General features: G+C 34.9%; 1 protein-coding gene across 1 annotated transcript; it reads right to left on the minus strand.

Annotated features, from left to right (window-relative positions):
* Nucleotides 1-28226: 28226 nt before the first annotated feature.
* On the minus strand, nucleotides 28227-60462 carry LOC108666591 (GATA-binding factor 6-B). Its single transcript, XM_047883858.1, has 5 exons — nucleotides 59022-60462; nucleotides 36177-36355; nucleotides 35466-35562; nucleotides 34574-34735; nucleotides 28227-33193 (listed from the first exon to the last, which is right to left on the minus strand). Exons 1-5 carry the CDS (start codon nucleotides 59437-59439, stop codon nucleotides 32622-32624), a joined length of 1428 nt encoding a protein of 475 aa, XP_047739814.1. The 5' UTR covers nucleotides 59440-60462; the 3' UTR covers nucleotides 28227-32621.
* Between the last annotated feature and the right edge of the window lie 3053 nt (nucleotides 60463-63515).

Raw genomic sequence — 63515 nt, forward strand, 5'->3', positions numbered from 1 at the left:
TATCTCAAAGCTGTTAATCGTTGCCGGTAAACTCTCATTTTGCGTCATTTCCATTATTATATTATTATATACCAGTCATTTTATATAAAGGCTTATTTCAGCTGTCGATTGAGGGTTCAGTAGCGAATTGCATTAAAAAGTTTCTATCCTAGCCACCTAGAGTCGTCACATTCATATTAATTGAACGTTTCGAAAGAAATTATGTTATGTATTGAACGAAATTTTATGAACAAAATATTCCAGAGGGACTATTTATTTAGATAAAGGTCATTAATTACTATGATTTCTCTCCTCATATGAATGCCAATACTATAATATACAATTTGAGTAATTTTTCATGCATTTCATTGCTTCACAATGATGGATGTGAAGCGATGTTTCCATCTTGATGAGGTTCATATATTCGTTTGTTTAATAAATTCGATTCTTAGTGAGACGATTCTATAACAAATTAGAGAGAATGAGGGAAAATGAATTCAGGTGAGTTTGTTTTGATGAGGTTTATATATTCGTTTGTTTAATAAATTTGATTCTTAGTGCGACAGCAATGAGGGGAAATAAATTCAAGTGAGTTTGTTTAACTATCATGTTTGCCGCAACCCTTCGTCGTAGCATCGATAGCAAATAAAGTGTACAATTAATTGATCAAGAAAGATTTGTAGCCATCTGATAATATAAATTATATTGTATGTTTGGACTCAATCACTTACCTCACCAATATGGAGTATTTTCAATGTCATGAGCACACAAAATTCAATGTCAAATTCAGTGTCATGAGCACACAAATTATTTAGCAAACAGGATATAATATAATATAGGTACATGAGAAATGAGATAAATATACCATCTTAACAGAATAAAAAAGCTGACTGACTTACCGACCTCAATCATTGGACTGATTGATAGGGAATAAATTTTCATGACTAGGGGCAAATATCAGCACAAATTTCTCAGAACAGGATATAGGACAAAAACCAAATGGATGTTTGATGAGATTTAAACTCTCCTTAGTGAAAAGCACATTCCAGCAAAAATTTTACCCAACCCGGTATAAAATATAAATAGGTTTACTTATCAATAAGATGAAAAATTTGCTTATCAAGGGCACATGCCAGCTTACCTTTGGCAGCGGCAGCCATCACGGCCGGAGTTGAGGTCACCGCGAGCCACAGCAAACCCAGCCTTGTCATCACGACTGCCTGCATGCTGCTCTCTTACTGCTCCAGCTTTGTCTTGCTCTCTCTCTATTGCCAGCTTTTATTTATCGTGCTCGCTCTATGGCCAGCTTTTATTTCTCTTGTTCTCTCTATTGCCAGTTTTTCTTTTTCCTGCTCTTTCTCTATTGCCAGTTTTTTTCTCTTGCTCTCTCTATTGCCAGCTTCTATTTCTCTTGCTCTCTCTATTAACAGCTTTTATTTCTCTTGCTCGCTCTATGGCCAGCTTTTATTTCTCTTGCTCTCTCTATATCCAGCTTCTATTTCTCTTGTTCTCTCTATTGCCAGCTTTTCTTTTTCCTGCTCTTTCTCTATTGCCAGTTTTTTTTCTTGCTCTCTCTCTATTGCCAGCTTCTATTTCTCTTGCTCTCTCTATATCCAGTTTCTATTTCTCTTACTCTTTCTATGGCCTGTTTATCTTTTTCCTGCTCTCTCTATTGCCAGTTTTTTCTCTTTCCTGCTCACCCTATATTTTCTGCTCTCTCTACCTCCTGAGGCATACAGTGATAATCACACTTTTCAGTTAGCAGATGCACCGATGAATATCGAGCAAGCAGTTTTAATCTGAACAAGAGTTGCAACGCAGCACAGATAAACTGGGGTATATTTTTGAGCAGCGCGCTGTTTTGGGAGCGGCAAATTTTTGGTCAATTTGTAAGTGTTGAGTTGACATTGGGTCAAATTGCGAGAGTTGACATTGGGTCAAGTTGTGAGAGTTGACAGTGGGATAAGTTGTGAGCATTTCATTGAGATTAGGTCAAGTTTTGAGTGTTGAGTTGATATTGGGTCGATTTTTTTACAGTTAACTGGACATTTAACCCAGTTTTGAGTGTTTCAGAGTTTTTCTCCCTTATTTTATTTTGAAATGATGAATTATTGGCTCAACATTCTTTATATCGTGCATTATCATTTAATAAAACGAATCGGTATCCACGAAAAGAGTTGCTGTCCATGCATCGATGGGACGATTTTCGTCGTTGGGGTGTATCATGATAGGTAAAAAAATCTAAGAAACATCGTTGCGCAAAAGATTAAAAAAAATTATTTTCAACGTTATTTCTAAGAATTTTCAATTATAATTTCTAATAATTTTTCTGGTTTAATCCCTTGAAGCTCAAATTTGTATGATACTAGGCAAATTTATCTACCTCTATTCGCCAAATTATTCTTTCAGTTCTGATTCAAATTAGGAGGCGATTTCATTTCCATAGATCAAAGTTTATTCAAAATGTCCTGCAGATTTGAAGAACAATCAGTTAAAAAAATTTTTTCAGTGAACAACGTTTTTTTATCATAACCATGAAAATGTATGTTGAAAACCTCCATTAGAAGAAAACCTCGAAATCTAGAAGATTTCGAGAGAATAACTTTTTTAAAATTAACTGGTAAAGAATATGAAGAAAAGCACTATATGAGATATTAATTTTGCTTTATTATATTGAAGAATTTAACATTTAACTTAATTGAGGTGCGAATGTATTCTGTTTAAGAGTCACCACATGGATGCATAATAAAAAACAATATTTAAAAAAAATTAATTTGGAATCTCTCGAAACGACTCATTTGAAATGTTTAGTCTTCATTGCACTTTGAAATAATAAAGTTTGGTTGAGAGAAAGAATCAGTTTCGAATGTATAAAATTTATAGATTTTTATAGAAATTTGAAAGTTTACATTCTACTTTCTATCTTTATATTAAACTTGACGCATCTCTGCATCGTAATTTTCTTCTCTCATCGGTATAAATTTTTCATCTGTACACTACTTTGCGAGCGTTAAGTGTGCAATATATTAATCTTCTATATGCCACAATATCGTTGTAAAATTTTTAGACAATATCAAAGTCCATTCAGTGACTAAAAAAACATTAAATTTCATTTCTAGCCTTCAAAATTATGCAACAATCTGAGAGGAACTGGTGAGCTAAGACTTACTGTATAAAAAGCACCTAAAGTTTTTCAGCAAATTTCACGAGAAATTTGATGGGCTAACAATTCCAGGAATTTAACATTCCTCAGACGATTGGATCACATTTGTGAAATTAGATCAGAATAAAATAAGGTTATTTGATCAAACCTCATTTATGATCATTCTTCAATTGTTGTTCCATTTATTATATTGCTAGCTTAGATTTTGTTTTCCGTTATGGCAACGACCAGTAAGATCATTGTCTTTCAGATTGCCGAGTTCGCAACTTGTTACAAAACTCACGCTTTATTTTCCGGTTCTTACAAACATGAATATAGGCTACGAGTTACTAAATCGATGAAGAAGAAAATAAAGTGAAATCTAAATTGCTTAATATAATGTTCTCAGTTAAATTTTTTTAAAATAATGTCCTGAAGAAAAAGAATGTTTTCCTATCAAAGTTTTAACTTAATTTTATTTTTTCATATCAATTAAAGACCAATCGTTGCGTATAACTACTAGTCGAAATTTAACTCAGTTAAAATGATGAAAATCACTACGGAATAAAAGTTCCTTTTTACTTCGAAATATGCATCTCAAAGGATATTTTAATACTCAGCATAAATACTATTGATTGAAAACGATTTTAGAATTGTCCAATTGGTTGAATCAAAAAAATATGGATAGCCTGGCATATCGAGGGACTTTGAAAGCCTTCGCCTCTGTGAAACATAATGACTTCTATGAACCGATGATAGAATGAATACTTTCATATTTTCAGTGCCAAGCATTAGATTTGTTTGAATCGCTAAGTAAAAGAAAATGTAACTTTCAAATGCCGTAAAAAATATTATACTGATATTAGTTTTCACAGAGAATAAGAAATTTTGCTTGCTTATTAAATAGCAAATATTAGCACTATAACAAAATCTCCCAACACGGCGGTCTTGTGGTGCGCGTGGCAGAGCGAGCAGCTCGGAGCGCCTGCGACGTACGACTTCCCCCGACGGCGGTCAGCGCGCGACTGGAGGCTTGGGCTGGCGGCCTCTCATCTCGCTCTGCCACTGGATCCCTTCACTTACAGAATCTCAGGACTGAAGTCAAAGCTAAGTAATTCATTATTTTGATATTAGTGTATAAATTTAAAGAAATATAACTTAGTACTCACTGCAGTGAGTGACAGAGAGCGCATTGTCTCGTCGACGAAAACGTGAAGTCACGGACGGACAGACAGACAGACGGACAGTCAGACGGGCAGGCAGACGGACAGACGGACATGGCGAGCACAATAGTGAATTTTTTTCCATAAATGAGAAAATGCGCTAAAAACATGTGAAAATATGTGCAAAAATGTTCAAATTTAGTTGTGATATAGATTGCAAGAAATCCAAGTATCTTCGAAAAAATTTATAATTATACGTGAATTAAAAAAACATTCGCAACTTCTTGGCAATTTCATTTTGTGTTATTTTCCTCCAGTGAGAACTGACACATTCTCCTATACGATAAGATTTAAAATTATCTACTATAGTAATCTATAGCGCAGTAATTTTAGGTTTATCCTTTTTGATAATCCATAATTATCCTCATTCCAAATAATTATGTGTAAAAACTACCAATGTTGTGCTGAAAATGCATGAACAAGAAATTTTTTAATACACCACAGATTCTTAAATTGAATTATTGGAGACGGAACGTACTTCACGATCTGATGTATGATTAATGTTACTAATGAGAGTGCTTCGAAATTTATACAAGCACAAATACAGGGCTTCTTTTTTTGCTAGAACAAATCGCATAGCTAAACATTTGTCCGTAGTCCACTCGTTACATGGTAGCTTCTTTTTTTTTAAACAGTAAATAATTAAGATTTACTGACTGGGTAACTTCAGGGACCATACTTTCAAAATTCGCTAAGTGAACGTAAGTACTTACGTTCTATTTTCTTGACTATGATTGGTGGATTTTGATTGAAAGGCCGTCAATGATTGGCTGATGAACTTACGATCTCTTAACATTTTTTGAAAGTATGGGTCCTGGTAAACTTTGTGGTTGCTATAGCTTAGAAAAACTCGACGGTAATAACACCCAAAATTTGAATAGCATGAGGTTCACTTTTTCTTTAGTCGTCTTGACTGTTTTGAATATTACCAAGTTTTCTTATCGCGATGGTGCATATGTTTTTATAATTGAATTATCTTCATCTTTAATTAGTGAATGCTAACGGTTTCGTTCCTTGCGAAGCTCTATATAAGAGATGTTTATGATGATCAACTAATTTTTATTACTAAATTACTTGTAAAGTCCTCTCAATTCAAACGTTATATTTGACTGTTATTACGTTCTTTGTGATGGAATTAGCATTTTATTAAGAAATAACCCTCTTCGTTTATTCGAATTGAGTTTCGCGTCGAGAAGTCATGATTGGTTAATTGTGTTTAATGTGTGTTTGAATAGTATTGTTGTCTGAATGAATAATTTTAAACTACGATTAAAAAATTGCTATTAATAATCGAAATAATCTGATGTGAAAAACCCGTAATTAATCTGATGTGAATAACCCGTAATTAATCTGATGTGAATAACCGTAATTAATCTGATGTGAATAACCCGTAATTAATATGATGTGAATAACCGTAATTAATCTGATGTGAATAACCCGTAATTAATCTGATGTGAATAACCCGTAATTAATCTGATATGAATAACCCGTAATTAATCTGATGTGAATAACCCGTAATAGACACAACACTCACAGTAGACTGTCCCCGTCTACCAGACACAACACTCACAGTAGACTGTCCCGTCTACGCAGCGGGTAGCCAGGAGCGGTCGTACATCAGAGGCTCGCTCTAATATCCTGTAGCGCCGCTATCGTGCCGCGTACGGCACTCGTGTCTCCATCAAACACATTAAAGTCGTCGCCAAACTGCCGCGTTTTAATATGCAATATAATTGTTTAAAATTCCTTTACAATGCTCTGGTAGCCAAAATTTTTTCATATCTAGGTGGTATTTATCATCTCTGGGCGGTATTTATCATTTCTATATGGTATTTTTTATATTACTAGGCGGTATTTATCATCTCTAGGGGTACTTATCATCTTTAGGAGGTATTTTTCATTTCTAGGTGGTATTTATCGTCTTTAGGAGGTTTTTATCATCTCTAAGAGGTATTTCTTTTCTATAGGCGGTATTATTCATTTCATTTCAAGGACGTTTCGATGCTTGGTGGTATGTTCATACGAAAAAAATAATGATGTTCAGCTTATAATGATAACCGGATGAACCCAAAAAAATTTTGGTATTATAAGACCACGCTTTGCAAATCAAGAACAACTTTGAAAGATTCTGATTAATGTTGAAACAGGTAATAACCTTCCTAATACTGAATTTTCCAGGCCTACGATTTTTCAAAGTGAACTACTGATATGTCATAAAGCACTAAATATTTGACTTTTTTAACATGTCATTCAAAAAATTTAATGGTTGATGTTATTATTTGATTTATTATAAAATGCATAATACTACCCATAATTCTGATTGCACTGCAAGCCATTTGTAAAATTCGGATGAAAATCATGAGAAAAGGTTAAATCTTTTATAACGATATGTATATCAAAAATTTTCTTGAAGGTTTGAAAAATCAAAATGCATGACATTATCTGAAATAACCGTCGCAGTTAGAGACATTTGTAAAAAGAAATATTCACCAGTTCCAATCCTTCAAGTTGAATAAAAAATACAAAATCAAGTCGAAGGTATAAAGAGAATAAACATCAGTGGATTGCGTTCAAACATTTCACTAATATTATTTCGCCAAACAATCACAACGTTATTATCGTTATTGGTGACGATTGGCAGACTTTCTTCTCTGAAGCTTTCATATTTGATGTTCCTAATAACCATTATTGTCATTGGAAAGTTAATGAAAAAATCGACTTAAAAATAGAGATTCTAATATGTAGATGTAACATATTTATTATAGGTATAACTACCTATGTTTTTCATAAACTCATTCTTAACAGGAATTGGTAAATACATACGTGCCAGAGACGCCCGTCACGGTCGCCACAAGTTAAACCTCGCTGTATATCCTAAGATTCCAATATGTAAATGAATATATTCATGTTTAATATAACTCACGTTTTTCAACACGTCACTTCCCACAGGACTTGGTAAATATATACGTGCTAGAGACGCCCGTCACGGTCGCCACAAGTTAAGCCTCGCTGTATTTCACAATCAGGCGCACGGGCGGCAAGTTGCAGCGGAAGGGTCAACTTTCGTTGTACATGACGCGCATACATCGCGCGACGCACCGACAACAAGTTTTGAAGTCAAGAGTGACCGCGGGGTTAGATTTGACAGCCACCACTTCCCAAACTTTGCTGGAAATAAGAACGCAGATAAAAATGCGGATATTTTTTTAGTTCTCGGTCGTCATAAACAAATTTTAGTGGTTTGAATGCTGCATAACTTTGAAAAAGTGCGAGTCATGACAATAACAAAGAAGTAATGTTGGTTTTTTTAAATGTTAATTTCGTACATCAAACGATAAACTTTTCTGGCTGTCATTCGTGATTGATTATTTATTGCATGATTGATTAATTAATTGTTTATTGTAAGTATGATAGATTGTTCATTGTATTTGTACATCTAAATGGGAATTTTTTTATTGGGTATTTGTTCACTGAAATCACAATATATTATGCGATGTCATAAGCTCATCCTGCCAAAGAATTAAATGGAAACAATTCCACTTGAAAAGTCATCTCACGCTTTTTTAATTGTAGTAGTCTAGCTCGATTTCCTTAACAAATCTTTCCGCTTATGTTAGAAAATTCCCTTTATTATTACCTTGAGTATTGCCTTGTGTATTTTTAGCGCATTTTCTCATTTATGGAAAAATTGCACTATTGTGCTCGCCATGTACGTCCATCCGTCTGTCTGTCCGTCTGTCCGTCCGTCCATGACTTCATGTTTTCGTCGACGAGAAAATGCGCTCTCTGTCACTCACTGCAGTGAGTACTGAGTTATATTTTTTGCTCTACTTAATAACATAATTATAGTTTTATCTCCTCGCGTAGTTTACTCTCTTACAGTATTATCGAATATTTTTCTCCGCAGTAGCTCTCGAGTCTTCCTCAATCTTAGCAAGTCTCCTGGAGTCGCCGTCTCGGTCCAGAGTCGGCGCCGTGCCACACAAGCGAGCTAATCCGAGCATCAAGTATTTAGCGAGGGGATGAGAAGTGGCAAAAATTTGCCCGTTACTCGCTTATTCCATAAAGCAGGAAAGCCCCAGCAAACTAGGTCGGCTCGAGGATTCTCAGGTCGTCTTAGAAAAAATGAACACTCGTATTATGAGAGAAAAAAACGAAGTCTCAAGGACCACTGGTACTGAGAAGGACTGATGCGTGGGATCTCATGAAGCAGCTACTTTGAGGTGGCAAAAATCGCACAGGACTAAAGCCTTGTTCTTATATCCTATTTTGAATATTTATAATTAGAATTAAGCTATCCCAATATTTAACTTCATATATTATGTGTGAGTACCACAAATTCTAATGGAAGATGTTCAGCTTCGTTTACATGGCAAGTTTAGTTGGCTATGTGCATGAGATTTTTCATGCTGCCCATGCATGAAAAATGCAGAGTTTGTAAGGAGGAACAGGCAATATCGAAAAGAAAATAACAGGAACGCAAGATGGAAATCTAGGTAGTCGACAAGCGTTTTATTTTCACCATCTATTAAAAGGCCGACTTTTAATTGGCCATCTATTAAAAGGCCGACGTTATTTCAAGTACAAGACTTACTTGCATTCTCTGCTAATGTAATTATAGCTAATATATTGCAATATTTATTTCCACTGAAATGATAAATAACATAATATTATTTTTGCACATAAGTTCCAGCTAAGATGTGTGGGTGTTTGCACAATCGCACATTTCCATCGATATGAATTGAGAAAAAAATTTGTATTTCAACCCTTCGCTAATCTTGTCGTCAGAAAATACTGAAGAAATATTATACATTTCTCGTCCAATAAAACCCACTCAGTGAGAGTGGCTCCCATTACCTGGAATCCCTTAGAAACTCCCAATTGCTGGCAAAGTAAAATATAGTTCTTCAATATTCACTACGATTACTATCGAGCGTCCATTTAGTTCCGAGGGGAGCGGAAAGCGGGAAGAGGAAGGATGAATGAGAGTTACTATTGGGATAGAAGGGCGAAATAATTTCCGAGTTTTAAGAAAACCAAACTTCGGGATTGGGCAAAACAGTGAATCGAAGAAGATGAGGTATTGAAAAACGTTGTACGGATGGAAAAAAAATTCAGAATTGAGGTAGTGTCAACAAATAAGGTACTTGCTGTGAATTCTGCAAGCGTCAGGACTAATTTTGAAGTATTACTGTTACGAAGCGACCAAATTTCAAGTTTTCCAATCAAAATGTCAAGGGTTGAAATATATATAAAATTAAAGATAATATCTATGGTCTTTTCTAACTAAGATCAGACTCACTATGAGAGGAAACGTAGCGTCATAGCAGCGTGCGTATCACGGTTGGTCCTCAGACTTAGGAAGATCAATCACATCGATGACAAGCTTAAAATTAGAGCAAATATTAGAGGCGATTCAGTGACTGGAGTTTCATCAGCTAATGTTTTCTAAATGACTGCATTTGTCTTTAACTAGACACAATGATTAATAAATTTTCGCCTTATGATGGATCAATTCAATTGAAGCAATTTCGATATGAGTAGCAATAAGTCCCTGGCGCTATAAATCATCTCTATAGCGCAGCCAGACTGCAATCCCATTGATTAATGTAGTGGTTCTTCTGGGTGAACATAATTGTATGGTTTTTGCATTAAAAAGTTATGACAAAGCCACACACGCTTAATTTATAAATAATGGTTGTATTAAATAATTGATTTTTTCAAGCACGCTGAGAAATTGTACGATCCTTTGTACAATGAATCGAAATTAAACTTGAAAATTTATGCTTCCTAACGTAAATTGAAACTTTAATTAACGTAGTATCAATTCTTATATGGCTGCCATATATATTGCTGAGTTGACTTCGTATTGCCACGGAAATTAATATTCTAAAAATCTTAATCATATTCCATAATTGTTTGGATCGTCCATGCACGAAAAAGAATGATTTGTGTTTTTTTATTTGAATATAGGAGTATTATTGATGAATTAACAATTTCAGTATTCAAAATTACTGATGCAATGAGATAAAAACCTTTGATCACGAAATGATCTAGAAGCAAAAATGATAGCCTTTCATCATCCAATATTTTATATCCTCGATGATATTATAAAATTTTCATAAGATAGACATAATATAATAGTTTCAAGTGCGGTGGATGGACTTAAATACGTGAAATATGTTTTTCATTACACAATACAAAAGATTGATATAACATGTAGTGTAACATTCCGAGTATGTCTTTGTATCATTAGCCATTCGCAATATTTTACACGTTGGATGGACTACATAATAATTATTGGAAATTGATGGATTTAAATTCAACCAAACATTCAATGAAAGCGAATATTTCGCATTTTAAATGCACGATTGAATTTTAATGGCCAATTTTTCAATAAAGTAATTTATAGTAATATTTTATACGATCTAAAGGAGACCAAACGACGAGTTTCATTTGATTTCCAGCAAGGAGTTGATAAAGTAAACATTGATTCCTTTTATAATGTGGCCGAGGAAATAAGGTAACGGTCCCAGAAGGCGCGACGCGCGTCCAAGAGAAGCAAATATTGAGCGCATTATTGTGAAGTGGGCCAGTTCGTCTTGAGGCGACAGCTTCGTTCCGTCTTTTGGCGGGCACGATTTTGTTGATGTGCATTACTTTTGCTTTGCTTCTAGAACTGCTGTTCTTCATGTAGTCTCGGGTAAAGTTTTGATTGCTTATTTTGATGTTTGCTGCTCAATATTCTTTCAGTTGCCTAAACTGTGTTACGTCTTGCTAAACTTGTAAAACTTGTAACTATAAGCTAAACTTGCAAAATAATTTTGGCGGCCATATATTGCTGTGTGTTTTAGGGGATCTTCCCTAACGGTGATATTATTTAATCTGTAAATTGAATAATTCATTAATCCAATTTCAATCTTGCGGACACTATTACTGAAAAATTTTCGAATTTTTGCTATCAGTCTTATATGCTTTATGAAATTTCTCTTATGATGTTGTTCGTGACCCATGAACGAAGTTGTGAATCGTCGTTGCTATTTCATGGTCCTTTTTCTGGAAGACTTTTTTTCTTAAGTAGACGTGCCAAGCTCAGCGCAACAAAAATAATTTTGACTTCAAGCTCAGAATAGCTAACAGCGTTTCAGTAAGATTATGTAATTTTGTGCCTAAGTCACAGAATTTTCATTGGATTTTCTCTGCATGATTATAGTAAACAAGCTTAAATCGAAATCCAAAACTTGAAGCCGGGTGCGGCTTCGGATGATAATTTTCAACAAAAAAATTTACATGCTGTGGGATGCACTTTGCCAGCAGCGAAAAGTTGAACAACTTTGTGAGGTGACACCGGGTCTTAGTGTTTGGTTCTAGGGTAAAAGAAGCCATATTTTATGATAGTTTAAATCCATAAAGAGATCATCGTCAGCTGAGTCAGAGGTTAGAGAGGCGTGAGTTTGGGAAAAAAACATCTTAAGAAAAACTTGGTTTCAACAAATGGTATTTAATCGATTTTCAACCAAAAGACCTTTAAAAGTAACTATACCTACGAAAAAAATTAATGTTCTCAAAAAATAATGTGCTATTCATAATGCCAGCTTAAAGCCAATGTCACAAATGTGATGGAACTGTTGGACTAATCCCGGTTAATCACCTGTCGCGATGATAGACAGTTCGTTATTTAACACTTTGACTGCGACGTGCACCATATATGGTACACGCATGCTTGTCCCAAACTGCGATGTGCGCCATATATGGCGCACGCTTGAAAAATTTATTTTTTTAGAAAAAGCTCTTTAAAATATCAGCCAGATCATAAACTTGTGAAAAATATGATGGATAATTGACAATAATGTTTTCAAAAACCTATATGAACGTCGTGCAATCGAATCATAAGAATTTTAGTAGTTGGAATGTAGCCTGAAATAATGAGTGGATACGAAAAAGAAAAAGTATTAAATAAAGGGGGTTATCCTGTTCTAATATGTTGAAAATCATTTTTTCGATATTGGTATGGATTACAGCAGTAGAAAATCGAGTATTAGTCATTCGAAAGTTGCCTAAGCTCACACAGAAACAGAATGGCACTGTAAAAAGCAAGATAAACAGTGATACGGATTCCGAGTACTGGGCTAGCAATTGATAGTTACTTTTCTAGCTTTTATTCTTCACGTGTCTGACCTATTACTAGTGAAAATACATTCAGTAATCTTCAACGACTTCAGCAATTCACATCGATTTTTACTGACTATAGAACTGATCACCAAGCACCCAGGCATTTGCTACAGTTTTTGCCAATAACTAGAACAGTTGTTGGTACCACTTCATGCTATGCTTAGAGCAGTTTTGTAAGAAATCATCTAAATGAATTATAAACTTCCCATTTAGCAGCATTTTACCCCAGAATGATTTGTAGTTTGATTATTGCAGTCACAATCCGATTTCATTTGCACAGAAAATGTTTTTTTCAAGCGTTAGTACCCGTGTGATGCAAGTTTTTTTATTGTAATTGAATAATAAATGCCATGTACCTCATATGGCGCACGTTACCTAGAAAGATGAAAGTTTCCATCCCAGGCGACATGCACCAATAGAGGCTCACGGTTTTTATGTCAGAAGCTTGTAGAGCTCGCTCAGACAAGAGCAGCGCACTAGCCCTGATCTCGCTGCCTTGTCTGCATGTAACTCAAGTTATTCAAGTTTGAATGAGTCGCACCACAGGACAACAGGCTATTTTGTGAGTCGCAGTCAAAGTGTTAATAAAATGAGAATAATGTGAAAGAGCTTTATTGGATGGTTGTTTGAGTAACGCTGTCTGGAAGGAGTCGCAAGCACACATGAGAATATCAAGGAACTTTTCTGCACTTGTAGTGTAACAATGCATTTAAATTAAGCTGGTCAGTATTTTACATCTTATTAGTAAGTTCCTGTTAGAATATATCTAAATATCGGAACGGATTTTCGGTATAATCGTGATAAACTTTACCGTAATCGTTTACGCTTTATTTATCTATGGAAATAACTGTAAGGTTTTTTGAAATGACAACAATCTTCCAACTCATGACCGTTTACGCTTCATGTATTCATTGTACTAGTCAGTTTTATGAGATGTAAATAATCTTTTATGTATATAGGTAACCCTGTGTACACAAAATGAAATAATTGTGTACACAGGTAATATGTGTATAAAGGTAAACCTCCAATAGGGCGTTGATATCATCTTCTCTAAAGTCGTGGAATGCATTTAATATAAGTCGATCCGTGCATTCATTCTGTACTGTACCATAATAACAATATACAGTGCTGCAAAGAATTGCCTATCCAAAAATGGATAGTACACTACAGAACAGAGTAACTTGAGACCATCGTAACCCTAGGACTATTTGAAGTTATTAGAAATATAAAATAAATAAAAAAACAGTTTTCATTTTCAACTCCTACTCCTGTGACGGAAATTTCCCGATTCCAGTAAAGCCCAACAATTTTTTGATCCGAGTGAAAATTTCTTTAGAATGGATCCGATGAGAAGGAGGATTCTTCTTCTAGCGGTCAGCGCAGAGTCCAGTGTTTGGAGCAGTGGAGATCATGTGGATTACGCCGGCTGAGTACGGGATTTCCAACGTCTGGACTAATTTCCTGGAATCTCGCATGAGCTTCCAAAAGTTCCTGAAAAAGCTAACCGGCTGACGGCGCTGCGAAATGTCACTCTAGGTCCTGAGAAGATACGAAATTGTCAACGTATTCTCCTGAGCCACCAGTTTAGTGCTAAGGCCAGAAAATTTGCCTTCCTAATCAAAAAATCTAATTTTCATTATAAAGTCAAAGTTTGTGACACCGAATATTTAGTTTTAGTTTTAATTATCACAGAATTGAGTAGAGCATGACAAACACTAATCGAAAACATAGTTTTACGTTATGTAATAACATTTCTAAGAATAATTGCATTTGCCAATCGTATTCATAACTTTCGATTTTTGCCAGACATTATATCGTGGTATGATCTGGTTAAAACGCTTACAATCAGCACCATGAGCCAAAAAAACAAGTGGTGTTTCCATTTCTATTTTAATTTATTCAGAGGAAAAAAAGGTTACGAAATGACTGTCATGTATCTTGAAAATATAACCTACTGTATAATTAAATCATACATGAAAACTACTGCAATTAACCCGCGAATTTAGCGAAAATGAAGTGAAGCCTTTCAGTCGCTTTGGTCAAAATTTGAGGCCAGTTCGTCGCTTATTAAAGACGCCACCAACGCTCGAGAGCGCATTCAGATCCTTCAACCGCCTATTTATGCCCATGAATATCTGCAAGCAATTACAGTCATTATATTGCTTATATTAAATACAGTCATTAAATTGCTGCTTAACACTTGGTCGACGATCGTCTCGCGCTCATGTACGTTATTGATCCGTTGTTATGTGTAGATGCAGGAGAATTATGCTCTCTAGGTAGTTTACACAGATGTAGTTGGTGATAGGTGTACATAGCACATGTTTTATTACAAGCCATTTTCTCAATTTCAGTCTTGAGATAATATAAATTATCGCTTTACAATAATAATCATCGTGTGTAGTTTTCAATAATCAAGAGTTATTGGGAGTCGTGATATGGGAGAGAGGAGGAGGTCGTGTTATAGAGGAGGGAGTCGTGGAGAGAGGATTCAAGAGACGGGAGTCGTGTTATGAGATTCGTAAACTATTTAGAATGGACTACTTTTTTCTTTTCCTTTGGGCCTATTTTAATGCGCATTTCGAAGAAGCCTTTTCAACAATTTCAGCTCATATACTGGGATGTTCAGACCTCGTGGGCTGCACCTAGTTGCCTACAAGCTCATAATTTTTGTGTTCCGTACTCCAGTCATTCTTTCGCATTCATTATTTGTTCTACACCCTGATTCATGCTAAGAGCTATCATTAAATCCTATTTATACTCGTTTTTGTTCAGTATACAGCCTCAATACTTAGGTTACGAAAATGATATCGTAATATTAAAGATATCTCCATATTAAAGATATAAACCCGACTAGTTGTTGACAAGTCGCGCTCACATTTCACAAAAATGTTGATAAAATCGTTTGAAATTTCTTGAATTTCCGGCTTGCAGGGTAGGAGTGATTCTAGATGGAAAATTTATGACGTTAAGAAGGTGAAAAATTAATCTTAATCGAGATAAAAAACTGAATCGATGCCATCATCCGGCAAAACCTTTTTGCCCATTAAAAGGCTATAAGAATCCCAAAGCCTTGTAGAAAATGCTCGAGCTAATGCAGGGTTATGTAATTTTGGAGACGAAGATGCGCTGAATTAACCTGTGCTGCAGGGAAATGATGTGATGAAACACTACGTAGTGGACCTGCATGGCAATGAGGCCTTCGCTCAACTGAGAAGACTGGCTCAGCTATGTTAAGCCAAGAAATCGAATTAGTTTCGCGAAATAAGCTCAAGATGTGCGAAACTGATCAACGGTTCTTAAACGGCTTCACTTCGTGCTACGACTTGGAAGAACCTTAAACTCAGCTCTTTCTTGCTTCAGACTGAGGCGGGAGTTTAGAACAATGATCTTCCCATATATACCTTGCTTTAAATTTTTCCAGCTTTAATTTCGTAAAACTTATGTCAGTGGATAACTTGATGTTATGCGTATTTGGTACGCCAACTCCGTCGGAGCAAAGTCATGCTTAAAATGAGTTAAAAATAAACAGTAAATATAGTAATCAGCCAGTGTTATCTAATATTCATTATCATGAAATATTTAGCTACGTCTTTAGGACAACTATGAATGGTTTGATTCTCATGACTGCGAAAAAAATCTTTTACGATACAATTACAAAAAACGTTAACCAGGATCGTGCAGCTAACAAGTTATGATCAAGATAAATCGGAAACCTAGAAAAAATATTTTAATAATTATTCGTATTATTTCTTATTTAATTCTTCTTATTAATCTTCTATTAATTGTGTCCAGGCCTATTAAACGAATAAGCATTACATACAATGAAGCAGCCATTGTTAGACTAACGATCCTACGGCCAAACTATATATTGCATGAAAGGAATAATAGAACTGGCTGAATAATGATGATAATAACACGAAAACTTCATATAGAAGATATAAACTGTGTGCTTTCCATCTCGCAAACAACCAATTGAATTTTTGCTCTAAGCTGTTCGAAAAGAAATCTTGTTCAAGGGGAGCGTCTACCACAAATTGCATCTTGATTATTTACCGACTGATCGCTTTGAAACTTGGTACGTATATGTAAAACAGAATACTAAGACTTTTTTCGTGTGAATTTTTCGAAAAAAGGAAAGAAAACGTGAAATTCTTAGAAAACGGCCCAAAATGGGGTACGTTAGAAATCCTATCTCCTCCTAGGATTTCAAGCTGCAACATCGAGACACATATCATTTGATGCACAAGGACGGAAATTTTTTGATTTTACCCCCAGCCACCCCACTTTTTGCAAAATAAAATGTAAACTGTAACGAAATTAGAAAAACGCTAATTAGCGTTTGTTGATCTTTTCCTTGCAAATCGAATGGTATGTATATGTCTCATTGTTTTAGCTTTAAAACTGTTGGAGGAGATCGGTTTGCAGTGACAATAATTTAACTTTCAGTAGAGCCCGACAAAGTCGCGCGCGCCTCGAAATAGACATTCAAGGGTGTAAGGGTACGCACACAGTGAAAGCAGGTTGCCAGCGTGCTGGTTACCTGTACAGGCTGGCGTCTGAAACCATAGAATACAGAAGCCTATTCTTACAGGTTTTCACTGTGAACACTTACATTATTATCCTATGTTCTTTCTTGTGGCAGGTTGGAGCAGGTTGCCCGCGCGGGCAAACCTGCTTCCACTGTGTGCGTACCCTAAGGTTGCAAAACTAGACGATACTGGAACTATATTTCTGTCAACAATGGTGTGAACGGCGGCACGAGAACCATCCCGTACGACTGCAGGCGGATAACTGAAACGCCGCATGTTCATACTAGTTATTTTAGTGTGCTATCGGTAATTTCGGCCTATCTTAAATGTTAAAGAACATCACCACCCCTAACCCTTTCGCGATCTGTCGTGAACGCATAAATCAACGTACAGAGATGGTTTTGGTACCGTTAGATGCGTCAGAATGTAAGCTTTAAGATGAGCATAAAAACTGAAATAGTCAAAATTTTCGATTTTGGGGTAGACGCTCCCCTTAAGCTTCTACTTCTCCGATCTAGGTTCTGTCAGAATTTTGAGACTAGTTGTAGCATATCATAGTAGTAATGGCCAAGATTAGGTCAAGTTTTGTCATATATATAAGAAAGTTATCCGGATTGAAAATTTCCCTGAATATTTTTAAGCTTGAAACGTAGTAATAATTTCTTAGCGATTCGCAGTTGACACAAACGAAAATAGAACTAATCTAACTTATGCTTAATATTTACCTCCCCTTTCATTTGACTTTCTCTGAAAAGCACACTGAGTATATCCTCGTTCAATATTTTGTAAAATATTGACTCAAGCCAAAATTTTAACATTGTTATAATAAATTTGAAAAGAATGTAAATGATTCAATAAATATCATTCATATAATGCTGCGTTATATGAATGAACTCGACAAAGACGATGTCGACTGTAACAAACGAGCCAAATGTGAAATTCTCCGCAATGTACCTGGTTGAAAGTGCACTATCCTGCTAAAGAAAACTATTCAGTGGTGGCATCTTTCGTAGATGGAGCTGTCAACGGCTTTTTCTGTGTTTCTATGACAGTCTCTTGGGATCGATAGCTGTCGCTCTGCCGTCAGAAAAGTCAAGTCTTTGAGTGATCTTAGGTCCCGCGTCGCTTGTAAAACAATAATGCCTCTGCAGATCTCAAAGGGGGCAATCGGCCGTGATAAGCGCTACCCCCTTGCCTCTGTTCTCTTCTCTCACTCTCTCTCCTCTTGCAACAAGTCCACCCTTGGAACGCCCTTCCTTAAGTATAGAATTTCTTTACTAGGAGGAAACGATTAATGCGTGATGCAAAAATATAACCGTAGAGCTTATTCACTTCAAATAATAACACATAATTCGCACAATCTTCCAGAAATGTTATATTTGACAAGGTTTCCTCAATCAGCTCGGAATTTTAACACCCTTAAGTTTCAGGGTTCATTTTATGAATCTCTCATGCATGATCAGTTATGCATGATCAATATGAAAAACCTAACAATGGTAAAACTCAAACATTTCAGAATTATGATGCCATATAATACTATTTCATGATGACAAATCGAGCTTGCACTTAATGGAATTACTGTGCTGTGGTATAGAAGGTTTATAAAAAGTTAATTTAGTTTATTATTTACTACATTATATTACCAGAAAAGTATAAATTTGATGCACTTTATACCGAAGTTCATGCAATTTTAGAATGGTAATTTTCGAAAAAATTTCCTGGCTGATGAGCTGAAAGATAACGATTAACCATAGATTTATTAGCGTCGAAATTTTCCAGAAAATTTTCCGGTAGCTCAGTAGGAAGAACAAAATACGTCAACTCTAGATGGCAATTCATTAGTTAAGAAGGATCACTTAATTTTACAAGTCCCCTTAACATCAATCACCCATGATTAATTTTGTCCTCGCAGGAACAAGCGAACATCATTAGGAGTAATGCACGAAGACCACCATTCTTTCTTCGACCAAAAAATGAGCATGCATATATTCCACCAACGCTCAAGCTTGGCTCTTGAAACATGAAGTCCATATTTATTTTCCGAAGACCGATCACAGTTATTTATGCTAGTTGACTAACATGAGGATGTCAAAATTGCCAATAATTAAGGTCTTTGGTTGTTCATTTATGAGCTTGCCATAAAGTATTCATAGATTACCAAAAAATTATCACATAATAAAATTTCTCAAAGTAGAACCATAAGTTACTTATATTCATGATTTGCAACACTTATGAAGTAACAAAATATAATGGTTTTATGAACTATTATTACTTTGTTTCTACTCTACCCTGAGCTAATTTATATTGTACACGTTTAAATATTCAGTGTTTTATTCAAAGAACATAATAAATTAAGGCTTGTTTTACATACCCAGCCCATGTTGACGCCGGTCATTAGGCGCGCCTGAGACGTCGGGTAGCAATTAGCACCTATCTTTGCAGGACGCCTTTTCTGTCTAGGCGTCAAATTTTGATGGAGAGCTGAAATTGATGGCACAGCCACCGCCTGCCGGCACAGGACGAAGACAGCGTTCGTCGTCACCAGGGACGAAGAAAAGAAAAAAATTAGAGTGATGGGACCGCGTGAATGGAGACGAACGAAGGGGAGTTTGGTGCGAGTTGCTGTTGTCGCAATCGTGGACGTTGTTATCGGCAAATTCTGCTCTAATTAATGTGGATTAATGGTATAATGTGATAATATTGTGTTATGAAATAATAAGCATATTTTCTGGTTATAAATAATAAGCGTATTTCTGGTATTATTCAGTAACTCGGTAGTTGGGAGTGCATTGCTTCACTGTGTGCTCAAAATAAATGGATGTATTATGTATCTACCACATAATTAATAGATATTACCTCGATAATTTTTCTCAGGATGGGAGTTTGGATAATTTTTTTTCAAACTTGTTGATAATATGGTTAATGTTTAGTAAATAAGGCTTTTTTTTTAATTTCTTTGATCTGTGTCATTGATTTTTTCGGAATTTCTAGCATGTATTATGCATGCAATAAACTTTTTCACGTTGGTTAAAACATGTTATTTATCGTCTGAATCCAGTAATTGCTTTCTATGACTTTCACTAATAATTAGATCCTCAATACAATTCAATATTGTCTTTTATCTTGGTTCATTGGAACTCATCACCCGGTAAATATCTTATTTACTATAAAAGTTGTGCACATTCTTCTTCTTTTTCTACTTCTATCAAGGTAGCAACAATTTTAGCAGCAACCGCGGCTATGAAAATAACCACGATTAATTTATAATGGATACTTTTCTAATATAAACAATCATAGTGTATTTTTACTCCGAATTTGGCATACAAAACTCGAACTTCGGCCCATCCGAATTGATTTGAATATTCGACACTGGGGCATTGGAAAATCCAAGTCTTGGAAACTCATTTTGAAGCTAATTTCCCGTACATTGGCCAGGCTTGTTGTATCATACTCGTGTGGTACGACAAACACGGTTACAAAACAAGCCTCTATTGAGATGATTGTCAGCTTCTCCGTTAGAACTTCAGAAAACAACAGACAGTTGCTGAGCTTCAATGATTCCCTGCAGCGAAGTTTGGCCGCTCGACGTCCGGGATCTAAATTCCATGTCTTACATCGCATCAACGAGGAGCAGAAATTTCCCTTCCATGAATTACCAAGCACGATGTTGATATTTTTATTCATCTTGCTTGCTTCTGTAATGTATATTAATGCAGTTTGGTTCTCTTTGCGTACAGTGGCAGGTTATAGGGTGGAATTTTTTCGGAGAGCTTCGTAACACATATGGGAACAATGGACTGCGAAATTATAAACTTTTTGTGAACTTTTACTGTGAATAGCATGCTTGTTACGCAGTCGCATTATACATAGGCTATATTTGCAGAATAGTAGCTAAATATCTATTAAGGTTTCCATCAATAGGTCGAAATAAAATAAATTTAACACAAAATATATTTAGGAGATGAATCTCTGAATACCAAATACGAAGTATAACAGGTAAAAAAGGATTTACCATAAATTTCGCGGAATTTCGTACAAATCAGTAAATATACGAATGGAACTGATCACTTATTTTCAATCAATCAATTATGTTCTATCAATCAATAATTATTACGATTACTTATTTTCTATAAATCGATTAAGCTGCCAATTGAACAGATTACCTATTTTCTATCAAGCAATTATGTTCCATCAATCAATAATTATTATGATTACTTATTTTCTATAAATTGATTATGCTACCAAATGGAACTGATCACTTAGTTTCTATCAAGCAATTATGTTCCATCAATCAATAATTATTATGATTACTCATTTTCTATGAATCGATTATGCTGCCTGTGGAACTGATTACTTATTTTCTATGAGCAACTGAGATGTGCGTGAACGGCCATCCAGATACGCGACGTTTTTGTCAGCACTGAGCAGTGGCCGTGCCGGTCACATTCTGCTGCTGTGCTCACCATTTGTCAGGGACTTTCATTAAACGCCTGCTGCTGCACCGCTGTCTGCGCTGCGGTGCAGCTGTCTTCACTGCTGCACCGCTGTCTGCACTGCGGTGCAGCTGTCTTCACTGCTGTACCGCTGTCTGCACTGCTGTGCAGCTGTCTGCACTGCTGCACCGCTGTCTGCACTGCGGTGCAGCTGTCTTCACTGCTGTACCGCTGTCTGCACTGCGGTGCAGCTGTTTTCACTGCTGCACCGCTGTCTGCACTGCGGTGCAGCTGTCTTCACTGCTGCACCGCTATCAGCACTGCGGTGCAGCTGTCTGCACTGCTGCCCGATTGCTGCACTGCAGTTCAACAGTCACACTTGAGTGTTTTTCAGTACTTACCTTTCCCTACCTTTCTCCTTACCTTTGTTTCAGCTGCGCAGTGCTGTGGCACAGCCAGTTATATTATTTTATGCACGGCCGCTCCATCTCCGCCATCTGTATCAAGATAGATATTTTCAAACATACACAGATTGTGCACTTATTCTTAGTTGGTGTAGTTCGGCAGAAGCTTCTCTTTTATGCAAGTTTGATTGAAGACCAGAGGATGCTTTTTATTAACAATCTTCTTGTTAATAAAATAATATAGAAATTAATAATATAGAAATTTGGTTCGACTCATTGAAAAGACGAACAAGAAGATTCTTAATAAAAAGCATGCTCTGGTCTTCAATCAAACTTATTCTTAGCTGTGTACACTGTTGCGTAGCAGCAACCGCTACCCATACGTACAGTTGTTTCCTCGGTGCACCTCAGCGCTGCCCATATTTCTACACTAAAGTTTATAGTAGTTCCAACAATTCAACTTTAACTTCGTATTGATCTGGAAATAACATAGAATTTTGCTACATATATCGTGCGTGAATCTCAAATGTAATTTTCAAAAGTTATGAGTAAAAATTTTTAATACATAAATTATGTCTTTGTTAACTTATATAGAACATGTCATATTAAAATTAGCTAGAACAATCGGTATGATAGGAAAATAACCACGATTAGAAACGCTGAAATGATCGCTCGCGCTATAGAGAAAAAATTTTCGGTTTCACTTCAGCATTCTAATTGAAAAAGTTTTACTCATTTTCCATGCAGGAAGAACCTGCAAAATAAGAATTCGCAAATAAAAGGTTTACATTTTAACGGTCCGTTGTTTTGTTAATTTATAGTTTTGAATTGAGGATGAAGATGGTTTCCGAATCTTTTGCAATCAACATATTTGTATGAAGAAATTATTTTGATTTTATTTGTTATGAAAATACCTGTAAAACTTGTGATTTGAGGTAAAAAATGATTTAAATATCAATTAATCCATTTAATTTAGATAGAAAACAGTACCAACTGCAACTTTTGATGGACACTACAGTTACTTAAATAAATTCATAAAGAAATGACAATTTCGGTCGAAATTGAATGATTCATTAGGAAAGGTTGAAATTGCTACACCACATAAACCTAAATTTCAAATATGTAACTCTTTCGTTAAAATGAAATTTATTGAAATTTTCGGACGAGTATTTATCGTGTCTGAATTAGACGGTTTAGTGTGTTCTAAATGCATTCAAATGCGACATATAAAAAATATATGAGGCTAGATTTCAAAATTTGCAACGATGAATTACATTAAAAAGTAAATTTTATCCACGCAATCACAGAGTCGACAAAAGAAGCTAAGGTCGCGCTGTCGGATGGGAAGTAGGGCCGAGTATATACGGAGGAATATCAGGACTCTGGCTCCGCGTCGACTGCATACTAAGGACGGCTAAGAAGAGATTTTACATCATACGCTGGCAGTCTGTCTACAGTTATTGCTCGACCGTACAGTCCTGTCAGGTTTTTAATTTGTCTTCCATTTAGCGTAGGCAGCTAGATTTATAACGTTCATTTTGTCTTTTGAGGAGAGTTATGAGCAAGACGAGACTGTCGGTCGGGACAGCCTGACACAAACTCAAGCTGCCGTCCAAAGAGATTCAAGATGAAGGTTGGCGAAAGACACTCTTTTCTCTGTGGACCACAATTTTGCTCTTTTGGAATATGTGCGTAACCAGTCATTTTGGGTCCAATGGAGTCGAAAAAAGTGATTTCATGTGTAAAATCTATATTAGAAATTGACATTGCTAAATAGATATATATGTGTCGCGCCGATATCACGGAATTGTCAATTATATGGAATCGGCAGCCACTTTGCCGAATCTGCATAATCAGCATTTCCATATTATAGGAATCTGGGGTTAGGTAGAGTCAGCCAAGTTATTTTTTTTAATATCTACATATAAAGGAACTTGACCGAACTTGACCTAACCTTATCCAACCTTAACTGTCAATTTATGTTCTAACTCTAACTCTAATGTCCGATTTTCTGAATCAGTAACGAAATGCAAATTCTGAAGATTCGGCAAACTGGCTGCCGATTCCTTAGAATCGGTAATTCCGTGATTTCGGCACGACATAAGTATGATCAAATAAATGAGACCTATGATCATCCATAAAAACTCATATAACCTGAAATCAGTTAATGAAACTGATTCAAAAATATAAAAAGATAAGCTTAAATAATAATTTTCTTGAGCCGTTCGTTTTTCACAAAAAATAACCTGTTCCTTTTCTGGGCAAGAAAGAATTTGGAATCAAAATTAAGATAATAAACAAAAAACACACAAGAAATATCCTAGCGAGGTTACGTTAGGTCCGACTGTTGAAAGTATACTTTACTGACTCTTCACAATCCAAGTTTATATTTCTTCCATGTAAAAAAATATTCCCTATTCAACAATTATAAATGCTTAATTACAATTTTGATATCTTTTGATCTAATTTTCTACGAAATCGGGCAGATGCTATAAGCTATCCGGGCACTACGTATCAAGAAGGTTATTTTAAATTTAATTTAATGAATCAGAAATAGAAACTTGAGCTCAATTTGTTCGAAAAAAGTGTATGCAATACAGGCGCATTGGATAAGCTATTCATTCCAAATATTTCGTAATTGTATCGAAACCGAAATTTTACCTTCTATTATTACCGTCCCCCCACAGTGCAACATGAACTTGAAATGTCCTTTCGCTTCGCCGCCCAAAAAGAGAACGGTCAATGACAAAAAATCAGTGACATCAATTCAATGAATTCATGATTAATCGTCAACTTATTATTATACACACATAACAGTTCTCATAGACAACACATTGAGTAGCTACAAATTGTCAATTTATTTTTCATACATCCATTTGGGCTAGTAAAGGTCGCCTCGGAAGCTCCAGAAATTCGGTGTGGAGCCAGGCAGAATCTAGCGCAGTATTTTGTTCACTATATTATAAGGGTTGCTCGAAATCGCAGAACGCGAGAGGTGTTTTAGCTGAGGCCAAGTAAGAGGCTCTAGGGAGTTGCTGGCGAGACAGCGCTCTTAGTCGAGTCATCTACTCCATGCACTTCGCATCTTTCCACCAGACACCAAATTGTTATTTGCAGGTTAAAACGAAGCCGTGCCTTTAAAGCTCCATAATTCGTTTTTCTCCTGACAGCTTTCTAAGCTTATGGTGCAAGCGGCTAGCAGCGCTACGGGCAGAACGGCTGCGGCAGCCGACAGGTGCAAGTTATCATGGGTTGCAATACAAATTTTAAATGCTCTGCGACGGTAAGGTTTTTTTTGGAAAACCGAAAAAATTGTCACCTGCTTGGCTTAGAACTGAAAATCTTAAGCTCTAGAAAAATAAGTGCCGTCCTAAATTCATGCTTAAAATATAATATGTTTTGAAGATTACTTGAAAATCATTACACAGAATAACGAGTTCTATGGATTACATAATTAGAATTTGACTTGCTAGACTTCTTCTCATCCATGCCAGAGGATGATGCCAAAAATACGAGTCAGGGTGTCGCAATGGGCAAAGGCTTGCTAACAGTTGCTATCTAATGCCTTCGGGAAGAGCGAATTCTTAATTTTAGTAGCGGGTTAATGAAATTTAGTATTTTCTTGGCTAAATAGCAGTTTTAATGCCTACCGAACATACTCAGGAATATAATTTGTTTTATATAATTGATCACAGAACATTAATTTCTCGAAAATTGCTATAACAACATAATCGCGATCATCGGCGAAGTAAATAGATAGAATTAAGCATTAATAATAAATAACAATAGCATTGGAGCATCAAAATAAACAGCATTGGTGCACAAAGCATCCATAAAAATGACACAGTTTTCTCATGAGAGCGCCATGTTACTGAAGAAGTCTAGTGTTTTTATACAAGGCTTTGGGTTCTAGAGCGCATCTATGTTTTCTATCACTGGTAGCTTTACTAAGACACATTATATCTTGCCGGTCCAGGAGGCTGCACCTCTCGTATACGTTAACTTATCGTGAGCTGACCATTTTTTTTTGTGGGAGAGCGTGCGTGCAGCTCACAATAAACTTGGTTATGATGAGACTCAGGGTCTAGCTCATCGTCACCGGGCTACGAGTCGCTACGGTTATCGGAGAAATGACAGTTATGATTTTAGCAAGAGTTTTATTTAAATCAACAGGTAATATATACAATATATGGACGAAGATCACATTCGATATTTTAATTCATTAAGAATGACGGTGAAATATAAGATTGAGCTGAGAATAAAAAAGGACAATTGTAGAATCGGCAATACTGGCTTCGTCATTCGTGTTTTTTTGTAGTTTAAATATTAATCACCACACAATATTTCGTTAATTTCATAGAGCATCCAGCGGCTTCGCGTAGCCGAGACGCTCCGATTACAATCAGTGTACAGAGATCCCCGCACACAATCATGTTTCAATAACTTGTGACGGAAAGTTCGGGGCAGTTCCCAATCTGTGACCCAGACGGGAAACTTGCCGAAGATTCAGGATTAAAATACAAAATGCAGCTGGCATATACCAAATCTGGTTAATTTTCTGTCTCCCGCACACCTGGCGAACGAGAATACGCATAGTAACTAATGAGGTTTATGTACCGAATAAAGAATATGCAGCCATATACATGTAGTCATCAGGCGAAAGCTTATTGAACAATCTTCGAAAGAGAAGTGGTACTATGAATAATCCTCGCAGAATTATGAATGTCAAGGTAGGCAATAACCGTATAGTGACCAAAATGAAAAATTATGCAAGTCATGAAGCTACAATAATTCAAATTTTGTACACACCTCTTCTTACCACAGCCTCGTAGGGACACGTTAATGTGCGATGTTTACGACTTCAGAAGGCTAATATGAAATAGTTACTTCAGGCTAAAGTGGCAACAACCCGCCAGACATCACGACCGTCCAGCATCAGCTGGGAATCCAGTGTTGACATTACGAGGCGCTGAAAACCCTAAAACATTTTTAAAAGACCAGAACTACTACAACATGGCCTTTTGCTGTCAGTGGTGAGACTATGTTTTGTTGTTTCACATAGGGATTACCGAAAGACAACATTTAAAGTGCTTTAGGTTCAGCTTAATTACCAAGGATTGATAATTACAAAAATTTCTTGGTTCTTGAGTGAACACATTTTTAAAGGAACTTTCTCAAATTTTTTATCCTGGAATAACATAAAAATCCAGATGTTACAGCACATAGGATCTTGCGTAATTATTCTTGAAGAGATATAAAAAGAAAATTGTTTGCCGTCTTTAAATTCCCCGCGCAAACATTTCAACAAATTATTTATCTATCGTAACATCTCAGGATATTGTTTATAAACAACCGTCATTCATTTGCAATGAATTTATTGCATAGAATACTTGAATGTAAAATGAATTATTGCTCAATCCATTTATAAATGCGGGACAGGATATGCCAGGCCTAAATATCTTAGTCTGCTATCGATTGGAAGTTTCCGTTCGTTTTCTTCCTTGGAAAATCTCAGTCGATGTAGAAAACGTCTCCAGCGATAACTAAGAATATTAGAATGAATCATGACTGACCCAGAATGAGCGAAAGAAATTCATTCGTATCGCCCGCAAACATAAAAAAATAATGATACATTATTAAATATGCAAATGATCATGTTCGTGTTCAAAAATATTGATCATATTAATCATTTTCGTAAATTCGGACGTTGTTTGAATAATTTTGAATAATTTTTCTGATAAGTTCACGGTTAAATACATATTCAAATATGTATTTATTTATGTAACGTGCTTAACTCTTAACGTGAATGAGGTGCTTCTCAATTATTAATCAAAATTGCCAAAATTAGCTGTTAATTTTTTAAGGCTTTTTATTCAGGGAATGAGCTGGCGAGATGCGAATTTGATTGCTTCTATGAAGCCAAATTTCAAGAAGGCTCGTGCATTGTGATTGAATCAAGCAAATAATATTATTACGAGAAATTTTTCATTGGGCATTCAAATAAATGCACATAGAAATGGCTGTATTATCTTGAATGACAAAAACCGCAGATTTTGAGGAACGACGTCGATTTACATTGCAATTCGTCTCTAAATGATGTCAACGAACTGAAAACCACTTTGAACATGAATAAAATTGTTTAAAAAGCTTTACCATGTGCTTGGAAATCATGCGACTTAAATTTTGTCACGTGACTTTATATTGAATATGTGCAAGAAATTAAGTATGTGCCTAAAATCATAGATAAACACCAGAGATAACTGATAAACCCAGAGATAAATATATAAGCCCCGTAATGCAAATGCCGCTACAAATGCATAGCGGATAATAATAACCATACGCACCGACTTCGATATTTATTGCACTTTACAATTTCCATTACATTTTATTAATAATTACTATGTAATAACAACTTTAATTGCTGTTTCTACCTCTCTAATTCTGCGTGGTTTTTCCTGCGAGTGATCACACTTTGTTGCAAAACAGCTAACACAAAATTTTCGTGTTAGCTTTAGCTAACACGAAACTGCTAACACAATATATCCAACAAAGTCAATGTTGAAAACATCGAATGCGCAAAAAACTGCCCAAATAATTCCAGCATTCTAGCAAAAAAATAAACATATACTACGAGGTGCAATATATGCGACCCCAAGTCACACGATTAGTTCTAAAAGAAATTTATAGAATTACTGAGCTGGTAATTCTAGGCCAGTTTCAATGAAATGCGCAGAATTAATTGAGATTTATTGTTTTCACAGCTTTTATGCATTTCATTTACCATAATTCCTCTTATTTAAATTTATAATGTTTTCTAGAGTCAGAAGGACATTGATTTTGCTGAATTAAAGTTCACCAAGGTTTAACTTATTTTACCACAACGACGACCGCACAGGCCTTTTATTCAGCCTTTCCAAAATCAATATAATGATATTCAGCGTAATCTCACGGTTATTTTTCATTTTCTGAGTATGAGACGAATTATGTATGTTATAAAAGGAAAATAGTCTTATTAATTTTTAATCTTTCTTCATATGAGACATTTTTGAACCGAAACTTCCTTCAAGGTGCAAACAAATTATTATCACTCTTGCAATTCTAGTCCTAGGTCAACAGCATGTATTAAAACATTTTAATTTATGGAGAAATGATGTCCGAAATAACGTCATATTTAATTCCTGAAACGTCTATAGATGCTAAGTTCTATCAATTCATTTACAAACAAATAACACAACAATGGTCGGAAATTTTCAGAAGTGCGTCTCAGAAATAGCACCAATTATTTGTTCCACAAGCATAGTAAACTTTATTGCCGTAGACAACGGACTTGTACACAAAATTTTGCCTCGATTTGAATTTTGTTGCGTTAAGGAAAACTTCCAAGCTGAAGGTGAGTCATGGGACCTTTATCTATATAAATAATTCATTCAGATCCCGAATGACTGATTTTCGCAAAACCAATACATAATCAAGAAATTCATGTAATTAGTTCATTGGAAACATGTTTCGCAGAGATTAATTGAACTTTACGAAACAATAACGCAATAGTTGATAAATTGTGAACGATAGATGAATTCGTGCCAAATGGAAACTTTTACTAAGTTCTTAAATTGAACGTTGTTGACTCATGAGTTTTAAAGATGGATGTTATATCGAATCGATGGATTACTTCAAGGAGACTACCAAATCAAAAAGTTACTATAACACTCGAAATAAATTTTTCATGAAAATATAAAAATATCTCATTTGCTCCGTATTATAAATAAATAATATTACCCAGACACTTGCGCGTGAAACTCATTGCGTCTAACAGTTGAAACAAGTGAGAACAATAATAATGCGATACGAGTAAATCTCAGCAATTTAACACTGAAAATAGTTTCATACTACAATAGAGAGCTCGATTGTTTTACAAAGGTTAGAGAGTCGGTTGTTTTACCACATAAATCATTTTCCAAGCATTGGAATGAATATAACTTCACATGTTCGGTACACATACATGCTGAATTAACTAACATTGTATTGTACGATGCAATACAATGACACGCATGAGATGTTTACGTACATTGCCTACCCTGGAATCTACTACTACAACATATGTTCAGAAATAACATCTATCTACACATTATGATACACAATGATTCATAAGGTGACCAATACAATTATACAATAATAATTCAATAATTAAGCATTGCATGCAACCTTCACATACACGTTCAATTTTGATTGAAAGATGTTCAATTTTTTATTTATAAACCCTGAAATTATAATGTATGTTATATATAGCGGCCCATCGGATTCACGATACACCATATAGTGAAAACTTGTGTTAAAATGAAAAATCATTTTATTATCTGTGAAGGAAGTAAAACATTTTATTCGCGATGTGAATACTTGAAGGGGACAATACCAGTCTGAACCGTCAGCTATTCACTTTTTTCAACGGTTTCCCTCACAATATTATTATACATTTTTCGCCCATAAGCTATTATTTTGGTCACCTCATGAATCACGAACAATAGTATAATTTATTAATAATTAATAATAATGATTGGGATCACCGATAATCCCGCCATACATCCTTTAATTACGTCAAACGAGGGACGACGATCAACTCAATTATTTTCAGCAAAGTACGAGTTCATTTCACAAGTAAGTCTCATTCATAAGCTACACGCAACACTCAGAAAAATTCGTGGGTCATGTTGTTCAAATAGTGAAACACGTTCTTACTCTCAGCATAAGCTGAGGGCTGACGTCGAACTGATGTGCTCATTTGTTGGGCCAAACTGAGATAGGAGGACCCACGTAAGGGTAAAATATGCATCACTTTTTGGACAAAAGCTCATTAATTTATCTAAATGGAGCATTCTTACTTAGCACCAAAAGGGAAAGCCAAACTTTCATTGCAGTTTTTCCTGTCCGTGAAAAGAAAAAACAAGTTTTATTTTTCTTCTCTCGGCAGCTGCAGCAAACAGTTCAACATTGACAACAACAACAAATGAACGAGCTTATACAGAATATTATTGCTAATTACACTCTGGATACATCAAGAGATCTAGTTAAATATATCCTAACAAAAATCTGTACAAATATTTACAAACAACGTTGCAGTGAATAGTCGCGTCCAGCTCCGTATTTAACATTGATATTTTTAAATTTGTTTTCAATGAATGTTGAAAGTTTCTTACTGAGTGGTTAAATATTTTTAGAAAGACACCGGTGACAGTTGCATTTCTGTAGGCTCAATTTCGTACGTTGCTTACGCCGAGAAGCATAACCATATTTATTTCCATTTAAAATTGAGAACCGAGGGTTATTAAACATTGCTTGTAATTCTCCCTGAATCGCCTTAGTTATTGAATTCTGTCTAACGAAGAAAAATTCGGTATGATCCCAGTTTTGATAAATTGCGGAAAAAAATAAACTTCAGTCTCGTCTATAGCAGCGGAATGTGTGGGACTAAGAATTACTGAGTAACTTCACCCGTCCGTATTCATTTCACACAACAAACGAACAAGATCAACTACCACAAAAATTATCAGTTATAAATATAACACATTTTAGTAGTTTATCATATCTGTACAAGCTACGGAGTATCGTGTGAAGCGATGGTGGTCACTGAAATTAAATAATTTCCAGTTGATTCTAAAATCACGCATTCAAACATAGAACTAATACCAAAATATACTATGGCGCTCCGTCTGATCACACTTACAAAGGGGAAAATTTGGGTTGCAAGTTATGCTTCATGAATTTGAAATAACCGTGAGGGTGCAAATTAATGAACTGTTGTTGATGAAATAATTATTACTCATGGTTAGATTAACTCCAGTTTCAATATATTTCAGAGTTCATTCACAAATTTTAACCATGAGCCAAAGAGTTAATGGATCTCTATTTCTAAAATATATGATTTAACATGAATCTAGCAACACTATAAGTTGATTTTCGTGATGTTTTAGAGTCCCCACTAGCAGGCTAGGTGTTTCAAGGACGGACCTGACGACAGAGATTTCTAATACTGACGGAACTAAAGACAGAGAATTCTAATGATGTACTGTATTGAGTTCAGACGTCAAACCCAGTAAAATATTCTTAGTAACATTCTTAGTAATTCTTAGTTGTTTTGAACACGAGAATTCGCAGAGGGTTTACTTACGCCTTAATTTGATTGCTCAGAAACGATTGCTATCATTAATTGTCTCGATTTGTATCCAACTAATAAATAAAAAATGTAAAATTTCTTAGGAAATCAAACGTAGTAATATCAAAATTACCTTAAATAGAGTATTCGCGTTTAAAAGCCCTTGGTTTACGTGCATGTATATATATTTTTTACGAAGATGAAACTTTGTGCTTATACTTATTCAAATATAATTTAAAATTCTAATATAGCTCCCATTTATTGACGTTGAAATAAAGAAACTAACATTTTGTTGTAAAGATCGTTCGAAAATCCTATTGCATCTTGTAAAATATGATTAAAAAACCGACTGAAGAGCAAAAAGTATTTGCAAAAACGCCCTAAGACTTGCCTTCAAATGTTAAAATTAGAGACATTGTATAGACATTAAAATACTACATTCTGTGTTCCCTGCCGCATGTGCCTGAATAAAACAAGACAGGGAAGCCTCACACGAGGATCATTTTTAACAATAACAGCTTTACAAGAGAACGAAGAATGTCGTCTGAAGTATCACAAAACGAGTGGGAATTTCACGAGCTAAAGCGCACTAGCTTAGGAGATGTTTAGAGTAGGAGCATGGGTTGGGTTGAGGAAGGTTATATCCACTCATCATTGAGTGAGACGCTCCTGAACTTGGACCATTCAAAATCCCCGGAGTCATGGGAGGAGTCATGAGTGTTGGAGATGAGCTGCAGAGAGTTCCAAATGCATTGGAATGTCCTCCCATTACGGGCTCTTGCTTCACTTTCATTTCAGACAAGCCGGAAGATGACCCAGACGGCATGGAGTTGTTGGATGGTGCACCGCAGTTAGGAACAAGTACACCATTATTGGAGCTGCTTGATGGCACTGGGCTCTGGTGTGGCAATGGATGTTGAGACAATGTCTGCTGCTGGTGCTGTTGGTGGTGATGTTGAGGAAGAAGCTGGTGCAAGTGATGATGGTGGTGTTGTTGCTGTTGCTCGTGAGGAGATAAAGATGGGACCTGCTGCAGCTGGTGAAGCTGAGGTGAATGACTTGATGAATGAGATGGTTGAGCTTGCGGAGCTGTTTGCATGTTCTTTGAACTCGAGCGAGAGTCTGGTCGACGTTCATTGGATTCTTTCGGTGGTTTCTCATCTGTTGAAGAGAGCAAGATTTTAGAATTAAATAATAAATAACGTCACCTGGAAAAAACAAATTACCATGAATGTTGTTAAACTATGACCACTTTCTCAATGCGCATATCCATCTCATTTATTAATCATATATGTGATAAAAATAAATAATAATTATCTATAAAATGGCTTGATTCATTTTTGGAGGGAATTTATTATCTTTTTCTTCATATTTCATCACAAACTTTAACTAACTCAACTCAAGTTAAAAAAATATAATTTTTTAATTCAGTGAATTGTTATTCACAACATGACATTGATAATCTTTTGAATTATGAAAAATATTTAATAATATAACAATTAATAGTTATTCAAAGAGTATAAATAGATTTTTTATTGAAATGGCTGTGTAGGGTTATTGCCCAGCAACAGGAAGATATCATTGAAAACTTTTGAGTGATTATTGCACGTTACCATCTACATCTATCACTTACAGGTCTAGAGATACAATTGCTAGCCATTTGGAAAGACCCCCGCAGTATAGAAATTCCATGGAATGTGCAGGTTAACGTTATTTTAAAGAGGCAAAGATTTATTATCCTAAATGGGCATTAATTTTTATTTATATTTTATTGCTTTTTTATTTCAACGATACTGGAACGGAACTTTGATGAAGTCATTAGTCAGGTTTAGGTTTTAGCCTATGCGGATTGATATTAATATTTTATTATTATTCCCTATGGTCGAATGAATTTCACTTTCTAAAAACGTTTTGGTCAGTAATGTTAGCGCAAACGCTGTTAATGGCTTGCTAGTGTTTCAAATTAACTTGAGTCATTTGTTAATTTTCAGGTGAATGCTGCATTGGCTGATCGAAGATATAATTGTATTATTTGTAGAAGACAAAAAATCTTTAAAATTGTATATGTGAGTTTTTAAACACCCGAAATATTTGTAGTTCTTTCGATCGCCCAAGAAGACGGCATGTAACAATAATTTATGGCTATACCAAATTGCTTATGAATATAACGCGTTTAACGCCGTCTATCTTTTAAATTAAAAGTGGAGAATTTGGGAAGTTTTTCAGAAAACGGAGAGAGACTGAGTGCTGTTAGACTGATTCTCTCTGGTATAAATGTTCGGCAAAATAATTTGGCTACATTGACCAACGAACTGATAGAGTTATGCCAGTTTTAACAAATTTGTCGAGGAAGTGGCTGATATTTATAGAACAATCATTAGTTTTTCGTTATTGGTTAGCGTTAAAGAGAAGATATTCGCTGGTTACGGTGAACACCATTCAAGTCAAACCCACAGAAATTTAAGTGTAACGAACTGAGCGAAGCGAAGCGTAAACAACGAACTTGCTTTTTTCTCAGTACGTCATCGACCTTTTATTTACCAGTGACTTTCTTGTCCTTTTCTTTGTCGTCCGATCCGTCCTCACTTTTCTTGTTCTTGGGCTTGCGTTTGCGACTCTGAATAGAGTCTTTGCGCATCTGAAGAGGGCGGCATACTCCGTGGAGTTTGAAGTAAAGACCGCAAGCGTTGCACACCGGCTCTCCTGCAAACAATATTGTTCATGAGTACATTATATTCTAAATATATGACGAATTTGAAGCATTGAATTCAAAATTTCTCCAAGTTTCGGGAGATACGAAGGGGCATTTAAAGATAAAATTTTGTGTACTGATGTACTCTTAATACTTGCTTATTAAGTTTCTCAACAGTATTTCTGCAGTAAATTTTCTATTTTTTTTGAAGACAATATGTGTGATTCTAAAGTGTAATTTTTTTTTCATGCGGAAAAGTGTCCAATTTTAAAGCTCAAAGGGGTCAAATGAAGGAGCTACTTTCACTCCCTTCCGAATACTTGATTGCATTGAATGAAACTAATAAATTCATAATAGGAATTGATGGAATAAATTTCCTTTCTAAAGGGAATGATTTGAAAAGAGGATAAATTAAATAAAAAATATCAAGTGACATTAGAATTTCACGAGAAACATATAAGAAAATAAAATTTAATAATCTCCATTAACCATTGATAATACAACGAGAAAAAATCCAAAAATCCTTAAAAATTTGAACTAAAAAAAAACTTCACATAAGCATTAATTACAAGCTTTTTCGATCAACGCAGTTTCAAAATCATCGTCTGACTGACGATGTGATAAACACATGGTAAATATTTAAAAGAATACCGTGTCATACAGGATATTAAACTATAATTTCGTGTACTGAATAGTAATAAGAAAAACATGACACTCTATGTAAGCATGAATAAGTCTCACCATCGTTATTCCTCCGCCAGAGGGTGGTCGTGGTGGTGCCACAGTTGGAGCACATCAGACCCAGGCGACGTGTCGAGGCCTGGAACGCGTAGTTCTCCTGCCAATATGGTGGTCACTTTTGTCAGATTAGTTAGAACTTAGAAAAATATTTTTAATCTAATAATAATGCAAAAAAAAACTTAAAATATTTCTCTAATTTAAAAAAAAATTGAACACTGTTGCTTTCTTAAAATAATCTTCATATTTTTTAAATATTGTGCAATTTTTTTAAATTAATGATTCAAGGGTGATGATTAAATTTATGGAAGGAATACATCAGGGAAAAAGGAGCAGAATAATAAATGAATTAAAATTATTCAAATTAATAAGAATATTGTTCAATTCTCTTGTAAAATTGGCAACTATCAAACATAGCATGAGTCTATGTTAATAATTTATTAATCATTGAATCGATTGAAATAGGATTAAATTTGTTGAATTGTTTTCATGAATCATAATTGCTTATGAAGGAATTTTTTTAGCATATTCTATAATATGGAAAACAATGTATATCGTAGCGGCCATCTATAGCAAAGAATATTTGAATATTCATCGATTATTTCTAAAAAAAATCATTGACCGATGATCACGCGGTCTTTCTCATGATTAATAACAGTTAAAATATCTTTTCAACAGCTCGGCTATCTAATTGATCGTAGACGTAAAACTAACGTGTATTCTGCGCGAGGGATGCTTCATCAGGGGCCTGTTCATGCCGTTAATTTTGGTGTAGAGGCCGCAGGCATTGCAGAGGTAATGTCCTGTAGGGTCCCTACGCCACAGCGGCGTCTGCACCGCGCCACAGTTGACGCACTCGCGGCTCTCACCGATGAAATCACCGCCAGGGTAGCCTGTGAAAATTTGTTGGGCTTAATATGTGACATTATTATGGAAAGAGTTGAATGTTAAAGGATTAAATATTCTATGGATGAAATTAATTTCTTGACGCACTCGTGGCTCTCACCGATGAAATCACCGCCAGGGTAGCCTGTGAAAATATGTTGGGCTTAATATGTGACATTATTATGGAAAGAGTTGAATGTTAAAGGATTAAATATTCTATGGATGAAATTAATTTCTTGACGCACTCGTGGCTCTCACCGATGAAATCACCGCCAGGGTAGCCTGTGAAAATATGTTGGGCTTGATATGTGGCAGGATAATGTAAACAGTTGGATATTTTAAGGGACTAAATATTCTATGGATGAAATAAATTTCTTGAGTCACTCGTGGCCCGCATCGATGAAATCCCGGCCAGGATATCCTGAATTTGTTGAGCTTAATATGTGACAGGATTATGTAAATAGTTGAATGTTTTAAAGGATTAAATATTCTATGGATGAAATTAATTTCTTGAGTCACTCGTGGCCCTCACCGATGAAATCACCGCCAGGGTAACCTGTGAAAATTTGTTAGGCTTAATATGTGACAGGATTATGTAAATAGTTGAATGTTTTAAAGGATTAAATATTCTATGGATGAAAGGAGTTTTTTGACACACTCGTGGCCCGCATCGATGAAGTCCCTTCGTGGGTAGCCAGTGGAAATTTATTGTGGAACAAGATTATAGGGAATTATTAATTTAAATTAATATAGGGAACACTAATTAATATGGAACATATATTATCTAAACACTAATTATTATTAATTTATAGGAACACGATTATCTAAACATTTATATAATTTGAAGGTAAAGGTTTAATGAACGTAAAATATTTCTTGACGCACTCGCGGCTTTCACTAATGCAATCTTCCTCTGGGTAGCTTGTGGATATTTGTTATAGTCAACAGGGGCAAGATAGAGTAAACATTTGAAGATTTAACTGATTAGATGTTCTATATGTACAAGTTATTTCTTGTCTATGCGGTGCGATTAATTCGTGAAGTTCAGAAGAAAGTAATTGAGCTGTGTGCACGAAAGCGAAGTTTCAGAGAAAACAGGATACTTTAAGGCTAATAAAATCCAATATTTTAACCTGGTTGCGAATTTAGCTTATCTCTCATAAAAGTATTAATTTTTATAAGCAATTGTTGACGCACATATTATACTATATTAGTTACAGTATTTTCACTTCTTTGCGCCCTGGGATTTGTTGAACAAGCAAGTAGTAAAGTTTAAGTTGTACACTTCTTTTGCATCTGTCTTAATTGTTTACAAACCTAAACAGTGTAGACTGCTTTATCTATAGCAACAAAGGATTCGCTTTTTTAATTTGATTTATAATATTCATATTAATTATATTATTTATTTGATTTATAATTATTTTGTTGCACATGCGGTCCAGATTATCCTGGAAAAGGTACAACCCCGGACCATTAATAATTTAAAGGGATATTTTACTCATTTCAAATCAAAATAAAGTATTTCGTTTAGAAAAGTTTACATTTAATTAACCTGATGAACGCAAGATGCATGAGCGGAAACATTCACCATAAAACTGCTTCAGTAAAAAGACGGCGAGCCCTAACCTGATCAGCTTCAAGATGCCTGAAAAAGCCGACTCAATTGAATGAAAGCAATACACGTAACCTTTTTTCCGCCAGTATATTCCTTGAAATAAACAAATGCATTGATATGTTCTGATCCCTTTAATTCCTAAACTCTACTCCGGTCTGAAATTTCATTGCTCCGGTATGCAGAAATCAGCTCATTTGTCCTTGAATTGGTGTTTGGGGGAAGCAAAGTTTACACAACATGAACTCGTTTGACGGGAATCTGATGTTGTCACAAAATATTGAAGCATTGGTGATAATATATCGAGGCATTACCTTACCGCAGCAGCTACACCGATAACTCGCCATGGCTACTTCAGACAAGCTAATTCAAAATGATGTTCACGGTTGGAATTAAAGATTTTGAGACTTGTTGAAAAATTAATATGCAAATTTTTTTGGTCACGGTTGGAATTTAGGATTCTGAGGTACGTTGAAAAATTATTATGCAAATTTTTTTTGGTCACGGTTGGAATTTTGGATTCTGAGGTTTGTTGAAATATTAATATGCAAATTTTGTTTTAATATCAAAATATTGATGCAATTCCAAATCAGAATCAATCAAATGGAGCAGTCTTCAGATTCTTCGAAAGGTCTTTATGTAGATAAATAGCTGCTTGCTTTTTATGTAGATTAATAGCTGTGCAAAAATAGATGCACTTCGATACATGCGCCTCGTCTCATGTAGATTAATTACACCACTGAAGTATTAAGGCGTTGGCTTATGTACATTATCTACATGCCTAAAGTATTTGTGCGTTGAATTATTTAGATTAATTACACCACTGAAGTATTAACGTGTTGGTTTATGTACATTATCTACATGCCTAAAGTATTTGTGCGTTGAATTATTTAGATTAATTACACCACTGAAGTTTTTAAGCGGTGGCATATGTAACTTTAGTGAACTTCTAAAGTGTTTGTAATGCTGATTTCACTCGGTGTGAAAATTCACGTATTTCTAAGGGTATGATCTATTTAATTTTATAAGTGAAATATAAAATTACAGGTTAATAACAGGTAAACAGTCAATTGCCCTCCCACAGTAGCTGATTTGCTCGGAATTTTGCAGTTTCATGCACATGCCGAATTTTACGGTATAACTGATAGCTGATTTCATTTATTGCGAAATCAGGCGCTTCTGACGTCCTAGTAAATCACAAAAATTCACTTACTATTTCAATCTTTCTATCTATTTTCCTAATGCTGGCATTAGGGTTCTTTTCTATTAATTTAACTTTAATGTAAAGAGTTTACGTGGTCGTCAAGCAGAGCTCAGTTCTTGCCTTGACCTAATCATGAGGAATGTTGGTATACACAAGCCGAGCGATCATCAAATAAGCCACGTCAAGATCAAGGCCGCGGTCCTTAATAGCTGCTCTGCCTACGAGCGCTGTGATGAAGAAGAGGCAAACGGCATCAACCTAACAGATTGATATATTTTAGAGCAAAAGTGACAGGTATGGATTCAAAGGAGACCTCAGGATTTCAACAAGATCTCTGTTTATCGTTACATTGTGAAAAAAAAAACATCTCTTGTTCGCCCAGCATGGCTATAAATTCTATGGTTGCGAATTTTGAAGACATAAAGTGGTTCCTAGCCCAAAAAAATGGTTTTCGAGCATTTGAAAATATTTCAACCATGATTGTGACGTTTACGTGTAAAATAAATTCACGAAATAGGCATATGCGTTAAAGGCATTATTTAATTGTTTGGTTACAGGCCGAAATTATGTTTCGTTTTGTTTTTTAAGCAAAATTTCATGAGTGGCCTTGTTTGTGAGAATAATCACAGTGATTCAATTTGAGCAAACTGCTCCGCTCACACAACATAGGCTAAAAAATTTCATGCCAGTAAATAGAAATGACAAAATTTGTTGGATTGGGAAAAGGTTTGATAAAATTCTGAGAATTTTAAGACCCTAACTATGATTTTTAATATTTTAATATTAGAGCCTACGATCTCATTAATTGCAAGTATTTTTTCCTGTATCACCGGAAAATTTAAAAGGCTAGGTAATATTTAGATAGCAACTTGAGCTGCGTCATTTACTTCAGTAAATTTTGTAATCATCGATCGTTCTTTTGTACGCTTGCGCATTGCAGACACATTGTGTCGTCAAGACCAATTCTCTAGATATTTTTCGATAATTTTAGGTTTTCTAAACAAATTTTTCAGTCACGAGGTAGAATTTCAAAAACCCTTAGTTCAAATATTAGAAAAAGAAACTGAAATTTATATATATTTTTTGTAACATTTCACACCTGTTGCTCACAAATTCATTTACTCTATTTTGCTATAGGTGAATAAACTTCATATTCTTTATTAGTCCCCTAATAGTTGCTTCACCGTTCCCGAGAGTGTATTGCTCTTGATCCATATCTTTATTTTTTGTTTGTAAAATATAATATTTATTATTATATTTCAATAATATTTATTGATCATCCTAACAGTTTGATAAATTTTAGAACAAAAGTAACAGATATGGATTCAAGGGAGACCTCAGGATTTCAACAAGATCTATGTTTATGGTTACATTGTGAAAAAAAATCATGTCCTGTTCGTTTCTTTTATGTAAATAAAAGGGAGCGTCCGTTATTTCCATTATTAAAAAAAATATTAATAATGGAACATTCCAAGAGTTTGCTCTATAACAAATGGTAGTGCTCATCTGCCCAGTAATTATAATAAATTATCATTTACACGCTTTTCTGCTGTTAAAATCAAAGATTAGGTTAAGAGGTTTGCGCATGCATGTCAGATGGTGGCGTTAATTAAAATTAGATTTATTCCACAGATTTAACGCAGGTTCAATACAGGAGTAACATTAGTAATTTTAAGCGTTTCTTGCACTTCTATGCAAGGAATGAGTTTTTCATGAGCTAGGACGTTAATTTGAGTCTGCCTTTTTCAATGGGTACCCAATTAATTAATTCATCTAATTTGAATTGTGCATTATCAGAACAGAATGCACGTAGATTCAGCTGAATGGAATGAAATGCACCTATAGAAACTTTCACGACCGAATTATTGTGAGAACCGTAATGACTGGTCATGTTTCTTGCAAAGAGCTTTGAGAACATGTGTCCAAGTAGTGGCTGATGACAATGATGATGGGTCAGTGTGATTGCCGAGGCCACAATTACAGCGAAAGTTATTGATGAGGATTATAATTGCGGGCACGGTGCTTGCCGAAAACTATTATTACCAAGTTCTCGTTGTTCTCGTTGAATATTGTTATTGCTGATAACGGTGCTCGATGAAAGCAATAATGACGGTGTAAAAGTTGAGGCAAAAAACAATTAGGTGAGTTCGGTGTTTGCCGAGAATTCCGATTACATTCGCAAAGTTATTAAGGAGAAATTTAATTACAGGTCTCGGTTTTTGCAAGGCAACATCGCTCAAAAATTCATAGCTTAAAAGCATAAATTTAGGTAACGGGGCTCGATGATAATAAAATATATAATTAATCAAGAACTTTGATTTCAAGGCCTGGAGAGGTAGTTGTTGGCAACGTTGACAGTGTCTGGATGCTTGCGCTTTTCTACTATGAGATGCCAAATAAAGATGTACGATGACTTGATGCTAGTGAATTGATAGTGCCAACAGAATACCCGGACGGCTGTGTTGACAGTTAACGGAGAGTCATACAGCCATCCCCAGCTGGCTTCCACAGTGCTATGGTGCTAATACCGAAGTGCTTGCAGAATGCCACGACGGCAGCGCAGAGACAAATAATTGTGACACTAGATTGTTCCCAAAGTGCCATGCATCCATTGCCTGAGTGCTTGCAGAATGCCACGATGGCAGCACAGAGACAAATAATTGCGACACTAGATTGTTCCCAAAGTGCCATGCATCCATTGCCAGAGTGCTTGCAGTGTGCCACGATGGCAGTGCCAGAAAGATGCCAGAAGGCGGCACTCGAGAGAGTGGCTGCGGCTGGCCCTGATAAGCGGGACACGTTGATGTATGGCGACTGATAAGCCCTGATAAGCCAGCAGGGGGCAGGAAGATGCTCTCACATATGGACGACTTGGGGAGAGCTGCTCCGAGGGCAGGGTGCGTGGACAGTCACGAGTAACCTACCAATACTTCACGTAGAAAACGCTCAGAAAATCAGAATTAGATTTATTGGTTTCCCCTCATTTTAGCACTATATTAGCGACAATAAAAAGGGGAAAACAAGAAAGTGCTCGTATTATGGAAAACTAAACTTCCAAATATACCTATTAAGAAATGACGTAAGAAGAATGATGCACCCATAGACGAGCACTTGCAACCTCCATTGTGCCACGTTTTTTTCATTTTATGTAACTATGTGAAGTTCGGAAGTGTCAAAATAAATGTATTCAAATCTATTTTCGGCTGTTAGAGCTTAAAGGTGATGGAATGAATATGAAAATCTTTGAAAAGTCAAATTCCTTATTTTTTATGGGATCATGTCGTGATTGACATAAAATAACGTTCAAGAATCGCAGTTTCGAATCAACGGCAAAAAATATTCAGAGATTAGCTTCGAAATTTTTCTCGTTGAAATACACCATATTTTCTCAAAAGGAGAACACCGAATCATTGAATCTGAATCACTGCAGCATGAAATCTATATTGAGATAAATTACAGGAAGCTTCAAATTTCTACCCAAGACCATTAAAAGGAGAGGGAATCAGTGCAACAATAAAAGAGAAGCTGAAATTTTCTGAATTAAATGGCAGTCTCGTAACCTCAACAAACATCTTGCATCTACGCTGTTCTTGATATAGACGAGGTTTGCATTAAATGCTGTTTCTGAAGCTGTTGAGGCTCCTTGATCGCTGCTAGTTCTATCCTTTAATTAATGCTACGATATGAGGTATCGTCAGGAGGCAGGTTCATTCAGTCAGCAGTACTTTTATAGACTTTGAATTCGCATTTCGTTTCACCATTCTGTATCATGAAAATTTACTCTAATTTCTAAGATGCGTACGTATGCTCTCTATCTTAACCCGACACGTTCATTTGTCGATGTTTTTCTATTTGCGCTGGCTTCATATTGTCCACAACTGTTTCAGTAACAATAATCATTAATCTCATCTTATGAATTATAAAATTGTTTGGTCGATGTCTAGAAATTCACCATCAATAAGCCTGATAAATTCTCGAGTCATTTAAATTCTTATCTTATATTATCAGTCTGCTTATATCGCAAGTTCACAAGGAATTTAAAAGCAAAGAAAACACCAAGCAAATTCACCATATCGCTATTGGAAACGTTTCGGAGTCCAGCTCCATTATCAGTTAGAAAAACTAAAAATGGAATAAAATCATATTATTCTATCAAAATTCTAAGACAGACATAAAACCTAAACAAGACCTAACATTATATCGAAAAAACAGGACTCGATTGGAACAACTTAGTCCTAGGGTTCACGAAAAGAATATAAAGGCCTAGCGATTCACTATTTCCAGATTATGTTTCCAGATTATATCATATGATCTGGAAATAGTGAATCGCTAGGCCTTTATATTCTTTTCGTGTACCCTAGGACTAAATTGTTGCAATCGAGTCCTGTTTTTTCGATATAATGTTAGGTCTTGTTTAGGTTTTATGTCTGTCTTAGAATTTTTATATAATAAAATGATTTTATTCATTTTTAGTTTTTCGAAATGATGATGGAGCTGGACTCCGAAACGTTTCCCATAGCAATATGGTGGATTTGATTGGTGTTTTCTTTGCTTGTAAGTTCCTCATTTAAATTCCTTACGGAATTTAGTGAACCCCTTTAAAGAAGCCGTATAATTCAGATATGCATTAAAGACCTATATGAATATCACACGGTTATTTTTGCCACCCGCTTAGTAATTCGAACTTAGGAATTTAGAAGTTTACATTTTTCAACAGCCAAGTTATCGTGTCTAGAACTGATGTGCTGATTGACCCAAGTAATGTGACCGTGACAATTCAATGTCCAATGTAGACATTGCATTGTAATGGGGCTCATTCAATGCCAATACTTGGTCCATAATAGTTAGTGTGTAATAATATATCTCAAATAATATATATATAGACTTTTTTAACTTCCAGACATGTTCAGACTCCATCAATGTATATGATATAGTTGTAATATCAAGTTTCCGGACACATTGATGGAGTCCGGCCATGTCTGGAAATTAAATAAGACTGCACATAAGGGAGGTCTTTCAGCCCAACCAGTATCTATATAAAGCCTGTAAAAATGATTGCTATGAACTGGCTGCGAAGGAGCCAAATTGCTTTATTGAAGTGGCCTTCATGATCTCAATAAAAAATGGGTATATTGGTTAGATCATGTAGTGTAGATCATCAAATTGGGAGACCTTCACAAACATATAAGAACACAATCGGCGTATGCTTTTGATAATGGAAAAAACGAATTTATTATAGCATGATAATTTTCGCCCATAACCACTATTCTTTACAAGCAGGGATATTTGTTTGAAATTAGTCTGGTTCATAAACATCGAAGATCCATTTGCCAATAAATTTTAGCTGAACAATTTCGGATGCTTCTTTTATTGCAACAGCTTCTAATCGATCTATATTATTATGTTTTGCATATTAATTTTATTTTTTTAGTATTGAGTGAGATTTGTAACTAGTTAATCAGGCATTGCTCGCAATTAAAGATAACTATTACAATGTGCAAAGCCCCCAAATATATCGAATACAAACGGGCACGTTTGCCATGAAATTAAATTATATGCCTGTGACTAAGCTTATAGATAACTCAAAAATGACTTAAAACCAGACAATATGCTCTGCGAGTCCTGGGAACAAAGGTTATTCATTGCGATATGTCGAGGTGACTATCGCGATCTATCAATAAATCAAGATTTCGTTGAAAAGATAGGTTTCAAACGCAAGACCTGCGAATGAATTTAGAAATTCATATAATTGAACAATAACGTTCACCTCATTTTTAATTAAATGACGTCAATGAAAATATGTCAAGATCGTAACTATTATCCACTGAGAAGAAGATGGAGTCTGAATAACAAAGTTAGTTAAATACTAAGTCAGAACACCGTAGACTTTATTGGAAAAGATTCCGACGTTCGCCGACAGATGAAGGCGCGACGTTCAAAGGTTCATAGCCATCTCTATAGTGCAATTAAATACAGAGGTTATAAAATCAATAAAAACTTTACATTATTCTTTAAATTTAGTTCATTATCTTTTTGCTGTTGTCAGAAAATCAACACCTGTTCTTTTACTGCGTTCAGCTGCAATTTTTACCTGAAATCATTGTCTATATAAAGTTTATGCATACCTGTATTAACTGCTGATCTATAATTGACAAAGGTTTTATTTACAAATAATTTTCAAATCTTTGACCGCTACCAATATGTTCCAAGGACTCCTAGGAAACATGCATAATAATCTTCAGAAAATATAATCTTCTACCTAACAATGATAGTGCCACGCATTGACACATTCAAAGCGTTTAACTGCGTTGCGGCAAAGCTTGGTATAGTGAGGAATCGATTCTTCGTTCGGAAAACCTCATTCGTGTACTACACATATTTTTTAAAGTTTCTAATTGTAGCGGCTTTTTTTTTTTTATTCCAATTATATATATGATTATTTGTATTGTTATTATTTTTGTTAATTTCAATATTTTGACTTATTACCTCTATTCCTGTTCTTTTAGATCTTTTCAATTTTCTACCAGATTTCGGAGATTCAATGCAGCTCTCATTTCTATAAATAAGTTTCGGTAAACTTTTGTTGCAAAATATTCAGGGATTTGTATTTTTATGATTCAGAGGAAAATAATTATATTCACATATATAATATATTCGTACATAATTATGTTCTTTTATGCAAGTTTGATTGAAGACCAGAGCATGCTTTCTATTAACAATCTGTCGAGGTAACTATCGTTATTCATCGATCAATCGAGAATTCATTGAAAAGATAGGTTTCAAACGAATTATCTGAGAACGAATTTAGATATTTTTAATTAAACGACAATTTGCATCTCGTTATCAATCAAATGAGGTCAATCTGGAGGATCCAAGAACCCCATGCGGGAAGCTCACAATGAGACCATCACCCGAGCGACATTAAAAGCATGCACCAGCATAGTTATGCGGTGCCCCGACCCGTCGAGACTGGTGATAGCTGAGGCTCTCATTATCAAGAACGAGTCTCCAGCTATCAACCTCCAAACAACAGGATTCGTCTAAAATTATTTTCGGAGTAATTTTAAGCCAATATTTTAAATTGTATCCACTATACCATTGATACGTACTACTGTCATTTCAAAAGTTCAATTTCAAGTGTTGTAAAACCATTTATCTGCTTGATAATGAATGTTGTATTTTCGAAACGTTGCATTCCATCAAAATGTCATTTGGTAATCTACTTTTCAATCTCCCGGTGCCAGCAAGAAATTTTGTTCGACTCATTGAAAAAAAACATATAAGGAGGCAAAATAAATTGCTTATAGAAAGCATGCTCTCTTCAATCAAACTTGCATAAAAGAATGGCTTCTGCCGAATATACACCAATTATATTCTTATAGATAATTACGTTCATTTGTAATTATTTATATTTTTGGAACAAATTCGAATACAAAAGTGATTAAAATTCATTGTAGTCTTCAACTGAAAACAATTTATTTATAAAAACCCCATGTGAACTATACGAAAAATGTTCATGTGAACGGTTTCATCCTGATAATTCAGGTGTACTATATTATGTAAAGAATTGATTTATGTATCTAAATGATTATATATTTCTACAAACTCTAGAAGTCCAAGCACATATAAATCTGATTTTCTACAATTTGAGACCACGCTTTCAATTTCGCCAAGCATATGACTTTCTTAATATTTCCTTAGAATTTAAGTTTAGTTTTAGGTTTAAGTTTGTCTTTTGATATTAAGGGATCCTGCCTAGCAAACTAGTGTGCAGTTTGAAGTGGATTAATATATACAAATGCAGAAAGTGAATTGAAGTAGTTTCGGAACCGCTGAACGTAAATTATATATAAACAATTATATAATGAATTAATATTATGAAAAAACATTGTGAATTATTTTATAGGTTGGATTTGAATGGTTAGTTAATTTATTTCAGTTTTGTCTACGATTTTGTTAATTCTTCTGTGATGAAGGTTAATTTCATAAAAATAACCATGTTTCTAAAACTTCATCATCCTACATTATTTTAAAAAATAAGTTTTTATTGATTTTTATCAAGAAATTTTATTTTCAATGTAAACTTATTAATATGAGTGGGGCATTTTCGCTGTGCCATGGTTAAATTACTTTAGTTACAATTAATGCGAAGAATTTATGCCGATTAATAGTTCTGAAGTGCAGGCAATTCCCTTGACATCCAACAGATTATATGCAAATTTCAACCGAAATTTGATTCACTTGCACAAAGAGAGCTATCCGAGCAAAACTCATTGCACGAGATAACCTACTTTTAAATAATTTTCTCATTTTATCAAACTAATTTCAGAAAGATGACGGCATGGATTTGCGAATGTAAGCAGAAAATTATGTGAATATAGTAGAAATGTAAATTATTTAAATGTGATTACGGACAAATCCCGAAGTAAAAAATAGTCAAGAATAAATTTAAAATTATTAATTGATTTCATAATCAGATACTTTTTGGCATATCGATATGCGCTTGGCAAGAAAATAATTCAGGTTAATAATAATTCTGTTATTGACCTGAATTAATAATAATTATTGCTAAACAGATTAAAAACAGAATCACATTGAACGTAAACAATTATTTTAGGTTGGGCAGGTCAGCAAATAAAAGTCGTCGAGGTATCGTCTGGCAACCGCAAAGTGAGTTCGTGGTGTGAAGGAACGCAGCGTCGCAGTTTCGCTTCTCATTTAATTGTTACTATTTGGAAGAGCAGCCGTCAGTTGTGTTAGTAAAGCTAGAAGGGAGCAGCTTAATAGAAGGTGTGAGTGTCGTCGTCGTGCTGTAAGGCCGGTGAGCGTTAAGTGCAAAGTCTTGTCAAGTGTCCTATCCTGGCAAGAGTGATAGACGATTGCTGGATGCTGGACAGATAAGCTCGCTCGTCCGTCCAATATAGCTGGAGAAGCGCCAGCTTAGCTGTCTGTCTCTCCATCTGTTTTTCATATAAAAAACACGACTCTCCGTCATTATAAAATTGCCCTAGGTTCTGTTGCACCAACGTGGACATTAAGATTTCATGAGAAACTCATCGCCTCATACTGGGATAAAATATCCCAGTTAATTATAAAAATTAATAAATTGGAGAATAATAGAATAGATCATCAAGCACTGTTCGAAATTTTAGCATTTTCTGGAGCTGCTTCATTCTCTTAACCAGAAGAGAAATTAATTTGTTTTTTAGGTGTTTTCTCATACGTAAATTATAATGATGATACTATAACGATCATTAATAAAATTGCAAGCACGGGTTACGCAAACTTATGATATAAGCACAAATATTTGATTGAATAAGATTGATTATGTAATGACGTAAGGTACAGCGCATCCTTAAAAACGAGACCAAACAATCCAGGCTAATGGTATAATATATAACTTACTCCGCACTGATAACTTTCATTGAAGGAATTAAGGCATAGTTTTCAAAGCCCTACGTAATCCCTGCTCAGTAATCCAGGAAATTTATTTAGAGGAACGATTGATGATTGGTTTAGAATAAGATGAATCGAATCGCAAATAACCAAAAATATGGCTATGTTCATTATCATGATTTTTTCTATTTTTTTTTTATTTCTTTGATGTTCATATCTACTTAAAAGTAATTTCTTCACCAAAGCAACTGCTTTTATTTGAAAAGAGGAATTGTTCAGTATTAACTTGCCCGTCGCTTTGGCAATATCATGTGAGTCAATTTTCATGATTTGAAAATCTATTCAATCAATTTTATTGCAAGTTACTGAATCAATTTGGCAATGCAATTTACATGGGGCCATGAGCTTAAAATCCCAAAATACAAATGAATTATATTGATTCATACATAAAATACTGACATTTCTTCGTTGGCAAAAGCCATGCCCTAGAAATTTGAGGAATTTGTTTGTAAATGGAAATATTTATGCATTAATGGTAGTCGGTTTTTTATTGAATCGTATTATCTGAATCAAAAGAATGTAAAGATTTACAATGCCCTAAAAAACAGAGTGTTTACATTGAATTTTTGATCATGAATTTTATTTTAGAATATACGTTCTTCAACTTCGAACCCAGTGACTTTAATTAAAATTACTGAATTAGAATTAATTTCTTAATTAGAAGTTTCAACTATTGTGAAGCCCGTGACATGTCAGAGCGAACTGGCTTTGCTGATTGGCTCTGATTGGCTTTGCTGATTGATGACTCTTATTGGCTTGCAGAAGTAAGTGAAGTGTAAGGTTACATGAACAACTAATCAACTTCTTGCACGATATCCCTCTTAAAATATCATCAACATTTTTCGCTTCATATTATCATTCGCTTCATATCATGCTTCATATTCTGAAATATGAAGCATATAGTTTCAAGGGTATATTTTGCGTTTATAAATTCATTACAAATATTTTTTGCGATTTCCTAAGATATCTTTTAATTTATTAAAAAGTTGTTACTTTTTTACTCGTGTCAATCTAAGCGGGGTTGAAGTGTTCAGCCGGAAATTGATGGATAAATGCCCACCTTATTTTCTTCAGCCAAGATTTACTCACAAAATGCAAAACTTTTAATTACGTGGACAAAGAGCATATTTATTTTTTGTTTCACCATCTCTGCGAAATGCATTTACAGTTGCGTGAGTGTTACCACTCATGTTTCCATCTTCGCACAACGCAAAAAGTTTCGTGTTTATAGTAACATGTAATGCCATCATTATTTGCCTCTCAAGTTCTTGAGAATTCATCTCCGACTGTCATATGTGGTTTATTCTTTAATTAGCCTTCTTGATAGAAAATCATAACTCGAGGTCGAGCGTATTTCTTTTTGCTTTGATATCCATTAAATTGTATATATTTCTCAGCCAAAATTATGCCAAGTCCCATTGGGCGTATGAAATGTATTTATTGACTAGAACAAGGAAATCTTGGATATTAAATGAGAAACACCTTGAAAGTGTACAATATTATATGTAACGAATATTGCAGTTTCACTCCTCAACCTCTGAAATTAAGTTGACTACTATGGCGTGATTTGAATGAATATACTACAGAATAAATAAAATATTACAGCTTTGATCAAATAAAAAACCCAGCTGAAAAAAAACTAACCAGCATAAGTACGCCGTGTCGGAATAGGATGCCCGGCAAAATGGGCAGTGAACACAAGGGCCGCCCTCGCCGTTATCATGCCGAGCTGATAAGGCAAGGGGCATTACAGTAGACTGTGTTCCGCTAGCCAGCCCCTCCTCATTAATCAATGAGAAAAGCATTATACGATAACGCTCCACATACGAACGAGCCTCCATCGCTCAATCCATTCAATTCGCAAGTAATAGAAGCCTCCTGGAATAATTATTTGTCTCGCCGAAACTTCTGTAAATTCGAGGGATATTTGGTCTTGTGTAATAATTTTGTTTTTTTTTCTCAAACATTCAAGAAATGATGAGGAAAATTGGCAAATGCTCACGATGAAGGAGAAATGACGGGAGAAGTACCTTTAATGTAGACATTAAAATATATCTTTATGAAGTTATTTTTCCCGCATGCTTGAGCGACGTTCTTGAGGAGAACACGCAAAGAAGCCACATTTTTGAGGAGCTACGAAAAAGTACAAGAGTTCTGAATTTTTTTGCGTTCTTATCGACTGACATATATTTTTCAACTTGTTCCGACATACACAATATATTGATATATCGACAGATATTTTTTACTTGTACCAAGCTGCTTGTATAATGTCGCAGCATAGGAATGAAATTAAAACCTTACTATTTTTAACGATGGATTTTTCTTTGAATTTTGAATTTTGTATCACGGCTCAATGCAACAATTCCAGATATATTTTTAGTTTACAGGGACTTTAATCCATGTAAAATATCAATAAGAAAAATTTCTACATTTTTTATGTCATTTGTGTTATGCACAATCCTCTCTCTTTAAAAACTTTTTCTAATGCCTACACAAATAGAAGTTTGAATACCCATTCAGTAAGTCAATAGAAGTAAATTAAACGATAATAACCCGAATATCATTCGAGTTTTATCATATCAAATTCAAAACAAAATTTTATCCTGAATGCTTACAATTATTTATCACTGTAACCTTGCATTTAAGGTTACAGTGTCCTATTAAGTCCAATTCCAGATATATTTTTTTTTCATGGCCATATTTCACAGATTAAATCATTCTGTTCGGGTCGAAATATTATAAAGCAAACCAGCACATCTTTACGGTAAGTTTTTCAATGCAATCATAAATTTCCAAATGTAATCCTAAAGGCATTTTTGATGATCATGGAACGACTACAGCACCACGAATTCAAGAGCTGTTTTGTAAGGACATTTATTAATTTATCAAAAGCGAATTTATTTTCACCGACTATTTTAATTTGTTTGAAGTTTTAGCACTACATGATGAGGAAAAAATACTCTTAATTATAATCTGTGTGGAAGTCAAATTCAGCGAAAATGAATGTTCAATTGAAGTAGCCAAGCATTTAAAATTTGAATCCCACAATTAGGCTAAGAGAATTTTCGGTGTAAATTGCACTATAAGATATTTTCAGATCCTTGAAAAACCAAAAAATACAAAAAATAAAGAACGAAAGCAAGCTTTAATGGCATACGTAACCTCCATTGACTCCGGGGCACTCCGTTAAGGTAAGTGAACGGTTCACTGGAATATACATGTATGTGATACTGTTCTTGGTGTCAGCTTAAGTCTACACGCTACTTTCTTTCGTGCATGTAACGAACTTTGTGCATATAACAAACTTTGCGCTTGCAACGAACTTTGTGCATGTAATGAACTTTGTGCATGTAACGAACTTTGTGCATGTAATGAACTTTTTGCATGTAACAAACTTTGTGCATGTAACAAACTTTGTGCATGTAATGAACTTTGTGCATGTAACAAACTTTGCGCATGTAATGAGCTTTTTGCATGTCGTCTGAACTTTGAACGAAATTCACAGATTTTATTCAATATCTTTATGTGAATAGGTCACTATAATATTTCCTTACCGAAGTAGGCGGTTATTTATTGCGTTAAAAATTTCTTAAAACATATATTGAGTGGTCTTTTGATTCTCAGTGAATAGAAGAAACATTTTTAGGAAGTGGAAGAACTAGTTTAATGATAAAACTATGATAAAAAAAACTCGAAGATGCATATCGGCTTTAAATTTTAGCACCAATTAACTATAGGCTCTCGCCATTGATCCCTTAAATTACATGCAGTAGTATATTTTTAACGCATTGAATTCATAAAAAAATTGGATATAACATTATATTTTCACATAATTTTTTTTTCAGAGATTTGTTTATCAGAGAAGTGAGGAAATGTGACGATAAAGATTTTACATCAATTACGCGTATTTAATAGCGATAATTTAGCCTATACAAAAGTCCTCTTGAATTAGTAAGTAAAGTGCTTACAAACACACTTTTTATTAAACTCCCAACTTGAACCGAGCCTTACTACGTCTAAAAATACATTGGCATTGCTCGATACGGGAAGATAACGGATAACGATGTAATACGATTGTTTGGTGATTGCACCAAGGTCACGCGGCTGATAGATATTTTGAAACTTGGTTCTAAGCCTTCGAGCTATCCTAGTTCACTTTAGCAAAAATAATATCAACTATTTCTTTTCAGGTGAACAGTATTGGGATGGAGGTTTTGATAAAAAACCTTTGACTGCAGTTAATTCACGTTGCATCTATCCTCGGAAAACCTGCATAACAATGTTGCGCATAGATATGCGCTTTTTGTCGATCAATCATCTCTCATAATCCCATTTTAGAAGCGGTTCTGTAGAGCTTATATTGAAAAAAGGAAGAAATTACTTTGAATCCTTAATTACCTCAACGAAGTTGCTTCAAAGTATTGTATTCAAATACCTAATATCCAAATTTTTCAGGTACAGTGTTTTTCCTCCTATCAAAATACAATAATCTTTAATTTTATCTACATATTTGTTAGCAATGCTCAGCACGTTACAGTGGGGACTTCCAGAAACTATTACTCTATATTGAGTACGAATAACGATCAGGTGTTATCGCACTGGAAACCTACTTGCGCATCCCCGTCATTGAGCTCTACACATGAACGTCAAACAATGCTACGCATCGGTCGGCGTCCGACTATAAAACTTAAGCGTCCACTTCCAGTTTTTACGACCCGGGAAATCTTGAATCGCTACATATTTTTAACCAAAATTATAGTTTGGAATTCTTGTCAATGCCGCCTTCAGTTCTTGTCTACATGAATTTAAAAATAAATAGATATTTCATCTTGTTCCAATTATCTGTTACTTATATTTTACGATAGAAATGTATTCCTCAAAACTTAGTTGTGATAATTGATTTTACATGAATATTCAAGGATTCTCGAACTGAATGATGAAGCTGGACTACAAAAGATTTCAATCATGATATGGCAAAATTGTACATCACTTCCTTTACTGCTAAATCCTTCGTTTATTTGATATATAAGCTACCAACAGAATTTATTATTTCATAATCATTGTTAAATGAGATTTTATTCAATGATGTAATTTGCCTGCTCTATATAACTGGAAAAATGATTCTTCAAAAATTTAAAGTTTTTAAATTTAGATCATAGTTCATCAGAAATTTAGAGTAGTTTGAATTCAAATCGTATTTTTTAAGATATTAATAGAAATTTTAGATATATTTATCAAAACGTCGTATCTAATCTACACCACGTTTTTGTTGAAGCATGTACCGATAATTTTTTATGAACTTGTCATGAAAAAGTCACCATGAACTTGTAATAAGTTATGTCCAGCATCATCATGGCTTAATCCCCCCGCTGAGCTTCGAGGTTACGTAAAAAAGTTTACTTTGCGATAGCACATCGCGTTATTTTTAGTGCATGCTCGCTGCCTATTTACATGTATTTATTTATTATGACCTAGCTAAAAATACCCCTTCAAGCTCCATGTCAGAAGGAGCTTTTTAAATTAGAAGCCGTTATAATTTTTTTAAAGGATCGCTCCCCATTTTTTAAACATCAGTGCCAAATTATATATAGGGACGCTCGATCATCGGTCCTTATATGGCCGCTGATGATCTGATGATAAATTTTTATCTATATATCGTTGGTAAATCATCATGGGAGAGTCGGTTACAGATGATAAAATGATTTTGTTACTCAATTTCAATCAGGGATAACAAAACAAATGAAGAGTATCTAAATTTTTCATAAAAACATTCAAGATTCAGTATGACTTTATGTCTACTCAGTTCAAGATGAAGATTAGTTATGTGTGGCAACGCTTGTATAAGGTTACTATGCCATGTCAATGGTGTGAGATTTATTGCTAATGTGAAAATCATAGGACGACGCCACTACAAATCGTCTTCCAAATTCACTAGAGAACGTTTGTTTTTTGTTTAAACGATGCGAATCGTTTGATTTAAATGAATCCACTTCTTATGCAAGGTGTTTATCTTACTTATCTATAATAACTAGCTTCTATAAATATCTTTGTAAGTTTACCATAATATTGAATGGAATGAAACTCACCATGCAAGGACCTTAATGCTATCAAGTGCAGCTTAAATAACTTAGTCCAGATTTGGTGCAGTAATCCTTTATTCAATCTGCATAAGATTTAACCATACAGAAATAGACATCAGATCAATCAAGACCTCGACTGCTTTCAGTGTTAAGCAGAAATGCTGAGTATAATTTAAATTTCGCATTAATTACATTTAAAAATACAATTTTGTTATTCACTTAGTGAAACGTTCCTTAACGTAATCATGACCGGTGGTTCAAATTAACTTCAGATGATGACCTTATTAATTATATGACTCAGTGTTAAGCAGAATTGCTGAGTATGATCTAAATTTCGCATTAATTACATTTATAAATGAAATTTTGTTATTCACTTGGTGAAAAGTTCCTTAACGTAATCATGATCGGTGCTTCAAATTAACTTCAGATGACCATATTAATTTTATGAAAATTTACAGAGCAACTTCCTATATAAGGTACAGTATACTTGGAGCGGCGACTGTTCCGTGCTGCTGGTAATTCAACTCAATTAAATGTATCGACTATACACCAGCGCCTCGATTTCAAAATGGTGGACCCGGATCCATGTTACTTATGCCCGCCACGTTTAGTTAACAACGGGCTGACAAATGTGTGCTACAGTGAACTTTATTTCACTAGCAAATATTCATCACATGAAAAATGGATAAATATCTTTTATCAAAATTTGAAATGAGTTCACAATTGCGAGCTTCTCCTTTAATTGAAGGTTTCACATGCGCGTTGCTAAAATGGATTCAAAATGGGGAAGTTTTCGAAAAATTCTCGGCTATATATTGAAATTTTTCTGAATAGTTTAAGTTCATCGGCGAATTAGGGACTACAATTGAAAGCATGAATCTCGAAAAAAGCAGAAATAGTGAGTTAATAAATTTAAATGAATAAAGTTAAACTCTCATGCCTTCAATTAGTGTACCGTCTATAATTGCTGCAATAATATTTCGAACCGACGCTACTTTGGGGTGGCATTGTGGCAACCAATCAGTAATCGATGAACCAAGACACTATATTTAATTAAAGAGCTTGCAGGCAGGTAAATAATTTCTTAAATAAAAATAAACCAATAATAAAACAGTTTAATAATTTATTTACTAGTGGTTTACTCATGCCTTTCTCGATGCATTCAAAGTCGGTTTTTATTAAACCAATTTTTGTAAAAAGGGTCAGACATGCATTCCAAACACACGTCAAACTCAATAAATTCGTTAAACTCAAACTCGATGACCATCAACTCGATTTAAAAATCATGGGCGTCTAATTTATAAAGGCCTATTAATCTACGGTTAGTCAATAATGGCATGACCATGAATAAATTGTGTTCAATAACATAATTCGCTCTAATTAGCGTTTTCGCCTCCCGACTCCATCACTATTAATTTTTTATGTCGCTCAAATGCCTTTTACTATATGCCGATTTTTTTTAATTTTACTATCATTTATATTATATATCATTCATATATATTATATATCATTTATATCATTTTATTTTACAATCATTTATGTAAATTCAGTATATATACTAATAGTAATAATTATAAAGAATGCATTGCTAGAATATGTCAGTAGCATGCATTTTGAAAGCGGAATATATAAAGGAATTGTCACTGCCTATAGATCTGCTAGACAATGCACCAACAGCTGTAGGGCCTTTGCCTCACACCTGTCACGGCTGAATGTGTTGTAGTAATAATGATTATTACCGAAAATTGAATGGTTATTACCCCGTAAAGCAGAAATTGAATGATACAGCTACAATAAAAAATAAAATAAAAGCTGTGCTACAATAAAAAACTCAGCTCAGACTTGAAATAGGAAGCAAAATTGGAGAGTGTTCAAATTTTGCTTAAGATTTCCTGGCTAGTATAATCCGAATAAAATTTTAATCGTCGATCCATGGATAGCTGTAAGATGTGTTTGACATCTTCGACACATTGTAGTCTAATTTTTAAGTTAATAGCGAAATACAGCATCTGCGCAGAAGATTAGATTTTAAGTTGCGTTTGTTACAGCACTGCTTTGTGCATTATTCTGTACGCAGGTTGGATAACCTCTGAATTTCACGCGGCTCAGAATACTGATCCCTGTAATATGAAAAAAATATGACTAGTGTGTGCTCCGTATTATGCAGAACATAAAACGACAAACGTTCTTCTTAAATTATCCCAATTATTAGCCTAACCCCACTGGTGAATACAAATATCTATATTAACGAAAGCAATATTGAGAATGATGTATGTATTTCGCCAGTAAATCCCTGCGGAAATAATCGCCGCAATGTACGGTCATGACAATATTTATCAACGATCTGACAAATAAATATTATTGCTGTATAATTTCAGAGAAGAATAAATTATTCTAAAAAAATTACTTTATAAAAAAAATAACTTTAATAACTTTAAGTGTTTTAGCGGACTTGTCCAACATTTTTTAACATTCTCTCTCAGAAAAAATGCTTCTCATCGATATTCAGATTTGTTCGAAAAGTAAAGGCGGTTTTCGGAAAAATTGTTTGTCAAAATAAATTTGGGGAAAAAAATGGCGGAAAACCATTTATGTCAAAACCACCAAAACCAAATTCGTGTGTGAGGCACGAATAATATAAAAAATATGTTAGCAGTAAAGATAACAACTACTATTTAAAAACATTCACAATAACATGAGCATTGTGCTCTGCAATGCAAGACATTACCAGCCGGAGGAATAATAATCTCTAATTAATACACCAACATCTTCGACGTTTAATACCAAGTACAACCATGAACACTTGTACCTCAGAGCTACAACGATATCTATAATAGTGAACACAGCCATGCCGGCAATGTTTAATGCATGTAAGCAAGACTAAAGCACGCCCCTGAGAGGTGGAATGAGTTGAATCGAGCCCCTGTAAATGTAGCCTTTTGGTCGCACCTCGATATAGCTGTCACTTATGAGGTTATCTTAACGAGCCTCACTTCATCAGAATTATCCATGAGCAATGGTCTGCTTGCTGATCTCAAAGTCTTAAGTGGCTCACCATTCTTTTATGAATCTATAATTGACGCCTCAACGACCACAGAATTTTTTATTGACTTGGCCACTAAGTACGCAAACATTATGGTTCTTTTTAAAAAACTGAACAGTTCGAGATGCTTATTATATAATTATACTGGCAGTTACGTTGTCTTTTTATTTATTTCTTCAACGAGAAATCTGTGTTATTCGTTAATCGAGGAATTTAAGTCATCATACTGTTACGGGAGAGCTTTCAATATGAACAAATGCTCAGCGATAACCGATGCAAGTTTATACTTCGCTGCTTTAGGAATCAAATCTGTTTAACTAAAGGAAGGTTTCTTGCCATTAGGGATTCTATTGATATCTCAGGGTGAAATTCGGGAAAAGAAATATCGCGGAAGTCCAACAATTAATGCATGCAGAGAAAACGGAAATGCATGTTCCTCCTAGGTGATATAAAATGACAAACACTAAACAACTTCATACATATTGAAGATACACACAATTTTGAATAAATAGGATAATACAAGATCACAAATATTATACATCTTATCCGGATTAAAAAACATTCAGGCATTATGTGAAAAAACAATCAGGCACAATGCACTGATATAGCCAATTCTACAAAAAATTTAACCCTGAATATTTGATGATCTTTCCCGTCACATCGACAAGAACCAATTAGGACCATGCATTAACACCGACAGTCAAGTTGACAGCAAGACATTTTAAGACACCCTTCGTATAAGAAGGGTGTCTTGTAAGGGTGAAGGTTGTAAGACACCCTGGAAAAAAGACGAGCGAGCTGCGCTGCTACAATACAATCTCAAGACCCAATAAATAACTTTTCAAATCCCAAGTGTCCTTGAAAACCCGTGGCTTACTTCAAAATACTCTCTAAAGAGTAATGAGTTCCCAATGGATTAATTTGTGGCCGCTTTATCTAGAAGTACGAAATTCTCTGTAAACTTTCGTGTGCTAGTTTAAAAATTTTCCGGTGCTCACAGAGTGATATTTCATCGAAGTGTATTAAAGGTATACAACTTAATGAACCAATTACGATTAGCTAATAATTTTTTTATTATCATGAACCTCTTCTCTACGTAACCTTACCTGGTTTGACTATCAAATAAACAAATATAAGGTTGAAAAATACACCTGTTCAAACGAAAATTGATGTCGAATCTACTACTTTTCCTAAAATATTTCAGTCGCTGCTTGAGGCACTCACCTGGGATGGCCTGCAGCCCCATATCGTAGTGCCTCCAGCCCATTTGGGCACTCACCTGGGATGCCCTGTAGCCCCATATCGTAGTGCCTCCAGCCCATTTGGGCGGCGTAGGCGGCCTGGTATGCGTTAATGGGCGGCTGCACCTGGTGCCCCGCGGCCGAGGGGGAGACGCCCTGCAGGTATGGGGTGTCCCGGGCCCCGTTGAAGCCCAGGTGGGAGGAGTAGGTATTGTCGGGCGTGGGAGGCATGGAAGAGGGAGTGGAGGAATGGGGAAGGGATGTGTGTGGGGAAGGAGCCTGCCATACAGCAGGAGATGGAGAGGAAGGTTGTACGGCGAGCTGTGCAGAGTATGAGTTGTATGGAAGCATGTGTGTGTGTGGAGGATACATGGCGGGGGCGAGTAGGTTGGCTTGGCCGGGGTCCTGAGCGTACGAGCTCGAGCTCGACGGGAACATTGAGCCCATAACTTCCATGGCGGCGACTGATGTTTTAATAAATGAGATTATTTACTCTGTGTTTACGTAATTTCTGTGATGATGTGATGATTTAATAGTTGTTCGTTTAATGCACGAGTTGTTTTATTGAATTTATTAGTTTAATACATGTGATGCTTGCTTCCTGTGATGAACGAATTCCGGAAATGATTTAAAACTTATATTGATTTAATACTTGTGATGATTTAATGCTTAGGATGACAGAATACCTGTGATTTGAACCTAGGCTATTATTAGCCGATATATTGAATTCTTGGCCTGAATAATTTATACCATAATATAGGCATTGGTCCAAGTGGAATGATAAGCTCATGTACTGTTGATGATAACTATAACTATGATGCTCAGTAGTTGAAATTGCCCGGTTCTGTAGCCCTAGTTAAGCTTTACAAATGGTTATTCGGGTAACTTGTAATTAGTTGACGTGACAAGGAGAAAGCTATTGGTTTAGGTGTGTGTGTTATCATGGGTAGTTTCCCTTTTACTACCTTCATTTGCATGACATTTTATCTTACATTCGCTCAGAGTGAAGTTGATGTAAATTGTAACGTGTCGTTTTTATTGGCTTTTAAGATTCCGAATCGAAATTTATTTTGCGATTTCTAGGCAAAATTCTCCACAAATTTTCATCATCTAATTTACGAGGCGTAGATAAGGAAGATAAATACTTCCGTGTGTCTAATTTCACCTAAATGTTCTATTTCTCAATTCATTTTTAATCAGCTTTTTCATGAGGGTATATGCTACATCAAACCAATTTATGAAAATAATAATTATAAAATAATATCAACGTATTTATTTTCCTTTTTCTGTTTTTTTACAACCTATATTTTTGCTAACTAAGAATCCAACCTTCAGGCTTTATTGAAAATGGAACATTTTTGTGAAAATATCATATGAATAAAATACCAACAGGTAAAGTGTAAGTATAATTAGATAAATTTGTGAAATTCGTGTTCAATTTTTTATGGAGCTTTAAAATATGTAGGGAGGGTAGCTTGCATGAGCCCTGAAAAAAGAGAGGGAGAAATTAGAATTAGAGAATTGCCATCATCGTTAGCATTTCCTTTTTCAAATACAATAATAATCAACCAAAAAGTTGTCATTAACAATTAATAATACAAATTAAAGTAGCATAACCACAAATGCATTATATAGCAAATATACTTCCACTGTATGGTCATATAGATGAAATTATCAATTATCATTGTAAAAGTTTAACAATAAATGAAAAACAATGAACAGTTCAGCGTTCACAAAAATCATTGAAGAAATAATATTTTCGCCCGTAAGAAAATGCACAATATTTCAAACATTTGCTTTAGTAATGTGAATAAACATGCATTATTATTTAATGACGATTACAAGCACTACCTGGAGGAAAATGTTTAATGTGCGAGGACAATAAAACCAGTTAACGAATTTGGCGACGAGCACAATATCATTGATAACAAAATTATATTGTGACGGCACAATATCATTGATAACAAAATACTGTGCCGGGCACAATATCATTGATAACAAAATACTGTGACGGGCACAATATCATTGACAACAAAATACTGTGACGGGCACAATATCATTGACAACAAAATACTGTGCCGGGCACAATATCATTGACAACAAAATACTGTGCNAAGTATTAAATTCGCTGTTGATCTGCAATACGAGATTAAAGAGCAAACAGAAAGAGGATCAAGTATTAAATTCGCTGTTGATCTGCAATACGAGATTAAAGAGCAAACAGAAAGAGGATCAAGTATTAAATTCGCTGTTGATCTGCAATACGAGATTAAAGAGCAAACAGAAAGAGGATCAAGTATTAAATTCGCTGTTGATCTGCAATACGAGATTAAAGAGCAAACAGAAAGAGGATCAAGTATTAAATTCGCTGTTGATCTGCAATACGAGATTAAAGAGCAAACAGAAAGAGGATCAAGTATTAAATTCGCTGTTGATCTGCAATACGAGATTAAAGAGCAAACAGAAAGAGGATCAAGTATTAAATTCGCTGTTGATCTGCAATACGAGATTAAAGAGCAAACAGAAAGAGGATCAAGTATTAAATTCGCTGTTGATCTGCAATACGAGATTAAAGAGCAAACAGAAAGAGGATCAAGTATTAAATTCGCTGTTGATCTGCAATACGAGATTAAAGAGCAAACAGAAAGAGGATCAAGTATTAAATTCGCTGTTGATCTGCAATACGAGATTAAAGAGCAAACAGAAAGAGGATCAAGTATTAAATTCGCTGTTGATCTGCAATACGAGATTAAAGAGCAAACAGAAAGAGGATCAAGTATTAAATTCGCTGTTGATCTGCAATACGAGATTAAAGAGCAAACAGAAAGAGGATCAAGTATTAAATTCGCTGTTGATCTGCAATACGAGATTAAAGAGCAAACAGAAAGAGGATCAAGTATTAAATTCGCTGTTGATCTGCAATACGAGATTAAAGAGCAAACAGAAAGAGGATCAAGTATTAAATTCGCTGTTGATCTGCAATACGAGATTAAAGAGCAAACAGAAAGAGTATCACGTATTAAATTCGCTGTTGATCTGCAATACGAGATTAAAGAGCAAACAGAAAGAGGATCAAGTATTAAATTCGCTGTTTATCTGCAATACGAGATCCCGAGCAAACAGAAAAAAGATCAAGTATTAAATTCGCTGTTGATCATCAATACGAGATCCTGAGCAACAGAAGTATCACTGTCTCTTATACACATCTAGATGTGTATAAGAGACAGAAGAAGGGGTGAGTGGGAGAGAGCTAGGGGGGAAAGAGGGGTTAGTGGGAGAGAGGGCGAGGGAAAAGAGGGGTGAATGGGCGAGGGCGAGGGGGAAAAGTGTGAGTGGGAGAGAGGGCGAGGGGAAAAAGGGGTGAGTGGGAGAGAGGGCGAGGGGAAAAAGGGGTGAGTGGGAGAGAGGGCGAGGGGAAAAAGGGGTGAGTGGGAGAGAGGGCGAGAGAATAGAGGACGAGTGAGGAAGGGAATAGGGGAAAGAAGGAAGAAATAAAAGGTTGGTAGAGAGATAGAAAAGAAACGCAGGTAAAAATTTTATTTCAAACGAGCGGATCATTGTGAATAGTGAATAATGTGTATAGGGAACGATAATCAGCAGCCTGAATGTAAGAGACGAAAGTTAATTAGAGAAGAGATAAAAGATCCCAAAAATTATTTTGGAAGTAAATCAACTGATAATTTTCCAAAATTGTGATCAATATTCACATCGCGTTTAATCTGGAATTGCACCAGAGCGAAGATAATTTTATCTTGGACAAAAAAGAAACATAATTTTTTTTTATTTTGTTAATGAAAAGCGCATCCTAAAAATTTAGTAAAAATGCGTACTTGATTGCGGGACAAAATTTTATAAACGTTATGAATTTTTTTTAATTTTTATTTTTTTTTATTTTTTTTTAATTTTAAAGTAGATTTCAAATATGCATGTTTCAATGAATTTTTTAAACAAACAAACACCCTTGTCGTCTCGCTTAATGCATTCGTTAACGATTGATAATTCGTTTTGAGCAAAACCATGAGAAAAATCGAATAAGAAAACAACACTAAAATAATCAGGAGCCTAACAATAAATAAAGAAACTGAGTCGTAATCAAACCAACGACATACGAAAATTGGTTGAAAAAGCTAAACTCAACAAAAAAATTATAATGAATTATTAGGCGTTACAATATTCGAGCTAAAATTATTAATAATAAATTTTTAGACACAACAATATTTATTATGAAATTTATAACATTATGAGTCAAAATTATTCATAATAAATAAATAAATTTTAATATATTATATATAATATATACAGATACATTATAATATATTATATTATACGGATATATATACGGATAATATATTTAATACATTTATTTATTTAGTTATTTTTATAAGAGTTATATCTTTTACGTGGGTTTGACGCAGGCTCGCCGGACAAGAGAACAGCATTAAAGGAAGCCTGCGTACAGAGCCTGTCTCTTATACACATCTAGATGTGTATAAGAGACAGACAAAATACTGTGCCGGGCACAATATCATTGA

This window comes from Hyalella azteca, unplaced genomic scaffold, assembly GCF_000764305.2.
Source record: "Hyalella azteca isolate HAZT.00-mixed unplaced genomic scaffold, Hazt_2.0.2 contig13872, whole genome shotgun sequence".
In the NCBI taxonomy this organism is placed as follows: domain Eukaryota; kingdom Metazoa; phylum Arthropoda; class Malacostraca; order Amphipoda; family Hyalellidae; genus Hyalella; species Hyalella azteca.

Bases quoted from the DNA above. Each gene is read 5' to 3' on its own strand.
- LOC108666591 (XM_047883858.1), bottom strand. From the start codon at position 59,439: ATGGAAGTTATGGGCTCAATGTTCCCGTCGAGCTCGAGCTCGTACGCT. The intron at 35,563-36,176 runs GTTAGTTTTACG...CCATATTGGCAG, and splicing joins ATCCCTCGCGCAGAATACAC to GAGAACTACGCGTTCCAGGC. The intron at 33,194-34,573 runs GTAAATAAAAGG...TCTCTTCAACAG, and splicing joins AAAGGACAAGAAAGTCACTG to ATGAGAAACCACCGAAAGAA.